The sequence below is a fragment of the Podarcis erhardii genome (genome assembly GCF_964252035.2).
Source record: "Podarcis erhardii genome assembly, chromosome: 9".
NCBI classification, from domain to species: Eukaryota; Metazoa; Chordata; class Lepidosauria; order Squamata; family Lacertidae; genus Podarcis; species Podarcis erhardii.
The window spans coordinates 16572711-16644799 of NC_138512.1; positions in this window are offsets into that span (position 1 = coordinate 16572711).

Genomic DNA, 72089 nt, shown 5'->3' on the forward strand with positions numbered 1-72089 from the left:
TCAACAACAACGGCTTATGCTCCTGTAGGGCCTCGGGCTTCTCCATTTGTATTACTTGAGGTTCAACAGCAGCCTCCTCCATTATCTTCTGCGTTTGCACTTGCTCTGTCAAAACAGGTTCTTGAGTTGGCTCCTGGATGATTTCTGTATAAGTATTCGCTGTTTGTCCAAAATTTTTAACTGCAACAGTCATCAAATCCATCTTCTCATGCATCTGCTCCAACAAAGCACTTGTCTTGCAAAAGGCAAGCACCAAAACTTCTTCCAAACACATTTTTGTTCAAGGTCACAGTCTGATCCCACAATCCTTATCACCACAGCTGTAGAGTCCCCAGATCGACTCCAGCAACAATTTAACTAGCTCCCTCTAGAGGAGACAATTTCTATTTGTATCCATCTTTTGAAAGCAGGTCCAACAAAAGAAAGTTACTTTCATTTTTCAGATTTTTTGTTTCTTTTAAATGCAAAAGGCAACATTGGAGACAATTTGTTTCTCTTCTTTAATTATCTGTCAAAGGATGCTCCTTTCCCAGTCAATGAACTTCACCACAAGTCTCTGTCTCTGACACCCCATTCCCAGGTTTGAGATGGTGGAAGTTTATCTTTCTTTACTCTCTCTCCTGCAGGCTTAAACAGTCAAAATTCCCCCTCTTTACTCCTGCTTCCAAGAGGGGTTTAGATGGTTAAAACAGGAGGAATTTTAAACCTTTATGTACAACTTTCCAGACTTTAGCTTTCACAATTTTTGCTTCAGGCTATTTACAAAAGCGGAAGGCAGACTTCCTGTTTAGAACCTTCCCGCTTGAGTCCCAAATTAAAATGTTTCTTAGCCCAATTTTCCGTTCTACTCACGGGGGCAACAGGATAGCTCAGTTGGTTAGACCATGGTGCTGAAAACGCCAAGGTTGCAGGTTTGATCCCTGTATGGACCAGCTGCATATTCCTGCATTGCAGGGGGTTGGATTAGATGATCCTCAGGGTCCCTTCCAACTCTACAGTGCTAAGTTGCTAAGTTGTTTGGGTACTTGTTTAGAGTCCAATTGTCCACAGGAAAAAGTCAGTGCTCTCCGGCAATGGCTGTGCGGCTTCACTCCACAAAAATAGTGGTTGATTCAAAACATCGCGCCGCTCACCCCACGTCGCTTTGGATCCCTGAAAAAGGGGTTTCCTTGTGTGTAGGGGGGGCGCTCCTGGTGTCAGCCGAATCCCACGTTCCCAGGCTTCCTCCGCCTGGGATTTTTAAAGGGTCTCCGCCTTCGCCGCGGCGGCAAGACCCGATTTTCGCTGAGCGGGTTCCTCTGGATCAGAGGAATTCCGCCATTGCCGATGGCGCTAACCCAGAAGTCCCAGTGTCTGCATTTTTCAGTCTGTTTTCTATTTAAATATGTTTATCCCACCACAACTTTCCATTAAAGCACTCAAGGCAGTTTAATTAACAGTATTAGAAAAGATACACACTATAAAATGAAAAGAAAGGAGCATGGAACAGACATTCCAAGCTATTGTGTGAAACTAGATGTGTCTTGTAAATAAGATAGATAAGGGCATAGGAGCATCTGCATATATTACTGCATTGCTTTCAAAATAGTCAGTAATTAAATATATACTCTCTCCCCCACCCACATTTCCTTATAGAGTTCTCCTCAAGGGCAAGGTAGTGTCGTGTCTCCTGAGGCCCTGCTCCTTATATCTCGGCAGAAACGCTATTGCAAACATGAATCCATGTTTTAAAGCTGTCTTTGTTCTGCTATAGCTCTTTTAAAAATGCATTGCACTGGGGACAGCTTGCACAGATCACTCCTGAGCCTTCGAGCTGCTTGTTTATGGATTGCAGGGTTTAGTCAACAAAAGTGGCCTCTCTTGGGTAGCAGTCTTGTTTTTGTTCTTCTTTAATTTCCTTTAATAAATATCTTAAGCCACTTGCTTTGGGTTTTCGAGCAACCCTTCATTTCACCCTGCTACAATGCTTCTCAAAGATTCTGGACTTTGGCCTCCTTTCTGAACTGATCTTATTTCCCCCAATGACACCAATAATGAAATATGAATGAAATATGAAATACTTTATTGTCACTTGTACAACTTGTATACAGTGAGATTACACGAGCACCCTCCACTCAGCTCTCTTAGTCTTAATTCCCCTCGTTTACTGACGCAAACCAATCAAACCCAAAAATCAGTTGCCCTGTTGTTACCTTTTCATTCAGCAGCCTAACAGCCCATGGATAGAAGCTGTTCTTTACCCTGTTGGCGGGACTAATCATGCTTCTATATCTTCTGCCCGAGGGCAGGAGATCAAGAAAGTGCTAGCCAGGGTGTGAATCATCCCTGAGAATTTTCCTCAGTCTCCTGAGGCAACGTTTTTCCACAATGTCATCCAGTGGATTCGCAGGACAGCCCATAATATCTTGTGCTGTATTCACCACCCTCTGTAGGCACTTCCTATCAGTTGATGTCAAACCAGCGTACCACACCATGATGCAGTAAGAAAGGACACTTTCTGTTGTGGACCTGTAGAAGGAGATCATCAAATGTTGATAAACATAGTTCTTTCACAATATTCTGAGGAGATGGAGTCTCTGTTGGGCTTTCTTAACCACCTGGGTTGTATTGATTTTCCAAGTAAGGTCTTCACTGTGATAAACTCCTAGGAATTTAAAGGAAGAGACTCCCTCCACACAGCCCTCCCCGATGTACAGCGGGCTAGTTCTCCTATCTTCCTCCGAAAGTCCAACACCATCTCCTTTGTCTTGCTGATATTAAGGTGCAAGTTGTTCCCTAGGCACCATGTAATCTGTTTCACTGGGGCATCTTTGGAGATTCTCATTATACAGTTGCATCCAGCCTCCTGCTGCCACATGCAGGATACATAAGTCAGAGAGACATGACTCTGAGGTTGCACCCATACTTAGCATGCAAAAGATCATATGCTTAGCATGCAAAAAATCGGTCCCTATTAGCCCCTCCTGGAGATATGAAAATCCCAGAGATCTGCTGAAAATCAGTTTAGAGAACACTGAACAATACGGATCAATGAATTGACTTAGTATAAGGGAGCTTATTATATCTCTAAGGCTTGCTAGGTTTCCTCTTGGCCAGTATTTGTAAAGTTGCACCAAGCTTGGTTACAAATCCCAACTAACGGGCAAACTTGGTTAATTTTAACTGCGGCTTACACAGGTCCTGACATACTCCGTAACTGTGATTAAGAAGACAGGAGAAAGAAATTAACTTCAGGTGCGGGCTGCAAGGTAATGTCCTATGAGGAAGTGAATAAAGACACATTTCTCATCATCAGTAAACTTCAGGCTCACTTTAAAAACTGAGCAGCCATAGGTTCAGGACAAATGGAAGGAAGCATGTCTTCATATAATGCATAATTAGCTCAATAGGGACCAGGGTGGCGCTGTGGTCTAAACCACTGCACCTCTTGGGCTTGCCGATCAGAAAGTCGGCGGTTTGAATCCTTGCAATGGGGTGAGCTCCCGTTGCTCTGTCCCAGCTCCTGCCAACCTAGCAGTTTGAAAGTACACCAGTGCAAATAGATAAATAGGTACCGCTGCGGAGGGAAGGTAAATGGCGTTTCCATGCGCTCCGGTTTCCGTCACGGTGTCCCGTTGTGCCAAAACTGCTTTAGTCATGCTGGCCACATGACCCAGAAAGCTGTCTGTGGGCAAATGCTGGCTCCCTCAGCCTGAAAGCTATATGAGTGCCACAACCCCATAAAGGTAAAGGGACCCCTGACCATTAGGTCCAGTCGTGACCGACTCTGGGGTTCCAGCGCTCATCTCGCTTTAATGGCCGAGGGAGCCAGCATACAGTTTTCGGGTCATGTGGCCAGCATGACTGAGCCGCTTCTGGTGAACCAGAGCAGCGCACGGAAACACCGTTTACCTTTCGGCCAGAATGGTACCTATTTATCTACTTGTACCTTGACATGCTTTCGAACTGCTAGGTTGGCAGGAGCAGGGAACAAGCAACAGGAGCTCACCCCATTGCGGGGATTCGAGCTGCCGACCTTCTGATCGGCAAGTCCTAGGCTCTGTGGTTTAACCCACAGCGCCAGGGGTCCTTTACCTTTAATTTGCTTAATGGAAATCACTGCCAAAAGATGCTTTATATGTAGATTAGACAAATTCCTAGAGGACAGTTCTGTGAGCAGCTGTTAGCCCTGATAGTTCAGTGGAGCCTCCACTTTCAGTGGAAGTATACCTCAAAGTACCAGGTGTATGACACATCATTAGAGGAAAAGAATAATAATCAGAGGTTGGGTGAGCATCTGTCAAGTCTCCTTCTTGCTACCACTCAATTCATCAAGGTTAAATATCCAACCAACCCACCTGTGAATAATGATACAGATAAATCTGATGAGTCTGAAAGGAGGCAATCACTGAATAAAAATTGCACAGAAGTGGCTGCATTCGTCAATATTGAGAAGTAAACAACTTCCATTGTGTGCACTTGTTCTGACAAGTATAGGCCAAGAGCGAGTGGCAGCTGGGTTAAAATTTCATAGCCTCTCATGAAAAGTCACATTTCATAACTATTCACTTTCCAAATCATTTCTGACTGGAGAGTCATTTCACACATTTCCCCTTTAAGTAGAAGCACAATACAATCAGCTGAAAGCAATTCTTCCCACTCCCTTCTCACAGAGTTTAATTTGAGCCAAGGACCACCAGGTGTTACCTTGAGAAACTGATTTAGTGGCATTTGGGGCTGAACCAAAAGTGAGAGCCCTTTTTGAAAACCGTTTCGGTATTAGCAAATAAAGAACATCTTTTTTTCTTTCCTTTTTGGGGATAGTAACTATGAAATTAGGAGATAAAAGGAAAGGCCTATTCAGAGTGAAGGTAATGTCGCTATTAGTAGCCGCTGAGAAATATACCGTATTTTTCACTCTATAAGACGCACCAGACCACAAGATGCACCTAGTTTTTGGAGGAGGAAAAAAGAAAAAAAATATTCTGAATCTCAGAAGCCAGAACAGCAAGAGGGATCGCTGCGCAGTGAAAGCAGCAATCCCTCTTGCTGTTCTGGCTTCTGGGATAGCTGCACAGCCTGCATTCGCTTCATAAGACGCACACACATTTCCCCTTACTTTTTAGGAGAGAAAAAGTGAGTCTTATAGTTGCTGATATGCTACTGAGTGAGGTGTTTTGGCTTTATGAGGCAGGCCAGTTTCAATTGGCTTGGAAACAAACATGGCTATTTCCCAACTTGTGGGGTGGGAGCTAAGATGTGCTCACCGTCAACTTACAAGAAAAACAGGACTGATACTAAAAACTGAACTGGGTGTACAAAAAAACAAACAAAAAAAGGAAATAAATCCCAACAAAATGAAGATGTGATGAAAGAAAGAGTAAGTATTAGTATTATTTTAGTTTAAAAATTGACATGCATAAATTTAATACAGGAAATGGTTTTATATGAAATTTAATAACAATTAACAACAGTTAATACACACCTACTTATTTCAGAAGCAAAAATATTAAAACCCAAGGAAAAAGAGTGTGTATTAGCAAAATACAAACAATCTGAACAGTTATGGCTCATAAAGTATTGCAGATCCCAAGCTTTGAAACCTCAGTCAGAAAACTTACTTGTGTGTGTGTGGTTTGTTTAAATGTTACTTTGAATTGGACCTATCATGAACCTAATACGGACTTTGTTATCTAGCGGGCCAACAGTTTCAGCTGAAGAGCCCTACAATATTATTGAGGTTTAACATAATCTGGGTCACATTTTCTATTATCACACTTGAGGTGCAGGAGCGGCATTCATCCGAATGCTAAAAGTTGCTCATAGAAATCTGCATCTTAGAATCTGGATTTTGGTAATGGACTTTTTTCCTGATTTTTCAAATCCTGATGCTGGTGTTAACCCTGGGAAGACAATAGTATGTTCACACAATGGATGTATCCGAAAGCTTTCTCTTGATTGCTTTTGCATCTTCCTCTTTGTAGTCCTTCTTCCCATTTATTCCCTTTCAGTTAAAACTCTGCAGATCACAGAATGCTTCCTAAAACTTTGACTGATAGGAACATGCTGCTCTAGAATGCTTAAGCAGTTCTCTATGAAAATTGGCTCCTGTGGTTTAATGTCAGCACTTTGTGTGACTGTTCCACTGCAGCAGTGACAGGCATTTCAGCTGCAAAGAGTCCTTAAGGTAGTAATAAGGTACTGAATTCACACTGGAAAATAAATGTAAGACTGGGGGGGGGGAGAGGAAGAATTACACAGGAAAGCAAAAATAAAATAAAAATAAAAATATTCCTGGATAATTTCCTTACAGATATGTAGTAGATATTCCTCAATTTGAATTATTTATAGATTATTTTATTTGCTGTGCTGTATCTACTCTTATTTCAGTAATTCTGTTCTCATGGTAATTACTGTACTTTTCTACTTTTGGAATAGCAATTGAGGATTCTAAGGAGGAAAAAGTGACTTAGACCTGATCTACCCCCTTAAAATAGAGCTAAAATAACTTTACGACATCGCTCTGAAACAAGCCTTGAGCATTCAATGTGCTTCATTGCTTTCCTTTTTTAGACTCACTTTCTCTAAACCTCTCTATGTCTGATTTGAAGCAGGCATCAAAAAATAGAAGAGCAACAGTAAAATTTTAAAAAAATGAAGATACTCTGAAGGCTGTGTCATTAACTGTTCTTCATTTTGGTTGGCTTGTTTTAACACTGTTGAAAATCATTCAATTAATTTAGAGAGAGAGAGAGAGAGAAACAAAACCCCCAACAATTACAGCCTATGGTGTTCAAAATGTAAAATGATCATCAACTGATATGGAATAATAAAATGGGTTGAAGAGTGGTGTGTAGAACATTTTGGATAAATGTTGCTATTTCTATTTAAAGTCAAAATAGAGTTGATATTTCTCCTGAAAAGGAGCTTTGAAATTCGCCACATATGTTGTTTTAGGCAAGAATCAGTGGCATCCCTTGTCCTATATCCTTTTGATTTTGTCAGTTTGCCTGAAGATTTAGTTTTTTAGTTCTAGATGCTCAATAAAGAACAGATGACACCATACAGCACAGTTTAACTGACAACCAGGACTAGCAAGTCCTGGGCTTGGATATATGAAATCTAAATTTTAAAAAACACACAAAAAAACAAACATACAAACACCAAGACACAACTCTTTTCAAAGCTCTTTTTCACTTCCCTCATTTCTCCTAAGCATGAAACTCCACATTTCCCTCAAAACTTTGTTCTAGGCAAGTTTTGGTGGCAACTTTACGTTTGCCGTCGCAAAACCAATCACCTAGAGGTTGTGGCTGATGGGTTTAGCCTTTTCCTCCAGTCACCACTCAAGGGATTAGACAACAATAGTTGAAATTCTTATTTTGTAGTAGTTTTTCTTCAGTTCCTTGCTTTGCCCAACAAAATGAAGCTGGCTATTGCGGCTGTTGTGAGCCATTACCAAATTTCAACCAGATTTTAAAGGATATATTGAAATGCTTATCCACAGTTCCGCTTATATGTCAAAATCTCCCATGTAGGATAAGAAAATAGATGGAACCAGCTCTACTATTAGGGAATGGGGACAGCTGATGTTGGGGAGCAGACATTGGTGGCAAGATGTTGGAAGACAGCATGCCTGTGCCCTACAAACTGGTCTACCACCATCAGGAGCAGCCATCACTGGTGCCAAAATAAAACTCAACTGCCAGTCTCATCAGCTTCTGTATCTGAAATGGGATGCCATCTTGTCTTTTGCCTCAGGCAAGATGGTATGTTTTGGGCTACCCCTGAAAATAGAGTTACCCTGGGCAATATTTTAATGATGCATTTATTTGGGATTCCGTTGCCTCAGTGCATTGGTTTCATATCATATCAGAGAATTGCTTACTGCCAAAACACAGCCAATTTGAATTATGAAACCAAACTATCAATGAATAAGGCTGTCTCTCTCTGTGTGTTTTTTTTTATAAGGAAAATAGAGTATATAATGGCCCCATAGCATATAAAAATTGGCCATCTCTGACCTAAGGTATTACCTCTGTAACAAAAGCGGGATGGGGAGCGGTGACACCTCAAACGCTGTAGAAAGAAAACTGTGACATGAGAAAACTGTGAGTGACAGGCCCTATGGTAAAATTGCTAGTCTTTAACAGAGTTCCTAAATAGAGTTCACTTTAAAACTGCTGATATTTCTCCTTCTCTCGCCACAATCATCCTGAAAGGTTGCCACTTCAGAGGTGTTAAGCATTAGCTACAATAATCCCCCATTTTCAACAGAGAAGCTGCAGGGAGTCTGCCAAGTGCCAGAAAGTGAAGACTCTCAAATGTATTTTTCTAAATTTGATCACAGGAAAATGGATACAACAAACCAGCTTGCATGGGAGGTTTGACTCAAACAGGTGGACATCATTTTATTTTGTTTTCCAGACTGGGCCATCATTTAAAGCCCAACTCCCATGTTGCAGACCATGTGCAGTTTCTTCTTCATAGCACCTCTATACTTTTTGGACAACTGGCTATTCTCATTGTTCTCTTTTGGACTCCATTTGCTTCTGTGACAACCTGGGGTGTTGCACCTCTGTTTTTCCCCAAATTGGGACTCAGGTGCCTATTGATACTCCTACTTTAAAGGTGCAAGGCATTGTGTGTGTAGGTCCCCAGGCCACCCCTCAAATAACTTCACACATAACACGTAATTTTAGTTTTTGTTTTTTTGGGCACTATTTTGGCCACAACTTTATTAAAATACAAAATCAGTGAGTGGTTGTTTAGACATTGGTTATGACTATCTGTCCCCCCGCCTGGGACAGAACTGACATCCCAAGGTCCGATCGGTAGCCAGTAGAAGAGAAAGTCAAACTGGGGGTTATTTGAGCTAAGCATCGGACCCACGCCGCTCACCCCAGCAGCTCCCCGAAAGCTTGCCGGCCCGGTCCTATGACAAGGATTCCCATAACAGGGATTGGATGAAATCATGGCAAGCCCCAGGATTCCTTTAACGGAATTCCCTTCAGCGCAACGGGAGGGGCAGGCACGGCCTAACCTGACCCCTCCACCACCAGCATATTATAACCAATGCCTAACCGCAACCTTACAAGTTGTGACGAATTGCTGAGTAGTAGGCAAAAACCAAATGGCACAGCCAATCACCAAATGGCAAAATTCCTACTAGGCCCCTGCTCCAAAGCAGACGACCCCATGACAGGCAAAGCAAGGTCAACCGGAAAAGAGGGCGGGCGGGCGGGTGATCCGATGCACTTTGCAAAGAGAAAGAGAAACCAGAGTGCATCAATATTTAAAGACTATGGTCCCACCCACCCAATTTGCAACATACAATTTGCCCCAGCAACCCGGTTACCCAATCATAGTGCCAGGCAACAACTATTAACCTGCCTGGCAACAAGAGGCCTGGCCTGGCGGCCCACACTGCAATACGTGCTCTCATTTATTGGAGAACACGCTATATCCACATGACACTCTGCAACTTTGGGTCAAATATCTTTTTTTTAAAAAAAAAAAAAAAACAACAACATTGTGATGATTTATTTACAGTGGAACCTCTACTTACAACCATAATCCCTCCCAGAGGTCCGGTCATAACTAGAAACTTACATAAATAGGGGTGCACTTTTCCATAGAAAGTAATGGAAAAGTGAATTGCTCAGTTCTAGATGATGAAAAACACCCCCTAAAACAGCAAGTTAACACAGATTTTACTGTATAACGAGATTATAGATCCATACCATAAAATGAAGGCAATCATCAATGTACTGTACTATAAAATAACTAAGACAGTATTATAGATGAAAAGAAAAATAACATTTATTGCTTTTCTTACGTGCACTGATGATACAGTGGTCATTGTTTGGATGGGGGGGGGGCTTTTATCCATTTATGCAGTCACACAATCAACCAGTAGCTGAACTGGGTGCCACACAGTCACAAAAACAAGTGCTCCACAGCCAGCCGGGTGAGCTCTGGCAAACCGGAGGCATCTCCCCAGCATCAGAGGCCCCAGCCAGCCGGCCGGGCGAGCTCCAGACTTCTGGCAAAGCTTCTGTTTGTATCTAGAAGAAACACGTACTGAAGGTTGTAACTGGAATCGTATGTAAGTAGAGCCATACATAACCACTGTACATGGTTGTTGTATGTAGCAGGCAATCAGAGACATGTGTAGGCTTCTTAACACAACGCTTTGTGGAAGCGTTGTGTTAAGAAGCCTACATGAAGCCTACATGAGAGTGTTGAATTCCCTAACTGGAATTCAACACTCTCATGAATGCTGTCACAATTTGATACCGCACCAATGTTCTGAAACACCTGCACTCTTTAATTTCAGGAAACCAGAAGAGGAAACCAACAGAGAAATAAAGCGTAAGGACTGAAATTAATATTGATTTGGAGAATTTACAGGAGAGGCATACATCTTGATTTCATGGGCTTTAGCATTACTTTACAGAATAAGTTAAACTTTTATCTGGTAACTCGTTGCTTCTGAAAGTGGACTTCTAATTCCCCTTGTTCAATGTGAAACATAGTAAATAAAAGCAGCAAGCACAGTCTTGAGCCTGCAAACACTGAGAAAATTTTTGACTCTCTACTACTTCCTGTGGCAAAATAGGTCCGTGTGTCTGTCTGTTAACCAGAAAGCTGGTAGGTCAGAGCCTACCCAGAGACCCAGACTAGATGACCCTCGGGGTCTCTTGAAACTACAGTGCTTTGGTCCCATGATTCTATCCAGTCCAAGGAATGACATGTAATTTAATCGACATAAACCGGCAGTCAATGCAAAATGTTATCCAAAATGGAAAGGAACTCTTCTCTGAGGGTGAATGAGTCAGCCATAAATAAATAGATGATTTTGCCAAGGCCATACAAAAGTTGTCTGGCATCTTTCAGTGCTTGCCAATAATGCTTTTGATTTCAAGTGCTGTCGTCTTTGTTATCATTTTCTCTTTCTTTTGAACAGCAGAAGGAAAGCTGATGAATGGCCTATAGACCACAGCCACTTGAAAACAGAAACTAATCCATGAAATATTCCTTCTCAACTGCTCCCTGACCTTGGGACCCTTTTTTATTAAAAGCCATTTGAGAACATACAAAGTAAGAGAGAAATACTAGACTTACAATGTTGTTTTTGCAGCCTTTCACTGAAATCCTTCGCCTTGGCATATTAGGGCTCATATTCAACTCTGCAAGTAAAATGCAACCTGTGTAGTGTCGTAGGTAGAGTTAGATCAGGACTGAAGAAATCTGGGTTCAAATTCCTGCTCACATAATAAACCAATCCATATTCTCTCTCTGTCTCTGTCTCTCTCTCTCTCTCTCTCTCTCTCTCTCTCTCTCCTCATTTTCTTTATAATTGTAACATTCCCGACTTCAGTTCCCTTCCCCCTCTTTCTCTGGTTCTTTACATGCATACTCCAAATTGTCTTAACTTACTCTTTTATTCATCTATTCTCATATTTATCTCATATATATTTTTGAAACTGCAGGTTTTTACAATAATCCTGCCAATGTCGTAATCTGTTTATAGTTTATTTGTAAGAACTCAATAAACCATTTCCATTCCTTTCTTTAAAAAAAAATTGTTATCTTGATTTCTTTGTCTTCCAGTAAGTTTCGTCATTTCTGCATACTCCATTAGTTTCTGTAGCCATTCTTTTCTCATCAGGACCTCCTCTTCCTTCTGTTTTGAGGCAAATAACATTCTTTCAGCTGTGGTCACATACATAAATAAATTTCTATACTGTTTAGGTAGTTCTGATCCCATAATTCCTAAGAGAAAAGCTGCTTCTTCTTTTTTACAAATGTTATCTTAAGCATGTTTTTCAATTCATTATACAGTGGTACCTCGGGTTACATACACTTCAGGTTACATACGCTTCAGGTTACAGACTCTGCTAACCCAGAAATAGTGCTTCAGGTTAAGAACTTTGCTTGAAGATAAGAACAGAAATTGTGCTCCGGCGGCACGGCAGCAGCAAGAGGCCCCATTAGCTAAAGTGGTGCTTCAGGTTAAGAACAGTTTCAGGTTAAGAATGGACCTCTGGAACGAATTAAGTACTTAACCTGAGATACCACTGTATATCATTTCCCAGAAACCTTATTGCAAGACCACCACATATGGAAAAAGGTACCTTCTTTATACATTTCCAACACTTATTGAATTTTTATGTATACATTCTTGCCAATTTACTAGGTGTTAGGTACGATCTATATAACATTTTCATATCATTTTCTCTTAAACCATAACATGCTGTAAATTCTATATCCATATTCCATAATCATTCCCATGCTTCCATTTCTATGTTATGACCAATGTCTATTGCCCAATGTATCATTGAAGATTTCACTTGTTCGTTCTTTGTCTCCCATTCCAATAACATCTCATACATTTTTGATATCACTTTAACATTACAATTTAACAGGTCTCTCTCTAGTTGTGATACTTGTTCCCCAAACCCCTGCTTCATATTCCTTTAAAATACTTCATTCAACTGATAATATTGTAACTACCATATGTTGTTAACATCCCTGATAAGCCCTTAAACTCTCTCAATTTACATTCTGCACCCTCCTCTCCTAGCAAGTTTGTATAAACTTTCCATCATATTTTTTTCATCATACACGTGCCAGCCAAAAATATTATCATGACCTTCCAAATCTAAAATATGTTGATTCTTCAAAAACTATTCATTCAACCAGCACAGACAAGATGCTTCGTAATATACCTCATATCCAGCAGGGAGAAACATCCTCTCTCTTTCGTATCTATCAGTATTTTATATTTTATTCTCAGTTTTTTCCCTTGCCAGATATATTTAGAAATATCTTTTTGCCATTTATTGAAACAATTTGTCTTGCCAATCACTTGTATTGATTGAAACAAAAATAACATTCTTGGTAATACATTCATTTTTTTTACGGTCGACACTCTACCAAACAATGAAAGTTTCATTCTACCCCATATTTGCAAATTTCATTTGATATCCTCCCAAGTTTTCAGATAGTTGTCTTTCTACAAATTTATAATCTTTGGTGTTAGCCATTCAGCTAAGTATTTAACCTTCTTTTCAATCTCTAAACCTGATTTATTTTGTAGTTTATTTTTTACTCTAATCATTCATATTTTTTTACCAGGAGCTTGGTTTTATCTTTATTAATTATAAGGCCTGCTATTTCTCAATCACATTATCTCTCTCTCTCACTCGCACACATTCTTTTCACCTTTTGGTGTTGTTTACCTTGCTATCCTTCAAAGAAAGGTAATATTATCACCATGATTATTATTTAAATGTGATCATGATATTGTAGTTAAAAACAGGCTTTCCTGATCAGAGGTAGCCCCAGAGTTATTTTTTCTTGGAGAAGATAATCTGAATGGTGCCCTCACCCCCAGTGAAAATAATAAACATAATAATTGACGATATTCTGCCATTCAATGCTAGCCCAGGATCTACTAACTGAGGCAGTCTGCTTCATCCAGCTTGATAATTTGTCTGATCCATTTGATTGAGGAGTGTCAACATTTCTTTTGAATTGCAATTTAGATGAAATCCAGTGTGAAACAGAGTTTCCCTAGTCTTATCAATGAATGTTTGGCTTTAATTAAAATCCTCTGGTTTTGTCTGAAGCACTGTGGAGCTCACTGGGTCTGAGAGAGAGTCTGATGGTTGGATGTGAATCTCACTACCAAGTACTCACTGCTATCAGCTCAGGCATAAACAGACCTAGCCCACAGCAGAAGCACTTGCTTGCCTGCTCAGTTGACACAGGAATGGCACATTAATTCTGAGGAAACATGCAAATAAATGCAGTGACATGCCTCATTACATTAACTACCCAATTCAATGCAGACTTAGGATCACCTAAGCTTGTTCATTTGTTTAGTCATGTCTGACTCTTTGTGACTCCATGGACCAGAGCACGCCAGGCACTCCTGTCTTGTACTGCCTCCCACAGTTTAGTCAAACTCAAGTTGGTAGCTTCAAGAACACTGTCCAACCATCTCATCCTCTGTCATCCCCTTCTCCTTGTGCCCTCAATCTTTCCCAACATCAGGGTCTTTTCCAGGGAGTCTTCTCTTCTCATGGGGTGGCCAAAGTATTGGAGCCTCAACTTCACGATCTGTCCTTCCAGTGAGCACTCAGGGCTGATTTCCTTAAGAATGGATTGGTTTGATCTTCTTGTAGTCCATGGGACTCTCAAGAGTCTCCTCCAGCACAATTCAAAAGCATCAATTCTTTGGCGATATGCCTTCTTTATGGTCCAGCTCTCACTTCCATACATCACTACTGGGCAAACCATAGCTTTAACTATACGGACCTTTGTCGGCAAGGTGATGTCTCTGCTTTTTAAGATGCTGTCTAGGTTTGTCACTGCCTTTCTCCCAAGAAGCAGGCATCTTTTAATTTCGTGACTGCTGTCACCATCAATGACCTTAGGTGCATGTAAATGTACACAGAACCAGACGGTTGATAGAAAGTAAGCATGTACTGGATGTGGCTGAATGCATGTTTGGGTAAGAACTGAGAGACCAATTGTGAGTTTATTCAGTACTATTTTTCTGGAAAAAGAGGTGCCAGAATTCACCATGAACACATTCCATGTTCTCTTATAATGGTATTGGTGCCTACCTGAGAGGTACCGGAATTGAGTACTGAGGAGTTCCATCTGAAAAAGAGTCCTGAGTTTATTCTGATCTAATTGTTTTCTTTATTAAAAGGGAGAGCAAACAACAAAAGAAAAGGAAAAGGAAAGGAGAGAGAAAGAAACCAGGCTGAAATTCTACTTCCAGGAAGGTATGAGCCATTTGTTGTTTTGGGGATGTTTAGAAGTCCATCTGCAGTGTTAATTTGGTCACAATGTTAGTCTGGTTTATTGCTGAGAGGAGGCATCTGGTCAATTGGTTACTGACTAAGAATGAGTTCTTTTCTATTCTAGCCTATACAGTGTTATCCCCCCCCCCGCCCCACCAAGTCTGTCACCATGGAATCAAAGTAGCACTCTGACCTCCTCTTTGGTTAGCTTGAATCAAAAATAGTTTTGTTAAGCTAGAAGATCGACTCCTGTGCTACCTGTACTTAAACCGTGACACTGCCTTCCAGCACAATGTGTTACAGTTTCATATCTGTAGGAAAATCTGAATGACGAATAACCCTATCAAAAGCTAGGTAGAGAATAAAGAATAACACAGTCATCTGCTGCATCAAAGGACAGGTCACTCCGTGCAAATGCACCTACAATTCATGTGTAGTTTGTGTGTTGGGGTGGGGTGGTCAGAGTGATGGCAGGCCCTCCCTCAGTCTAAATGCATCCACTAGACCAGTCTTCCCCAACCTTCTGGGATGTCTAGCAATCTCAGAATATCACCCTTATCCAAGTCATTGCTCAGTCTGTCTGCACCTCTCTAGCTTAGAATTGTGCCTTTTCTGCTTGGTGTCACGGACCTGGTGACAACCACCACCACCATTACCACCTTCCTCTAATAATTCTTCTTCTTCTGAGATTTGAACTTAGATCTATAGAATCTATAGAAGGGACCCTTCACATTTATGTTTGGTTTGGATGCTAGTAGTCACTTTGGCTACTCCTCATCCTCTTCTCTTTCTTTGTCTATCTTCTTCTCGCCAGGGGGTAGGGGATTATTAGCCCAGAACCCGTAACCTCTGGATTAAGGCACCTAGGTATCTAAAACAAATGCATGGGGTGGGGAAAATATCAATGGAATTATTGTGATTATTGGTGATTTATGAAATTGCTTTGAGATATTTCATAGGCTCGTAAATGTAATGAAATAAAGAACTAATAAAGATAAAGTCTTATATGAGTGGAGTATATGATAAAATTGTCATGTAATAGTAAAATTAAGGATTAAAAACATTCAAAATCCAATGCACAAACTGGGAGTTACAGTCGCAAGCAAGAGGGTACCAGGTTGGACTATGTGTCCAACCCTAAGTACAAAGAGTAGGTGTGCAGGCTTTGATTATGCTATCAGGAACAACCTTGGGCAGAGGCAGCGATCCATTTTAGCGCAGTGGACCAGATCATTATATCCTCCTCTACCCACCCCATCATCACAGGGCAACTTTGACACACGTCAAAAATTTGACATCATGATGCTCCAAGATGGATAGGTGGGCAGTCCCATTCAACTGTCAAAGTTGACCCATGAAGGTGGGGAGAGGGTTCTGCTTCACCAGGGCATTTGAAATGTGCCTGCTGGACCACCCAAAGAGTTGGCAATGCCTGCCTCTAGCTAAGCCAAATTTCAGAAGTAGTGTCATATTCTTAACAGAAAGGACAATAACAACAGAAAGGACAAAGTTCCATATCTGCATTGTCTTTCTTCTTGTTGGCATCTGTCTGTCTTGGGAGATAATGAAGGATTGCACCATTGAGGGTGAAGTCAAACTGTTGGAAGGTTACAGTGCCTGCTGTCGCTGTAGAGACTGATATGGGAGAGACATGTTTCATTGCACCTGGAGCAGATGAAGGCATCCACTTGTATATTTGCATATATAGTGGTACGAATATATATATATATCTTGCAATTTTGTCTCTCTGTATTTAGAGCTCTTTCTTAATCTGAGGCATAAATTAGGCACTGGGTGGAAGCTGAATGCTTTATTTGCTTTCACTCATAATACTGGCCTTGTATTCTTACATTTAGACTGAACTTAAGGGAGGCTGAGAGTGGCCTTCCTGAGAGCCTAATGCATGATTGGTTCACCCAAAACAGCAGTATAGCAAGAGAAGAGATGCAATGTCTTGCTTCACATTACATACTTAAAATCAACTCCAGAACTCCTTTATTCAGTCTACCACCCATGGAGACTTGAGAAGGACCTTTGTTACAGACTAAGGAGCATTCTCCTGAAGGAGGCTTGCCTGGTATGAAGTTTGATATCTTTTTCATGGATTTATGATATCTGATTAAGCACCTTTATTAGTGAACATGGGTCTGAAATATGCAGCAGCAGAGGCCATTTTCATTTTCCCATCAGCTCACTACTTGGTGATACAGGAGAGAGCCTTCTCTGTAGAGCCCCCTGTTTGTGGAATTTTTGTGGATTTGTAGCTGGCCTCTACTTTGTTGGGTTTCTGGCTGCAAGCCTTGGGAAGAACTGTCCGAGGTCCTGGAGTTGGGGTGGGTATTATGTCTGCTGCAGTGATTCTGGCTGCATTTACTTTTAATTATTAGTTATGCTCTTTTACAGTGTTGTCGTATTTTATTTTCTAATTGCCCTGTGATCAGCTTGGATGAAGGGCAGTTTAGACATCCAACAAATAAAGAAATGAATCTGTCACACTTGGGGAATATTTGCCAATTGCTGCCAGAGTCTTCCTCAGTGCCATGGCTAAAACTTCCCGTATCAAATAATAATTAAGTTGTTATTTATTTTTTACTAGGGAAAAACAAAACAGAGCCACTCACCAGCACACTGTACACTGTGGTGAATCGGAGAATGCATAAATGAGCAGTAAAGTGTAATAGAGTGATAAGGATGTGCTTCTAATTATAATACAAAACAATTTTCTTCAACAGAAAGTACATTCATGTCAACGTTGTATGCCATGGATTTGGCCCCTTAATCTTTTCACTCTGGAGAGTAATCAGAGGCTGTTCTCTTACTGGAGTTTTATTCCCTCAGCTGGAGCTATGAATATCATGATTAGAATGAAATTCTGGGGCTGTTGTTGTTTTTGGCTGTTTCTGAGCAGTTCCACATTGCTGGCAAAATTGTTCTCTGCCAACTCACCAGCGTCCACCTTAGCACTTTTTGCCTCTAGGGCAAGCTGTTGGTCTTAATCATAAATTGAGTACACGAAGAATAATAATTAAAGAGCAAACTGTAATTACAAGCAAGATCCGAAGGGAGCAAAGCCATCATTAAACCTAGGACTTAGGTTTCCTATTAGTGCATTTAGGATTAACAATAAACAGTCCTGTTGAACTCAATAAATACTCCATTACAAGGACTCCCCCTCCTGTTCTTTTTTTACAGCATGCTAAGTGGCATGATTTTTTTGGGCTACTCTGCTGATTTTCTTTTCTGCTGCCTCTGCTTTCTTTCTGCTGAACTGCAATCTGTCTGCTTGAGCAGACTTTTCTCACTAGATGACAAATCTATACTGTTGTGCATGGAGGGATCTTTGTGGCACGGGTGGTGGTAACAGAGCCTCTGCCAATGATTGGCTGAACTGTCCTAATGCGACAGAAAGGTTTCTGGCTGTTGTTGGCTGAGCTGTGGTGATCCAACTGAAGACTGGGGCACGGAGGTAGAATGAGCAGGGCAGGGGCCAAGGGAAGGAAGAGGTGGCAAAATCAGTCAGGGAAGGAAAGTGCAGAAGCCTAGGAAAGTAGGTTTTGCTAGGGGAGCTGGCCATAGGAATGAAGGGGAGAGGAGGAGGAGGAGCCTAAGAAGGAAAAGAATACTGGGAGAGGTGGAGCTGATAATAGCTATAACAAAGGTAATGGTAAAGGACCCCTGGATGGTTAAGTCCAGTTAAAGCTGACTATGGGGTACGGCACTAATCTCACTGAGGGAGCTGGTATTTGTCCATAGACAGATTTCTGGGTCATGTGGCCAGCATGACTAAACCGCTTCTGGTGCAACGGGAAACCATGACAGAAGTCAGAGTGCACAGAAATGTTGTTTAGCTTCCCGCTGCAGTGGTGCCTATTTATCTCCTTGCGCTGGTATGCTTTTGAACTGCTAGGTTTGTAGAAGCTAGGACAGAGCAATGGGAGCTCACTCCGTTACGTGGATTTGAACTGCCAACCTTCCGATCAGTAAGCCCAAGAGGCTCAGTGGTTTCGACCATAGCGACACCCGCTTCCTATAGAGGAAAATAATTGTGTATCAATATGCTTGCAGCATAGGGTATCTCCTTTTTCTTCTGGCTTTACAAAAAGGAGAACAATTAAAAGTGTCTCAAGCTTTATAAAAAGGATGGTGTGCTGGCAAGCAGAGATATTTTTCTGGGTTGGATCATTCTGGCGTTTATGCCTTTCTCATTCAGTGGTATTCCTTTTTAAACACAACTGGCTCACATATATTTTGCAATGCATTGAGGTGATCAGATTAGCGGCAAAAACCTGTTTTCCTCTTTGCACTATCAGATGAATGAGGTTTGGATATGGTGTGATATATTTTGTCTGCAATGTGTCCCTTCCTAATCTCATCTGTTAGGGGTTGATGTGCATGTAACATGGTGTGATATTATGCAGCACCAAGCAACATGGATTTGCTGTAATAAAATCCTGGAAATTGTCAGACATTAAAACTGTGTGGTTTCAATTGACCTTCATAAAAATATCCTGGAGGGCTGCAGAAACACATATACAGGAGGAGTCTTTTTAAGACTCTCTATACATGCAGTCCATTGACACAGCTTTATAAATCATCTTAGTCACGTGTAAAAAAATATACAATGTCATTTTTGAATTGATCAGCAATTTAACACAGGCCTACACAATCTTTGAGTAGCCAATCATCAGCTATGGATTGTAACCTGCTGTATGATCATATGGAGGCCAACTAGGATGGCCACTTATGAATCACAAAAGGAGGATTTGTGTAAAATATGCATATGATAACTTACCTGTATAGATGCAAATTTAGAAATCATTGCTATACAGTGGTACCTTGGGTTAAGAACTTAATTCGTTCCAGAGACTGTTCTTAACCTGAGGTACCACTTTAGCTATTGGGGCCTCCCGCTGCTGCCGCGCTACCGCCACACCATTTCTGTTCTCATCCTGAGGTAAACTTCTTAACCCGAGGTACTATTTCTGGCTTAGCGGAGTCTGTAACCTGAAGCGTCTGTAACCTGATGCATCTGTAACCCAAGGTACCACTGTAATTTAAATAAAAAGAGAATACAGTGGTTCTCTCTCTCTCTCTCTCTCTCTCTCTCTCTCTCTCTCTCTCTCTCTCTCTCTCTCTCTCTCTCTCTCTCTGTACCAGCACATGTTGATCCTTATCCAGTCATTTGGAGCCCTAACCCTCTGAAATCATTCTTAGGCTTTATCTGAATCCAGCTAAGTGCCATGTGTACTATTCTTCTGTGTTCTAGCAATAATATGTGATGCATTTACTGACCTTGTTTTAAATACTGATGTGATAAATAATAAAACACTGACCTGACTTACGTGGAGAGGCTCAAAATGAAAGGATTCATAACTAAACTTAACATGAAGAAACTGACCTTTAAAAATCCATTCATTGTATAATGCACACCTGACCCAAGAAACCTTTCTAGCATTAAATATATAAAAAGATCAATACATTTTATTATCTTCTTGAAAATTAGTGGACTTTTTTGCATAATATACCCATTCTTTCATAGTGTTTTAAGCATATTGATGATAAACGTATTGATTTACCAGTGTCAAGGAACTTTAAAGTGGACATTTTCTCCAAATACACTCAATTCTCTTATTGATTGGAATTCATTAAAGTTTAATCAGCCATCTCAATTAAAGTTCACTGGACAAGTTTATGAAGTTATATGTGTTTGGAGCAATATCAGGTGTGTGATAAAAATCAAGCTATTTATTATTATTATTATGTAAGGATTTATAACCCACTCTTCATGGAATATTTTCAGTCCACAGAGTAGGGGAAAGTAAAATAAAGTAATAAAGATATACAGGCTTTATATACTGTAGTAATAATTAACTTCTCTCTTGAGTGTTCTTCAAAACAGTACCACCACCCACACAATAGTGAGATGCCTTCAGGCATGTGGAAAATCACAAGGTTTATGGAAGAACAAAGAAAGAATTGTAGGGGGGAAATCCTCATGTGAGGGAACAACCCCCCCCCCAGGAACTTAACATGATCACTGCCGTGGTATGTATGCTGAGTAATTTGGGAGTGTCTGTGTGTTGTGGAGTGTTTGTGCGAAAACCAGAGTATGAACAGAATGCAATGGAAATGAATGTTATGGTGGCTGGAACCTTGAGCAGAGTTCTGTACATTTGGTTTCGCAGGCTCTGCCTCGTTTCCCCCCCAAGAACAATAATTGGAAACACCCAAAATTTCAAATGCAATAAATGCATCAGGCATGAGCTAATTTTAAAATAGAAGGAAAAATGGAACTGATCAGAAACAGATCTATGTAATAAATCTATGGTATCCTACATAGTATAGTAATATAGTATAGTAATCTTTATGAATAGATCAGTTGGTTAGAGCTTGGTGCTGATAACACCAAGGTTGCAGGTTCGATCCCCATATGGGAAAGCTGCAAATTCCTGCATTGCAGGGGGTTGGACTAGATGATCCTCAGGGTCCCTTCCAACTTTACAATTCTATGATTCTATTCAAAGTACACCTGCATTATTTTTCAAATAGCTCTGTAAGCTACATCATTACTAACAACTCTATATTATAGCTTGAGGGCTCAAGGGCTTGAATGAGAGCCTGCTAGATCAAGCCAAAGGACCATCTGTTCCAGCAACCTGTTCTCTCAGTGGCCAACCAAATGCCCATGGGAAGCCTGCAAAGAAAATGTGAGCACAACAACTCACATCTCTTCCAGCACTTGGGAACTTGCTGTAACTAGCTCTTGAATTCATGGCAAAAGTGACATTTCATCCAGGGTCTTCTTATTCACAATTTTGTTATTTGGAACTATGGTAGCTCATGTAGCAATGACCGCTCTCCGCATAAAACGGGGGGCACTCTTTGCGTGGACGCGCGCAGCCCCTGGATCTGGAGCGGCTCCATCAACACAGGCTTGGCTTCACCTTCCCTCAGGTGGGATACCTGGAGGTCTCCACCTACCTCAGTCAGTTGTCCAATCCCACCTGGGGGAAGCGTTGCCAAGGAGACCAGGCCAGGTAGGGGAGGGATTACCTGCCCACACAATAGAGGGAGGATCTTACCTAGGAATCCTCACTTGGCTCCAGAGCTTCTCCCGCCCTACCCACCCTCAGTTAATGTCTTATTTTGCAGGTTAATTTTTCTTCACAGGTTTTGCAGGTTAACTTTTCTTCACAGGTATGCAGGCGCTGCTACGTTAAGATCGCTGTTAAAGGGCCGGAAAGGAATTTCCCTGCATTGGCAGGTTTCACCTTTCCCATAGCAAAACATCACAACTTTGGTGGTATCAGGCCTTGGGCGGAATCCTTTAGTCCATCTTCCTCTTTGTGGCGGCGATACCAGGGTTCCCTGTTAAAGGGGTTTCTGAAGGGAGGCTTTGACCGTACGCCGAAAGGTCGTCATTGCTCTCCCCTGCGGCGGCGGCATAACGGGGGCGGCTATCTCTGCTTGAACATATGTTCTCCAGAGCCGGCCCATCCCCCACCCCCACTGGATAACCCTGATGCTCCCTAGGTCCCCGGCTGGGGACTGTGGAGGGAGAAAGCCCAATGCCTGAGCCAAGGTCTACCCACATTTGAAATTTAATAAAGTTGTGGCCAATTTAATCCCATAGCACGTTGTCTTGAGTCATTATTCCACATGACGGGGGGGGGTGCCCGGGATCTGGGGGACTCCGCCTGTCCACGCAATAAAGAGAACCCTTTTTTCAAAGACAAGCTGTAAGGACCAGATCCCTGGGTCAAACAACAAGGGAAGGTTACCCAGAAGCAGCTAGTGTTCAGGAGAAAATGCTGAACTTTAGTGTGATTCATCAAGAGAATTCTTACGTTCCGGCTTTTCAGTGTGGGCAATTTGTTCTTGGGATTCTCAAAATGTTTGGTGGGGGCACTGGTGCGTCCCAAACAAGAACAGTCAACATGTTGGGATGAAAACACAGAGTAGGATAGACCTACCTACAAAAGTGCTGTATCTGCCACTTACTGGAGTGTTGTGGTGAAAAGTAGCAGCAAAAAAATAAAATAAAACCAGCTATCAAATTTTGGGAGACACCAGCTGACACCTTTGGTTGCAGGGCCTCTGGCGATGAGACAATCAACAGATTAATCTGCATGTGTGAATCAGTCTTCATTTGAAGATTCATAGATAGCAAAAAATGGTGTGTTTTCTGTTCAGTTGTGGAGTTTGTTTGTTTGTTTGTTTTTCTTTTAGCCTGCAGCCACCATGGAACATCTCTCACTTTAACTTTCAGACATACTGGCTGTAAAATGCAGTATGTGAATTTCTCCAAGAAGCGTGAAATCAAGTTCCACTTTTGCAATCTAACATTTTCCTCCCTTGAGCAGCAAGAGCTGAGTGGGGGATGCATGGTCAGCAGCACACCAATAAAAACTTGCTGTTTTCTTTTTTATTTTATTTTTTTGCAAGCAAGACTGTTCAAACATTCAGGAGAGGAAAGACCCCTTTGAAGTGTCTGTTCAGCGTAAGCGATAAAATCTAGGCTTTGCTGGCTAAAAACAATAAAAAGAGGAGTGCATAATATTATCTGCATTCTGATTGTGATGTGTATTATTGAAAATTAACACACCAGGCAGGCTCAGCTTGTGAGCTATCCAAGCTGAATACCAACCATGCATGATGGTCACTACTATGAGCTTGTTGAAGCTCTATTGAGCAGACACAGCTTATTATCTTCCCCCTTGAGATAAAGGGAATAAACGGATTTGCATGCACCTTTCTTTGAATCCATTGAAAAAGATGCTCACAAATGAAATAAATACATATATGCATCTGTACGTTGATATATCTGTGTGGAGATCCGCTTGATGGACCAGAGAACCAGAACGAGGCCTACATACAATGTCTGTTGATGGTGGTACATGTTAATGAAGTCTCTGGCAAAGATTCTGTGAGCTGTCGTAATGTCACAAAGAGTCAGGGCATCCTGTTTCCCATTGGCTGAGCTGCTTAGAGTATAGAAAGGTGCAGGGCAGCAAAATTGCCATAGGAAAGAAGTAACAGAAGAAGAAGAGGAGGAGGAGGAGGAGGAGGAGGAGGAAGAGGAGGAGGAGGAGGAGGACTAGGAAATGAGAAGCCAATGAGTATATTACACAATGCAAACTCTGCACCCCACCTATGAGAATTACACACAAACACAAATTCCCATTTGGTAATTGACAGCACAACTTCTTTTCTCTTTAATTGTTGAAGAATGGTAAGGGAAAAAATGCATGACAATTTTTCAGCGCATCACTACCAGGGATTCAAAGAGGGATTCATCCAGAGCAATAGTGGAAAAATGAGGCTGTATATGACCAGACATTGCAGGGGTTCATGCACAGTAAATTCTGTGCAGTTAATTATAGAAAAAATATTTTATGCTTCATCTCACAATGAGAAGACAGAAATATGCTGATGGACGGAATAGTTAACACTAGTAACCTTATTTTGCACGCAAGTCTTTGCTAAAACCCTTCTTGAAATATTACCAAAGTGCACTAGAAACTTTTCTGTGTTATATATGATGACTTAGAAATAGAGACTAGAGTTGATTCCAGATGACCTGTTTATTAAGCATTCATCCTGATTTGTTTGCAGGGAGATTAGAAAATATTAGCTATTTATTGAAAATTCATACTGATTTGTTTGTGAGGAAATTAGATGCTGTCACATCAAGCAAATGCTATCACGCCCTTCCCACATTTTCCCATCACTTTTCTTATCTCAGAAAGTCTGGTTTTTGTAGGAAATGGCACTTGAACTTTAATGGGTACTATCTATAAGTGACTGAATCCCACCTGAAAATGGCTTGTCTTAAAGTGGCCTGTATTAGGGTTTTAAAAACCTGGATTTTTCTGATAAGGATTTGCTTATCAGTGTTAAAATTCATTTCTGAAGGAGCGTTCTTCTTCCAATTAAAAGAGCTGTTTTAAAAGAAAAGAAAAACCCCAAAGAATTGTTTATTGTGAATTACTTCAAGTTAGAAAAGTGAAACTGCAGCAGGACAAGGCTACAGCAGAGATGAAAGATTGATTGCTAGAAGGCCCATTTATCTTGATTTGGTAAATTTTGCTGCTGGAAGCTATAAAAAAAGAAAGGTCCTGAATTGAATCTAAGCTAACTGTATCTCTGTGGGTGTTTGTGGTAGAATTTCTTCATCTCAAGCCATCTTGAGCTTTAGGCGACTCATGCAGAACTAATCCACATTGATTTTAGACAGGAGTCTGGCCCATTAGGCTAAACCTGGTCAGCACATACACAGGCGCAGAAGACTAGGAAGGATACAATGAGGCTTTACTCAGAAGAGGCCAGACCATTTCCTAGCTCTCCTTAGGAGAGATTTACATTTGCAACACAATATTCTGGAGAGGCCGAGGCACTTAATTTAATATACTGCACTGAGCAAGCAGATTGTTAAGCGACTCGGTGTGGTGGTATTGCTGAGAGTATTGAACTTTTATGAGAAACAGGGGGAATCAAATCCCTGCTCAGGATGGGCAGATCAGCCCATCTCCAGTCCATTTCCGTTTTGCATTTGTGCGTTCACCAAGATGCTATGCCCCTTTTCCAAATCGCTCTGCAACAATCATAGCAATAGTCATAATGAATTATTTTGCATTTTGAATGTATTTTCCACAAAATATTCAATTTTTAGTGTGTGTATCCACTTTGTTCTAAAATATCCACTTTATATGCATATACAATTCCCAGAGTGGTTTAACGCTCACTTCCTCTTTTTAGGAAACTGGGAATTCTAGCTTTGTGAGGGAACAGCATCCTTTCAGCACTCTTAACAGTTCCCAGGATACTTTGAGGAAAGCCATGACTATTTATGGTGGTGTGATCCTGCTTTTGTGCAGATGGGGCCATTGTTGGGGCCAGACGCTTGTCCGATTGACCGTAAGGACTGCTAGTTCTCTGTTTTAATGTACTGTTTCCTTCTACTCAGTTTCTCCATGGTTTGCCTATCCAGCTGCTGGTACACAGGGAAACAGAGAACATGGGATATTGTATGATATGGTAATAAGGTAACAACTTCATGAAGCTTTTTTTGATGCTTCTGTGAATACAATGTTCATGAAAGTGATCTATCCCTGTCATCAGTGTGATGTGCAAGCAACCAATTCTCAAGAAAGGAGGATGGGGAGAGAGAAGGTTTTTTGCCATGCAAACTGATGCCCTGATGAGTAGTTACATACCCTCCAACATTTCTCTGTTGAAAATAGGGGCATCCTATTTAACAACAACATTTTTATTATTTATACCTCGCCCATCTGATTGAGTTGCCCTAGCCACTCTGTGCAGCTTCCAACATATATAAGAGCATAGTGTTTTTTTAATTAAAAAACCCCAATATTTAGCATTACTCTCATTTTCCTACTCATACTGAAATACTGCCCCTCAACGAGGCCAAACTTAGATTCACAAAATGTTTACGGGTGTGCGTACCCTAGAAAAAAAGCACTGTAAGAGCATGATAAAACATGAAACATTTTTAAAAAACACCTTCTCCACACAGGGCAACCTTCAGATGGTTCTGGGGGCAGATAACTCCATACCCTCCAACATTTCTTTAATGAAAATAGGGACGTCCTAAGGAAAAGTGGGATATTCTGGGATCAAATCAGAAACTGGGATGGTTTCTGTAAATCTTGGGCTGTCCCTGGGAGATAGGGACTCTTGGAGGGTTTGTACTTAGGGTCAATTGTGGCCCTAACTAGGAGAATGATAGTCACCATCACGGACTACATATTTTCAGGCACTGCATAGGAAATCCCAAATGGAGATATAACATTAAAGAACAGACTGTCTCTTTTCCCCCCAACTGCTAACCAAGTTTTTGAAGAAAACCTAACAGTGACAAGAATTTGCTAGGGTTACCATAATAGTAGACAAAGTGGCAGCTTGCTCCCTCTACCCTAGCTAGCTAGCTGATCATCACTGCTTCAGGCTATGGTGTTTGCTTGTATAGATGAATGGAAAGTTTTAGGCAAATGCCCAAATGGCTTTATGCCATCATATTGCCTGCATTTTGCCTGGTTATTATGGCCACAGAGGAGCGCATTATGTCTTCAAATAAATTGAAATGAAATATGAAATCTCAGTTCACAAGCACTGGTAAGTCCTTTGAATGACTTATTTACATTTTCATTCCTAGCAGACTCTGTAATCTTTCTATGGGGACGAAATAATTTTAAGTGAATAAATGGAGTATCTTTTTCATGTTACAGTTTACACTGAAATATTTTGATAATTAGAGTTCTAAGGGGTGATTTCCTAAATTTATGGGCTCCATTACCATTTTATGTACATTTTAATTTACTGCTTGAATTAGTAGTCCACATTATTGTCACCAGTAAAAGAAAAAAGTAAAAAAGAGGGGGTTTAAAAAAATACATAGAACTACGAACAGCAAAAAGAGTTTGGGTAAGCATTTTGTTGTTGTTGTTAGCCCTAAAGCAATCCCGATAGTTTTATTGCCTTAATCAACTTAGTCAACTCTTTTTATTACTCTTTTGAGGTGGCTGTTGTGAGCACATGCTGGGGTGTTAGTTCACTGCTGCCAAATTAAAAATGATAATTCTCATGCGTGAAATAACTACATGGACTAATGACCAAATTGGTGCATAATTTTTGCCACTGCTGCAGCAGGTGGTAGAACAATTAGACACCGTAGTGTAATATATTCTCAGAACCAACTACATTTGTAATGAATTCCATTTTTAAAAGCTCAGACTAATAATTAGTATACATTAGTGGTACAATATTTTGCACATTTCCTTTTAACACACACAGAACATGTCAGTTTGTAGGACATTTTTCCTTTCCCACCCAAAGATTTGTTAAAGCGGTTGTTCTATTTCCCAGTGACCTTGTGGAAAAAAATCTGCATGTAAAGTTGTTGACAATGTTAGGCACCAGGAAAGCAATCCAGTATGAAGATCCTCTAGCACAGGCATGTCCAACAGGTAGATTGTGATCTACTGGTAGATCGCAGGGTGTTCCTGGTAGACCCTGGTAGATCTCTGGCCCCTCAGTGATCCCTTCCCCTCAAAAAAAATAATGCTCAACAACTTCGGCTTTCCCAAAAAAACTCAACAATTATGCCTTCCCAAAAAACCCTCCACAACTCTGGCTTCCTAAAAGAAGCTCAACAACTTTGCCTTTCCAAAAAAAATTCAACAACCTCAACAACTCTGGTAGATCACTGCCAGTTTTTTTATACTGTGAGTAGATCATAGTCTATTAGGAGTTGGATGTCCCTGCTCTAGGATAAGTAGGGTTAGGGTCCAGCAGATCTCTGGCTGAGCCAGGCTATGCCAGTATAACTTCCCATCCTCAACTCAGTAGGAGATACCCTGGCATATCACCCCCATCTTGGTTGAGATGAACCTGGTGAATCATAACCCATGGTAGGCCTTGAAAAGGGGCCATGGTGAAGGCAGGACCTGAGAAAGGGAATCTTAGGCTGGATCCTAAGCCCATTCAGCTTGGTTACATTAGCTGGCAACTTCGTCTAAGTTAAGCAGGCAAAAAACAGGCTTTTTTCCCCTCTAGCAGGTTCAGACTGGCTCACCCAGCAATAACCCTGCTCCTGAATGGAGGTTGAATCTGGTGTACTTTGTGCTGGTTGAACTAATCCTTGTACCAACTTCTTGTGTATAGGATTACCTCTGGGGAAATCTCAGATCTGGAAGTCTGGCAGTCAAATCCACAAATTCACTCAGAAAGCAGCTAACCAGATGGTGGTCTTCTGTCCTACTGTCTCTTTGTACTTAGATGCCACCCAAGCTGCTACCAGGTGATATTTCTCCAGCTTCTTGTTCATTAGTTGTGGGATAACACATGACCCTATGAAATCTCAGACTGTGGCCTAACTTTTCAGTCTGAGCAACTTCTTGCTGCTGTGAAGGCCATGTTGCTCTCAGGCAGATCATATGTATTATCCCAGTCTCCTGATTCAGGGTGCTTTGCCTCCAGGCTAGCCCTGAAGCAAAAAAAAAAAAAAAGTGCAGTCAGAAGCACTTCACCAGGTTGGGTAGAGCCACTATGCTTGCTTCCCAGTAGATAAATCACTGTTGCCTACTGGGTGGGATGAAGCAAGGGTGAGGTCAGCATGGTGCAAATGCACTGTGAAGGACACTGAATTTGCTCCACTGGTGTGTTTGCACAGCACCAACCTCCCACCACCTTGCTCCTCCCAGCAAGCAACAGCAACTCAGGTCCCAGGAAGCCAGTGTAGTCCCAGTGATATGAAAGTGAACTAGTATCTTTTAAAATTTCAGCACCCCCGGTGCTCAGGTCTGTCTAGTTCATGCTGGTCCATGATCCAAGGACAATTAGATCTTACTCATAATCCGCTGCCATGCAGTTCACATGTAGTGACTCAGAAAGGGATTACCATCAAACAGGAGAAAGGTAGAATTTGGATTCCATCTTTGACATGTCTGGAAAACTTTTCACAATAATTGTAGAGTTACTAAGAGTTTTGAAAATGGGGATTCTTTGCAACTGTACAGTACTATAATATGAGATATTTTGTTCTCTTGACCCAACACCCCAAGTTTTACTTTTTTGAATGGATGTATAACACACAGACGCAATGTTCTGTTAGTCTCAAGGAAACTCTTTTGGTTCCCCTTTCCTTGTCCCAGAAATTTCCCCTCAGAAGAATCCCCAAAAAATCAAAATCCATTTGAACGTCAATTTGGATGAAGGGTCAGTGGCAACTAATTCTTCTACATTCCTACAAAACTGGCAGCTAAGCAGCATTTTGCTTCCTCTCTTAAACTTTCTTCTGTATTAAAGAGGACCTTGTTACTTCTACTCAGGGCTATATTCATAGATATAATACTTTAATTCCCCTAAAGTTGGATGAGAGCCTGGTGTAATGGGATGTGATACCTATACCTATCAAAATTGTTTGCATGGATTCCTTTAACATCTTTATTACATCTTGCATTACACCTGTTTAAGATCCGTAACATGAAGTCCAGTCCTCAGGAATAGCCTCAGCTGTTCTTGACAAGATATTTCCCTATAAAATTGCTATTGTAGACACACAGCTGAGGTGTTCAGCTGCTTACAACACCCCCCCCCCCACACACACACTGTAAATGCAAGGATGGCTGCCTGAGGCAATGTCAATGCAGGTTCTTCTAACTTCAAAGACTCTGTGAACGAGGCTTGCTCCATTTTTGCTATCTAGAATTGGCCTATGCTTGGGGAGCAATTAAAATTAAATAGCTGCTGAACTGCTAAAAGTGTAGATTGGCTGCTCTGGGCACAAGTCCCCTGTCTAATCCACACCTTCTTGTCAGTGAAGAAAGAAATCCAATAAAAACCAGAATCAATTTTAAAATATTAAGCAGGAGAAAGTGTATAAGCCTTGAACACAAGAGGCCAGGCACAGTGCGCTTGATAAAAGACAATGGCTCAGCGTCTGAAGATGTTTTTAGATTCTTTTATGTAGATGCCTTCATCCCTCAGTGATGCTGGCACTGGCCAAGACTTTTCATTGATCGAATCAGTTCCTGAGTTGTTCCAATTTGTGCTTCTTTCTTGAGGCTCATAGGGGCTATCGTACGAACTGGAGACTGCTACCAAAGAGGAGAATATCCAGATTGTTACTGTTAGGTTAATACCAGAGGAATTGCAATAAAGCAGTCATCATCTGACTACTGGGAATAGTCCGTGAATTGATGCCGTGAGCACATGGTTTGTCCTGGAAATTGTTGTTGTTGCTACTGCTGTTGTTGTTAGCATGCCCAGAATTTCTTGGTGCTGCCAGGTGGGAAAAAATGTTCTGGCCACACAGTCTTGCAATCTAGAGGCAAAGACATGACAAATTAGGGAAACAAGAGTACGTTTGAACTAAGCAGCCTTTCTATGAGTAAAAGGGAAATCAGTCAATCAAGAAAAGCCAAGCTGAATGGCTTTCACACATTAGTGAGCTGACTGCTTTGCAAGTCTTCTTCAACTCTAGAGTGAGGGCTAGGTCCTGGACTATTATTAATTCTGAAATGCATTAAATTACTCAGGATATAGTTATTGTGGACCTCTATGGTTAGCTTTTGTTGAGTTTGGACGAGAGATTTCCCAACCAGTCAAATCATGTAGAGGTTTGCATTATTAAATGGGAAACAAATTCCTTTGATATATGCTAGGGGATTTTTCTTGCTGTTTCACTGTCAGGTTATCATGGAATAGCAACATAATATATAAGCTCCCTATTACATTCACCTCTTACTTTGATGGAGTCGGATAGGATGGCTGAAATGAAGATAGGCCAATGACAGAAAGGGCTGGTGCCATGATGCTTCTATTGTAATGACCTGTATGTTTTAATAAAGTATATCTATTTCATCTACATCTATATCTAGCTAGCTAGCTAGCTATGTTTCTAATCTATGTTTTAAGTTGTTTCAATCATAGCTGTAAACCACCTTGAGTCCTGTCAGGAGAAAAGATGGAATATAAATAAATATAATAATAATGATGGTGACAATCATAATAATTAACACCTAAACCAACCCTCAGTTTGACTAGTGTATAGATGATAGATAGATAGATAGATAGATAGATAGATAGATAGATAGATGATAGATAGATGATAGATAGATGAGATAGATGAGATAGATAGATAGATGATAGATAGATGATAGATAGATATAGATAGATGATAGATAGATGATAGATAGATAGATAGATAGATATAGATAGATATAGATAGATATAGATAGCGCTAACAATAATGACATCAAGCATAGCATTTAAAACATAGCATTGTGTAGGAATGTGGATAACATTGTGGTCTAAACCACCGAGCCTCTTGGGCTTGCCAATCAGAAAGTCGGCAGTTCGAATCCCCACAACAGGGTGAGCTCCCATTGCTCTGTCCCAGCTCCTGCCAACCTAGCAGTTTGTCAGCACACCAGTGCAAGTAGATAAATAGGCACTGCTGTGGTGGGAAGGTAGACAGTGTTTCCATGTGCTCTAGTTTCCGTTGCAGTGTTCCGTTGTGCCAGAAGCAGTTTAGTCATGCTGGCCACATGGCCCAGAAAGCTGTCTGTGAAAAAATGCCGGCTTCCTTGGCCTGAAAGCGAGATGAGCGCCGCACCCCATAGTCGCCTTTTACTGGACTTACCCATCCAGGGGTCCTTTGCCTTTGCCTTTTTTGTGTGTGCCCATACAGTCCTGACCTCATTGTCACACTGCCACACTGGTAAACTGCAGTGACATTCGTTTGTGAGGGAAGCTTGGCCGTGCTACACAACACAGGCTGCTACAGGCCACATCTCTTTCTGCTACATCTCTTTCTCCTCCTCCTTCCTCTTCAGAAGCAACTGGGGAGCAATTGGTTCAGGATTTCAGTGTACAGGGAGGGAAGGTTTATCTCTTTCCTACCTAACAACAATCCCCACAAACCTTCTACCAGTGCAGTGATTTGCATGCAACACGGAAGCTTTTGAGAAGAAATTTCAGAGGAGAGAAAATGTGAGTGGATTTGGAGATTCAGGCTGTGGCGGAATGACTGTTTCTAATCAGATTTCCCTTACAGATCTGGTCTCTGCAGCCACAGCAGGTGCTGTGACTCTCCAGCAGTTTGACTTCACTCTTGGAGGGGCACCCCGATGCCTGTCAAGACAGACAGATGCCAACAACAACAACCCCACAATACACTCCAGCCTTGGCTGGCCCTGAAGAACCATCCATTTTGGACACACTTACAAAGTCACATCTGAATCTACATCACATTTTTTTGGCGTGGAAAGCAGACTACTGGAAGTGAGCCCTTTTGGTTTTTTAAAAAGGAAAGTAAAGAAAGCAAAGTTGCAGAGAATAGCTCTCTCAAGCAGCATAAATAAAGCAAAGTCTGATGGGCAATAAAAGCAACTAAACAAGAAGAAGGCACTCATCCCGTGCTGCAATTCAATCTGTTTATCTCTCTTCTGGAGCACCTAGACACCTGTGATATCAGAGTCGTGAACTGCTTCCAATCTTGCCACAGTGATGTGGGAGTTTCAAAGGAACTTGATGAGTCCATGGGGGGAAAGTTGGGGGGAATTAGGCTGTTAATGGAGATATCACCAACACACCAACTTCTTGATAATTGCCCAATTAGCTCCTATCAGGACCGACACCATCGCAGTGGGTACACATCACTCTCCTTTGGCATCCCCAGCATTCTACAGTCAGGCTGGACTCAGTCTATATTGAGTGAAACACTTCAGTGGAAACCAGTGTGTTACCTCTGTCATTTTATTAATGTGTCAATTTCTTGTTGCATCCTCGCACAGTCCAGGGGTGTGTATAATCGGCTACGCTTCGCTAAACACCCTCTGTACTGCCAGTACATCATCCTGTTGGGCTGTCAGTCTTTGTTCTTTTCTTCTTCATGGACGTGCCGACAAATATTGCATGTTCACATCTCCATGCGCGGAGACTACAGCGAGCATTCTTGTTATCCACAAGACAATGATATCCCTCAAGAGAGGCTGGAGGAGGTTACTCAGCTGATGTTCAGCTCTTATCTGTCTGTGAGCCAGACTTGTTGAGGATAGGAGCGTGTTTGATTCTGCTGGCTTGTCAGCTATGTCAGATTGCTCTCTTGCTGGGCCGTATTTTCTGTGATGATGTTTTCATCATTTTCTGCTGATTATACTGCTTATGGAAACATTTTCATACACTGTGGCTGCTGTTTGACAGCAATCTTAATAATGCATCTATGTTCTAGGACTGGTAATGAGTATTCCTCCCCCTTTTTTCCCCTCCCTGTTCTTTTCGGTAGTGAAAAGGATTCATTCTAATAAAAAGATACTGCCTCTTAATAAGGTTCCCCCATTTCCGTCCCCTTAATTGCCATGACTATGAACTGGATATGATTGTGACTGGTTCATGCATGAAAGATGATGATCATAAGAGCAGAGTCATCAATCGCATATGAGAATGGGCTACCACACGTACAATAGATAGAATTTTAATAGAATCTCGAAAGGCTGCCAGTCAGAGGAAGCTACTTTATTCCCAGTCAGGCTATTTGCCCATCTAACCTACAATTACCTACTTTGGCTGGCAGTAACTGTTTAGAGTCTCAGTATAAGGTATCATTGCCTACTACCCAATACCACAAATTGACCCTGACACCTCCTGTATGCAATGCATCTGCTTTGCTACTAAGGTAAAAGGTAAAGGACCCCTGGATGGTTAAGTCCAGTCAAAGGCGACTATGGGGTTGCAGCACTCATCTCCCTTTCAGGCTGAAGGAGCTGGCGTTTGTCCACAGACAGCTTTCCGGGTCATGTGGCCAGCATGACTAAACCACTTCTGGTGCAACAGAACACCGTGGCGTAAGCCAGAAAGCACAAAATGTCGTTTACCTTCTCACCGCAGTGGTACCTATTTATCTACTTGCACTAGTGTGCTTTCAAACTACTAGGTTGGCAGACACGGGTGGCGCTGTGCTCTAAACCACTGAGCCTCTTGGGCTTGCTGATCAGAAGGTTGGCAGTTTGAATCTGCGTGACGGGGTGAGCTCCTGTTGTTCTGTCCCAGTTCCCACCAACCTAGCAACTAGAAGTAGATAAATAAAACTGTTTGTGGGCCAACGCCGGCTCCCTCGGCCTGAAATCGAGATGAGTGCCACAACCCCATAGTCACCTTTCACTGGACTTAACTGTTCAGGGGTCCTTTACCTTTTTTGCTACTGAACCACGGAAGTCTCCCCTTAATGGCGACTCATCACCTCTAGTTCACACATGCACGTGCATCACCTGGCTTCTCTTGACCCTCAACTTAATGTTTGAACTAACTGCATCCAAAAAGTGGCACAACTATATGCTCTTTGCTCGATTTAGTAAACCCTGCAAATGAAAAGCAATAAGCAGAAATTAACAACTCTGCTTTAGAAGGAGTGGGAATCCATGGGAATTTGTCTGAATCTTCTTTAAGTCTGCAGCACGGCATCTTAGCATGCCCTGCAGAGTGCAGATGCCCTGCAGAAGCCAAAGACCACATGGGTGGAGCCTATGACCTCCATCACTGGAGAGTCACACTAAAGTGGTTCCATTGCCATGGCATGGAGCCTAGGGAATGAAAAGTGGAGCATTAATCAGGGCAGGTCACAGCATGAAGAGCGGACTGCAAAGATGTCTGAAAAATAAAAGGAAGTCACATTACGTAAGCAGCAACACATATCTCCAAAATTCATTTATTATTGATATTTCCATTATTTTGCAAATCTTTCCAGCTGCAAGTTACATTTTACTTTTTAAATAAAGGATTCCTTGTTTTAATAATCACAATGAGCTAATGCACAAATCAAAAGGTGTTTTGGTGTGTGTGTTTTTGCAGGTGTCTTTTAAGGGGAGAAGTTTGAAGTCATTCTGTTATATATTTATGGAAGGCCACCTGGGATCATGCAAGGGATGTAAATCTGGAAAAACAAAAATAGCATGCTGAGTTTTTAAATTAACCTTGCAAAATGTTTTAGCTTGGGCTCAATACCATAAAGCTTGCTATAGCTCAAAATAAAGCTTCTGCAGATAAGTGTGAACTGCAAGCATATGCAGCAATTATGACAGAAAGATAAAAGTTGGAGACTTAAGATACTTAAGGAGGCAGTTTAGGATTAGTTGAGTATCTAATTTTGTAGTTGGAAGTATATAAACATCATGGGATCTGCATTTCTTCTATAAACAAAATAGTGTAATCACTTCAAGCATTATTGGAAGGGAGATAATTTTTTCGAGAAATAAAAGTGTATGGGATTGATAGGGGGATCCTAGATTATGCTTTCTCCCGATTCTCTCCAGTGTAACCATGCTGATCCAGGAAGTTTAAGATCCACAAGTGGCTCTGTACCCATTTCCAAGGTAGGAAAGAAAAATGCAAACTATACTGCAACGTGATATATAGGGATGCAGGAGGAATTACTGTAGATTCAATTTGCCTTTAAAAGTGAACCTACCCAAATTGCACATTCCAAAACAATGCATGGACTCCAAATATAGCCACTCTTCAAAATGCATACATGTATAAAGTTTGCAAAGGAGATCCCCTGCCAAGCAATATGTACAAAAATGTATATACAGTGGTACCTTGGGTTACATACGCTTCAGGTTGCAGACTCCACTAACCCAGAAATAGTGCTTCAGGTTAATAACTTTGCTTCAGGATGAAAACAGAAATCGTGCTCTGGCGGCGCGGCAGCAGCAGGAGGCCCCATTAGCTAAAGTGGTGCTTCAGGTTAAGAACAGTTTCAGGTTAAGAATGGACCTCCGGAATGAATTAAGTACTTAACCTGAGGTACCACTGTACTGAAGTGTGCATAACAATGCATATATTACTGAAACTAACATGCATGTTCTTCTACAATGAGTACCTGAAGATAGGTCCAGTGGTACCTCAGTTTTCGAACGTAATCCATTCTGAAGACCATTCGAGTTCTGAAACATTTGAAAACCAAAAACTCCATAGCCAACAGCTAGGCCTCAGGATCTTGCACTCAGCAGAAGCTGCGTGGCATGTTCGACTTCCGAGGCGTGTTCGAAAACTGAAGCATTTACTTCTGGGTTTACAGCGTTCAAAAACCAAAACGTTCGTCAACGGAAACGTTCGAAAACCGAGGTACCACTGTACTGTGAATGTTCTAAGGTGCATTTTCACTATCACAGATTTGTTACTTCAACTTCTACATAACTTAGTAGTCACACATTCCTGCAGAGGTTTGGGTTATTCCCAAACCATTCCAATAATCCATGTTGCTGGACAACAGAGAAGTGGTCCCTTCCACGACAACATAATTTTACCTGCAATCAAATGCACTTTTCATATAATTCATAATTGTACAGGCCACTGTAATATGCAACAAACTTAGCCCAACAAGACAACATACAAATCAGTATGGCTAGTCTGACCCAGCCCCAACTTCATCCCTTCACACATACAAGCAAAACTCACTACAATCAACTCAGTGTAACCAATCATGCTCTGTGCTCTCCAACCTCTCGCACGGCCAACAAAAACAAGCAAACTGATAAATAAAGAACCTATCTTCACAACACTGATACAAAAGTATACATTAAGCAAAGTAATGAAAGACTGCTGCCCTTTCTTTCTCCCTCTTCTTCCCGATTCTCTCCCTCCCCGCCAGCCTCTCAATGTCTATGACAACAGTGTCTCACACCGAATGTAACTGACCTGTAGAAAAGACTCTATGAATTGAAAACAGATGTTGTATGTACACTTGTTAACTATGAAAATCCTTTAATTAAAAACAAATTTAAAAAAATAAGAGCACGAACCCCCTCAAAAGCCTCACCCCAAAAACTTGTTCAACTCCAAACTCTTCTTCATTTTTGTTGATCTTTTTGAAACCTTTTCCTGTTTGGTGATACTCTTTTTGAAAATAGTATTTCCAAGTACAAACTTACTTAGCTCAAGTTACAGGTAGGTAGCCATGTTGGTCTGCCATAATCGAAACAAAATAAAAAAAATTCCTTCCAGTAGCACATTACAGACCAGCTAAGTTTCTTATTGGTATGGGCTTTCGTGTGCATGTACACTTCTTCAGATACACTGAAACATAAGTCACTAAACCATTATATATAGTGAGAGGGTGGGGAGGGGTATTACTCAGAAGGGTGGTGGGAATGGGTGATTGGCTGATAGGTGTGGAAAACCTGTTGACGACTGTTAACGACTGCAATAGGTCTTACAGGAAAAAGCAAGAGGTAAGATGGCTAAAATAGCTTTATCATGTATAATGAAATAAGAATCCAATGTCTCTATTCAGACCAGGTCTCTCCATGGTTTTGAGTTTGGTAATGAGTTGCAATTCAGCAACTTCTCTTTTACTTAGCTCAGTTTTTCTTTATTTCAAGTCTGAAGTCACCCAACTGGACGTCTCTTGATGCTTAGAGGGACCCTATCTCTTATGCATGGAACTACCCGCTAGAACTTGTACATGGTACTCCTTCTGGCAACTCCTTCAGCCAAGCAGGTGCCAAACATATTGCTTTGCTTTCCTTGGCTGCAGGAGTTTCCAGAGGGCGGACAAGATGCCATCCAACCACCTTAAGGACTCCACTCTGGATTTGTGTAGGAGTTACTCCTTAGCCTTTCCATCTGAAGATGTCCCTCAAGGCAGTGAGTAACTGTAACCATGCATAATGGCATTTATCCACAATCTTTCCTACCTACCCTTGCCTATCCTGGCTTCCATCTGCTTTAGATTATAAGTTGCTTGGGGGCAGAGAGCTGTTTCCTAGATAACCTGGCAATGTCTCATGTACACAAATGAGAAACATCCCTCGTCTCTGCAGAGAAGAGGAGGGTTACACCTGGCAGCCATGCATCCCCAACACTGCACAGTTGACAGATGTAGAAGAGGCCTTTTATGCATATTGGGGCAATTTCTACATGTGCACATTAGTACACATGTAGAAACCCTTTGCGAGGGACACAGGTGGCGCTGTGGGTTAAACCACAGAGCCTAGGACTTGCCAATCAGAAGGTCGGCGGTTTGAATCCCCGCGACGGGGTGAGCTCCTGTTGTTCAGTCCCTGCTCCTGCCAACCTAGCAGTTCGAAAGCACATCAAAGTGCAAGTAGATAAATAGGTACAGCTCCGGAGGGAAGGTAAATGGCATTTCCGTGCACTGCTCTGGTCTGCCAGAAGCGGCTTAGTCATGCTGGCCACATGACCCGGAAGCTGTACGCCGGCTCCCTCGGCCAATAAAGCAAGATGAGCGCCGCAACCCCAGAGTCGGCCATGACTGGACCTAATGGTCAGGGGTCCCTTTACCTTTACCTTTAGAAACCCTTTGCAGCTTGTCTGATGCACAGCTGGCTTTTCGAGGGGAGATGTAGCTCACGTAGACCTGCGGCTCCTTCATTTGTTGTCTGGATGCACGTGCGAAGCACCGTCTCCTTCTCCCTTGAGTAAATGTGAAAAGGATTGTGCTGTAAGGCATAAAGCAAAGGATGCACAGAAGTGGTGAGTTTTGGTGGGGAAAAAACTCTGTGTAGGATTTCTCGACACATCAAAAAATGAGCAGAGTCTTTTTAAGGGAACACTAGTCCTTTGGGCAGCTCATGAAGCATGAATTGATGAGCGAAGGTCATAGGCGGAGATCAGGATGTGCGATCAGAACGACGAGGGGAAGAGAGAAGAAAGGAATCGCCACAGGTGCCTGTGGCATCTTTTACAAGCATAGATAAATATAAATGCCTCTATCTCACATTTCCTTCCTGATTCCCATTAAATAGGCCCATCAGATAATGATTACAGGGGCAAAAAATTCCTGGCAAACAGGCTGCACTTGTAGCATTCTCTCTCTTCATTTATGGATAGTATATCTAGAATGGTTTCATGTTCTGTCACTTCCCGCTCTCATTACCATCATTGTTGCTGAAATGTAACACCAGAATTTTAATGCTATAATCTGAAGGGGATAAAAAAAAAAAAAGAAAGCCTGTTGAAAGCAGCATTACATTGACCTTTTCTTTTTTCCTAAAAAAATAAAAAAAAAATGATGTTATTTGACATGGTGGCATTCTTCCTCGCCTCTCTCATTTTCAGCAATCATGTGTCACTTGGAGACAAAGAAAGACAGGGCAGCATTAAAATGAAAAAAGGGATGCAAATCCGGCATTTCCTAAGGTCTATTCTTAAAAGTGAAAAGAAGGAAATTGTGAAATTGAGTTTTGTTTTTTTAAAAAACATTTCAGCGTTTGGTGGGTTTCTTTAAAAGAAGTATTTTGTGGATAGGTGTAAAGCTCATCGATACCATGGAGTTATGCTGTTAATGTCTTCTCCACAAAACAAATGCTATTGTTTTGCCTCTTCTCACATTTGATAGACTTCATTATTATTTACATTCCCTCCTCAGTTGTCTTCACTTCAACCAGCCACCGCACCATGTCCTTTCTTTGCCTGCGGGGCATCTAAACAAACAGCATCCATTGTTCTTCAATGTTCACCCTTTCCTTCTTTGAAATAGTTACTAACTGTACCTACCCCATCCTCCCTGCTCAGGGACGGATACTAATTTTTTCAACTACTGTGACATTTGCCAGAGTTCACCAGGTATTTTATTTTACAATAAAGTCAAATTAGTAGTTTAAACAAATACTGCTAAAAGTAGGTAAGAATTTATGGGGGTGGTGAGAGGGTAGATTTCTCGTGGTTATATTCACATAAGAAATAAAAGATGGGCTATTTCCTCTGTTTTCTTCTTTGGCAATGCGGCTGATTGTTGACAAGAGCAGAAAGAATCTTCATTTTTAAAAGAGGTATTCTGCAAATTTGTTGTGCAATGCCAATGCAGGGCACAGAAAAGGCTAGGAAGAAACTATTCCCTAAATATAACAGAGTACACAGACAGTTTCAAAACACAGAAACAATGACCACAAGCCAAGCAGAGTTACAGGTTAAGCTCAGAGGTCAAGAATAGTGATGATACGTTTGAGGTGCAAATTTTATCAAAAGATCGGTATCAAAGACTGCTCGCCAGTTCTAACATGTTTCTGTTTGAGCGTGTAAGCAAACCTTGACAGCTTTTGCTCTTTTGCTCACTGTCTGCATCCCAAGATAAAGGTTTCCTCTCAGACCATTTAGGGTGCCTTCAAGTGATCTCAGAAACCAACTGTAAAGCTCCAAAATTGGAACAGAGCTTCTAGCGATCTCTTCCCATTAACATCATGACTGCCAAATTGTGGACCAGATGCAGTTTCCAAGCACACTTTGAAGGCAGCTCTTGTAAAGTGTGTAACAGTAATCTAATCTGGATGCCAAGAAACTTGGACCTGGTCCTTCTTGTCCAGGAAAGAACACTGCTGGCCAAGCAGCCTAAGATGTAAAAGAGTCCCATCCCATCATTGGTATGAGGCTCTGATACAGAATTCCCTGCAGAATTGGATAGTCAAGAGACATACAACTTGGTTTCAGCATTACCACTTCCTTAGCACTTCCTGATGATGATGATGGTGGTGGTGATGATAATTATTTATTATTTATACCCCACCCATCTGGCTGTGTTTCCGCAGCCACTTTAGGCAGCTCCCAGCAGAATATTAAAAGCATGAGAAAACATCAAACATTTAAAAATTCCCTAAACAGGGCTGCCTTCAGATGTCTTCTAAAAGTCAGATAATTGTTTATTTCCTTGACATCTGATGGTAGGGCGTTCCACGGGGCAGGTGCCACTACCGAGAAGGCCCTCTGCCTGGTTCCCTGTAACCTCATTTCTCACAGCGAGGGAACCACCAGAAGGCCCTCGGAGCTGGACATCAATGTCCAGGCTGAACAATGAGGGTGGAGACACTCCTTCAGGTAAGATGTTGGGTAAAGGAAATTATGTGGTTTTAGTAGAAATGACATAAAGGATTAAGTAAAAATGAGTTGGTGAAAGAGAGAATGTAAAATTATAATATATTAAGACAAATTATTAAGATAAAAATAAGGTTGGAAGTATTTGCTGAAATAACAAATTGAATTAGAATACAAAAATGGGAGGTGTGAGGAGGTCAAGGAAATAAGTGAATGTAAGCAAGTGATGTACAGGTTTGATTTGTTTTTCTATCTTTTTTCTTCTGTTTTCTGGCTTTTGGTGATTTTTTTTATATATGTTTCTTCTTTTTATCATTGTTTTTTATTATTTTCTTTTTTTCTGTAATCTTTAAAACCTTAATAAAAATTTATTTTTTTTTTTTAAAAAAGAGAGACACTCCTTCAGGTATACTGGGCCAAAGCCATTTAGGGCTTTAAAGGTCAGCACCAATACTTTGAATTGTGCTCAGAAACGTACTGGGTGCCAATGTAGGTCTTTCAGGACTGGTTTTATATGGTCTTGGCGGCCACTCCCAGTCACCAGTCTAGCCGCAGCATTCTGGATTAGTTGTAGCTTCCAGATCACCTTCAAAGGTAACCCCATGTAGACACCATTGCAATAGTCCAAGCGGGAGATAACTAGAGTACCACTCTGGTGCGACCACTCTGGTGCACCACTCTGGTGCACGTAGGTCTCAGCCTGTGTACCAGATGGAGCTGGTAGACAGCTGCTCTGGACACATAATTCACCTGTGCCTCCATGGACAGCTGCGAGTCCAAAATGACCCCCAGGCTGTGCACCTGGTCCTTAAGGCGTACAATTACACCATTCAGGACCAGGGAGTCCTCCACACCTGCCCGGCCTCTGTCCTCCCAATACTGTCTTGGCAGTATTCAAATAAATCAAATCAAATTCAAATCAATGGAACTTCCTTAGCACTTCCAAATCAATGTTAAATATAATTGGAGACATGCCAGATCTTTCTGGCACCCTGTAGGCCAAAAGCATCAAGAAGCAATCTCAGTGTGGCTTCCACCCTTGAGGAATGGCCTAAAGTCATTGAAAAACTATGCAGTACTACCCTCAGCAAATGGCAGATTATACTGAATGGGCCTTAACAGTGTCCAAAAAAATTCCCATCACAGGTACTTTTTTGGTCTCTTCTTGGCTCCACACTTTTGTACCTGTGAAAAGACAGCCAAAACCAGAAATTCTTAGCAGATCAATCATAAATACCCTATTATTAAAGACATCTGAAAAGTCTTTGTTTCTTTTTTAAAAATGGTTTGGTATATTTATGAAGAGGTTGTAATCTGCAAGGATGATTAAATAAGCAGTGCCTTAGGAAATAGGAAGAACTCAGGCCATATGGTTTGGCTCCAGCAGGCCCATAAGGAAACATTCAATTTCACCAGAGATTACAAGTAAAACAAAGAGAAGGTCAACTTAATAGAACCATCAAAGTCAAGATAAATGTAATGCAAAACCTGCAGAGATTTTCATCGGCGCTTTGTTTGTTTTCTTATAGATTATGTTCATTGTTCTCAAAATGTGCAGGGCAACTATAGAAAATGGTTTTTAAATGATTACATAAAATGTGGTCTCTCCCTTATATACATATATGGTATTTGCATTACAGTTTTACTCTGTTTCTAAAGATAAAAAAGGTTCTCTTTTACTAGAAAATATTTGAAACGTGTTATTTCCAATTCTGCCACTCTCAAATTGGCTATGTTCAACTTAGCATCCAACACTTGAACTTGCAATTTGTGTGTGAAATTTGCCTGCAGAATTTGACTAGTCTTGTTGGACTTGTCTTGAATGTTTTGGCAGGCATTGAATACATATTCTCCTGAACTGTCAAATACTGTCAACCAAAAATACTATTGTATCTCATCCAACATATACCATCAGTAAAGAAATGCTGTTCAATAACAATGATCCACTGCTAGGTAATGTTATACACAAACTGTCAGATACGATCAAATGCCATGTATCACTGAGTTGGATCAAAAAATTCTTGAGTGAAAATAATAGCCGTTAAGAGTATTTGTTCTCAGCTGGTGAGTTGAGAATCACTGTGTCACAATCGCCTAGTTCCTCATTTCAGGGAGTAGAATGTTAACATATTCTCAAAGTGTTAATAGTTTATTAATGCTAACAGGTGTTGTCTCATGGAGGTCAGTAGGAAATTCCCCCATATCTTTGGACATAGTCTTTATTAGATTCTTTCCTTTTCAAAAAAGACAATGGTCTTGTTTTCAAGCCTCAGTCTATCATGTTCAATTTTGCACCTTAAAATTAAGAACAATCCTATATACAATGCTCTGTACACACCATCAGTTACTAATAGAAATTTTGAAAATCCACATGCAGACTGCAGGAATCTGGCCATTGTGGGGTGTAATTTAAAACCTATGTTGTGATTCAAGGACCCGATCCCCACTTGTGAAATAAAGACACGTGGACATGATATATTAGGTTAATGGGCAAGAAAAGGCCACAACTTTATTGATTACAGCATGTGAGAAGGTATTGGCTTAGGCATTGAACCACGGACAAAGACTCCACCCACTTGGAGTGAGGGGTGAGTCTGAAGAGGGGTTAACCACCAGTTGGGGGAGCCTGCTGATGCTAATACAACTATAAACTCTTCCCTGATGTCACCGAGTGTCGTGCCATGGCCCCCCGCCACACAGGCATCGGACAGGATCCACAACTGCCGGATTCCTTTAACGGAATACCCAAAATTGAAGGGGTAGGCAATGGCCACACCTTGCCCTTCCAGACACCAACAACACATTCCAATGCCTAACCACCAAATACCACAAAAGTTGTGATGATTGCTACTTGGTAGGTGAAAAAAACCAAGAGGCCGGTGCCAATTAAATTGCCAATTGAAAAAAACTCCTACCAGGCCCCCTGGGCAACCAGGGCGACCAACCAGAGGTCCATAGCAAAGTCAAGGGAAAAGCTAAGCTCTAAAGGGAGTGGTGGGTGGGTGACTCATGGCAAAATGTGAGCGCAATGGCATGAAAGGGCTGGCGTGGCCGCACTTGAGCGGCAAATCATGCCCCCTCTGCGCTTCCCGATTGGGTGCTCAACCGGGAGGCATGGCGCACCAGCCATGAGGATGGGGCAGGGGGCAGAATGCCCCCTGCGTGGCACGGGAATTGTCTCCCGCTCACAACACCTCCTCTCCAGGAGGAGGAAAGATCCTACTTTGACCTGGAGCAAGACTGCACCCTTCTCCTCCTCTACTTTCATTCAGTTTCTGCCACATGTATTTTCACAATAATCAAGTCCCCCCCCCCCACTCTGCAACAAAATGAGCATGAGTATATATTATATATATTAACAGGTGTTCCTATCAGAACATTCCCCGAAATGAATATTTAAAAATTCCTCATGTTGCTTCAAAATACAGTATATAAATGAAACAGAAACCTGTAATCTTAAAATGTAAAACCTGAAGAGCATGGGGGGTGGGGAACTGGTCAGACGCTTTTCTTTAGGAGACAACTCTAACTATTGAGACACCATAACCAGGATGTGAACTGCTTTCCTTTTTACCCATTATATTTTATGAAAGCCTTTTCATAATACAACACCATAATGAACAAACTAATCTAAATGAAAACATAAACTGAAAAAACACCAAAATGCAAAGTCCGCTCTCAAAGATAGATCTTAACCCTTGTCTCACATAGAAAAGTGTGAACCCTCCCAGTTCCCAGCTGGGAGCTTCCCTTTCTTCTCCCGGTTTCCCACCACATTCCCAGTTAGTGAAACCGCCTATGGATAAGTGATAGGTATGATCAGTTTACCAAGCTGTTAACATGGGGAAGTCTCACTCCTTGATAAGACCCTCGACATTTGCCACAAATTAGAATGAGTGGCAGCAAAGTAAAAAACAAACAAACAACAAAAAATGTCTTTCTTTAATACAACCACTTCCTGTTGGCACTAGCAAGTGATGGATCAAATTAAACATTTCAGTGTGGTGGCAGGGAGAAAGGCAGGGTAGCCTAGATAATATATGTCTCCATCTTTGGTTAAGTGTTTATTTTCCCCCACACCTTCTGTAATATAGCATAAAACTTGCAAGAATAAAATCCAGGCTATCTCTTCCTCTGCAGGTCCACCTGTGCTATGCCAACAGGAGGTGATAAATAACAACTAAAGCAGTTTATTTGTGAGGTGCAAATTATGTCAAAAAAAACAGGGCCTCCAGTGGCCAGCCTTTATTACCTTACTTCCTCTGCAACCAATACTGTGGGTTGTTGACCAGCTGGCCAGACCATAGAGAAAAACAAATTGTAATAGAGATCCCAAAGCCGTATGTCTAAACCTTATCTGAAATTTATTTCATAATCAGTTTTCCTCTTAATCTATCAGTACCGAATTGAGATAATCAAAACTGAGCGCAGAATTCCAGGCATGGGCAGAGCTAGCTGTTCAGGCACCCGGAGCGGCGCACATGCTGTGCACCCAGGGCAGGGTGATCTGCCCACGGGGGTGGGGCAATCCATCCAGGGGGGCCGATCGGCACAGCGGTCATCCACCATGGGGGGATTTTGTCACCCCCCTCTGGGATGACACCCGGGGCAGCCGCCCTCCCACCCCTCCTACACCCCTGATTCCAGGCACTGATGCACCCATTGTGAACACAGAGTGCTATCTGTGAACTGACTTAGTTGGTCTTTAAGGTGCTACTGGAAGGAATTTTTTTTGTTTTGACTATGGCAGACCAACACGGCTACCTATCTGTAAACAGAGTGCTATCGTTAGCATATTCAGCAAATTTCATATGGTACCCAGAATTGAACAGAGCTTTCCAAAGGGTTTCTAGCTAGTGAAGATATAGCAACACAGAGGTGCACAAGAGATCAAATAGATCATTTGGATGTGTCTATCTCATTACAAAAATAAAACAATTCTATCATTTACCAGCACAGTTCCAAGTTTTAATTTTCCGTTGACTGCTGCTTGGCTGTTCTGATTGCAACTCTCTTGAGGATGCAATGAGGCAGAGAGAATTTGTTACTGCAGTCTGCGTGACAAGCATTTGCAACATGTGTATCACCAAAACAGCTGTTCAATTTTTTTTTTATTTTGTTATTTTTTGCTAAATCCCCTTGGTTCCGGGTACTTGGGAAAAGAAAGCAACAAAGTTCTCATGTTTACTTCGTTCTTTCGCAATGACGTCATGAAAAGCGGGAAGCAGAACTTCATCTGCAAAAGAAATTCAGTGGAATATCGTCTGCATACGTGAAGTGTAGAATGTATAAGAAAGAAACACGGGGGGGGGGATAATTACTAAATATGCTTACACAGTTTTGCAGAGTTGTATACATGGAGAAGGGCTGTGCACTGCATTGCGCACCCACTGTAAGGGGTGAGTACTCAGGTGGGGAGTAATTCTGGGGGCAGACAGATTTTTTTGTAATATTTGAAAAAAATATACAGGTTGAGCATCTATGGAAGTAGACAGCTTCAACAATCCAGCAGAAAAGCCACTGCCCAACATCAGATCCTCAGAGAGAGTCAGCCCCCTAAAAGTAATTTCCAAAGCTCTAAGTTTGCAGATTGTATATGTGATGGCCTGGGAATCTGATTCAGAGGCTGAACCTGAGGAATCCCAGCCTGCACAGGAGTCCCCGCCTCCAGGGCTGGATGAGCCAGGGCAGGGGCTTGAATCTGAAGGGCCCTCACCTGTGCCGGATCCTCAGGAGCAGACACCAGATGAATCCACTCTGGCTCCGGAGGTGATGGAGGACCCATTGCCTGCAGGTGCTCCTCTCCCATCCCTGTCTGGCGAAGGTGAGGTTGCCTCTGGGTCCAGTAACCCTCCAGCCTCTCCTGAGCTGCAGAGGCTCAGGGCAGAGAGGCGGAGGGGACTAGGTTCTCTCAGGAGAAGTGCTTGCCTTAAGGGCAGGAGAGGCGAGTCACCTGTGGGCCGGGACCGCCCTAGGCCTCAGAGGAGATAAAGGCCAGTCAGCCCAGTCCCAGGTTGTGGGAGCAACATCGCTGGATACCTGTTCTTGCCAGACCCTGAGCTGCTCTTCCGGAGTTCCTGACCACGCCCGGCTCCTTGCCTTGGACCCTGGTTCGCCCTTGAAGGACAGCCTCCAGACCCTTGACCCAGGACCGGACTCAGACCACACTGCATGGTAACCCCCCCCCCCCCCCGACCAGCACAGTACATTTTTGTGAATAGAGACTGTTGTTGTAAATTTTATAAAATGATATCATGGTGCATAAATATTTTTATAAATAAGTAAATTCAAAGCCACGCAGCTCCCCGACATGCTGGGGCGCCCTGAGAGGCCGGCGCCCTGGCGCGACACACCACTAAGCTCTATGGGAAAGACGGTTCTGACTGCGATAGCAGTGGGAAGGGCAGGGAAGGGCAAGATGGAGCTTTGCTAGTTTCTTGAATTCTCAGTACCAGGGTCTCTGCTGGTTACCAAGAGGGATAGGCTGTGCGGAGTTCAGTGCAGTGTGGTTGCAGCAACAGCAGTGCTGGATTGCTTTTGCCACTGCACCTGCCCCACACTGACCTCCTTGCCACCTCCCCCTGGTAACCAGCAGAAACCCTGGCATTGGGGACCTAGGTAAGAAGTGCAGCTCTGCCTCACCCTGCCCCACTGATGGTTTCTGGAAGACTATATTGGACTAGATAGCCTGATGGACTGGCAGTATATGCAATTATTTTACTTTCATGTGATTACGTTTGAGGAGTTCTCAGAGCCAGTGAAAATCAGCTTCCTAGAACGCACGGAGCAAAATGCCAAATGGAACGTCATGAACTTATTACTGGACAAAAATTATATTGAATTTAAACCACTTGGAATTAGCTTTTTCGTAGCACCATGTGAGACAGAAAGTAACAGTCTGACTATTCCTAATATTGCATGAATCAGCCATCAGACTTTGCTAAGGTTGATTACTCTACTATGCAAGATCTTAAAAACCCAGAAAATTAAATTATCTACTGGAAAATAATGCTCTAATGAAGATACCATTATAAAGTCTTCTTTAAAGTTTAGCAAAACTTTCACCTACTGTAGTTCAGTTCTTAAACTTAATCCATCACTGTCCTTAACATCTAAGTAGGCTGTCAGTGTGATTTAATAAAATAATCACCCATTTTGCTGAATCTAGTTTCTTTGTGCTTTCAGATAGCAGTTTCCCAAGGAGACAAGCTGTTAAGCCAATTGCTTTTTTGAACCAAAAATATGTGTGCTCTATATATGCTTACCAAAATTGCTAATTAATGATGATACTTGGATCCTAATTAATCTGTATTACTCCGTATAATGCTCATTTTTTCTTAATTGTTTCATTTCTAATTTCTCTCCCTTACTCTTTTCATCCTTTCAATTTTGTTTTAATCTTCACTTTTTAAAATATCCTTAGGTGTTATGCTATATATTAAATGTAGGACTGAGCCAAAACTTACCAGTTAACTTTGCAGTTGTATTTGCAGGTGGAGAAGTTGCACCCTTTCCCCTATTTCATTGATCATTTGGTGCCACATGAAATTGCCCCACTGGAATCCCAGCTACCACCTGCCAACTACCACTTGGTTTCTTTTGTGACTGTTTACAGTCATGATGTTCACATTATAAATGGTAAACACAAACCTTTCAAGGGCAACAAAGAGAAATAACTTCTCACAGTGCAAACCATTCAATGGGTGCTTGGGGGACTCCATGAAAAACCCATACACACACCCCTGGACAAATGTCCTAAATAATGAGATGCCAGTACAGTGGTACCTTGGGTTAAGAACTTCGTTCTGGAGGTCTGTTGTTAACTGGAAGCTGTTCTTAACCTGAGGTAGCACTTTAGCTAATGGGGCCTCTCGCTGCCGCCACACCACCACCACACGATTTCTGTTCTCATCCTGAAGCAAAGTTCTTAACCCGAGGTACTATTCCTAGGTTAGCAGAGTCTGTAAACTGAAGCATCTGTAACCTGAAGTATCCGTAACCTGAGGTACCACTGTATTCAGGTAGGAAGAAATTCCACGATAAAACCTTAGAATTTAAGACATTTGTTCTGGCATGTTTCCGAAAGCTGTGGTCTGGGTGACAAGGAATTGATGGATTGTGCCTCAGTGACTAAATTTGAGGGTTCTCATAAGCACATGTTCCAGTCTATACATCCTCCTTTCTTCAGATCAGACTTCTCCTAGAAAAAATGCCAATCTCATTGTCACTGTCATTTGGAACTAATGAGAAAAATACCATGTAATAATGATTCTGGCTTTGTTTTGATTCAGGCTGTTTATTAATGATGCATGCGAGCAAACACCTGCCTGTTTCCTAACCTTTTCTCCTCCCCAAATTGCTACTTATTTTTGCTTGACGTTGCTCACATGTCCCCATTTTACCCTCTTTTAAAGCTCATTACCTTGGCTTCCACAACACAGAAAAGGCAGCCCTATTGAAATGATGCCTCTTGGAAGCTGGGTTGGTTAACTCAATCCTTTTTTCCCAATGCTCCCATGATGCTCTGGGGACTTGACATGCCATCTGGTGGTAAGTAAAGTGGGTGATGGTGACAAGCACTTCTAGTTATAGTGAGGCCAAACATAGGCTGTGTTCAGGCACATTCAAAGCATGTCTTTTCCCTCAAATAATTCCAGGCACTGTTGTTGGTCAAGGGTTTCTGGGAATTGTAGCTCTGTGAGGGGTAAGCCACTGTTGCCTTCATTTTGTGGGAGAAAGAATGGGTTTTAAAGATGTCGTGTGCACAAAACCATAGTACAGACAACAAAGCCAGCCACAAAAAAGTCACAGTTCTATATTTAGAGGGAAAACAAGGTGAGCCAGTTTTTCCTCAGGAAATATTCAGAGTTCCTGTATTGCTGAAGGTTTCTTCTAAAAAGGTAAAGGTAAAGGACCCATGACTGTTAGGTTCAGTCGCAGACGACTCTGGGGTTGTGGGGCTCATCTTGCTTTACAGGCCAAGGGAGCGCACGTTTGTCTGCAGACAGTTTTTCCGGGTCATGTGGCCAGCATGACTAAGCCGTTTCTGGTGCAATGGAACACCGAAACTAGAGCAGCACACGGAAACGCCATTTACCTTCCTGCTGGAGTGGTACCTATTGATCTACTTGTACTTTTTGGTGTGCTTTCGAACTGCTAGGTTGGCAGGAGCAGGGACTGAGCAACGGGAGCTCACCCCATCGTGGGGATTCGAACCGCCGACCTTCTGATCGGCAAGCCCAAGAGGTTCAGTGGTTTAGACCACAGCACCACCCACGTTGCCCCCAAACCTCAAGTCTCTCTCTGTGGAAACTGCAGGAAGCCAACTACGTAAGATGCAGCCACAAGTTTATCTCCAGAGGAAGTCACTCACATTTTAATCTCATTGAAATAAATGGGACCTAAATTAAACATGACTTGTTGATCCCATTGATCCTTGGATCCATTTGTATACTTGATCTGTATCCATCTTGGCTGTTAAAATCAACTCAGGTTTAAATACCTGCATTTGGGAAGTTGGTAATACCTCCCTCTGAGAGGCTTTTACCTGTGGTATTGAAGGTTGTGGCATGACCCCTATTGTGGTGGGTAAATGTTGCATCCTTATTGATTTGAACAACCATCATCTGGTATCCCCTTTGTGGTCAAGGTGTGTGAGCAATGAAACTTTACAAGATTCTGGATAAAAATCTGTGCAACCTTGAAATTATCTGAAAAATTCCCTAAATGAGACTTGCTATCTCCAGATCCAATCCTCCATCTTTTGCCTAAATTACATTTGAATTACAAATGTATGGGCATATATATGCACAAATAGTATAGGCATATATGGGTGAAATCCATCTGTTTTGGTATAATATTCTCAAGCCTGCAGTTTATTTGGGGCATTTATCTACAAAAATCAATATGTATTGGGAGCAGAAAATCACAGCTGTTCGTAGCATCCCTAACATATGCACTGCCTGTGTTTACACATATACATACAGATAGAAACTAAAAATATGAATATGTCTTGGGGATACAAAGTAAACTAAATGCTTTGTTTATTTCTTCAGGGGAAGTGGGGAACAGTTTCTTTTTACTTTTTTAAAAAATGAATATCTATAATAGTAAGCTGATAACATGCCCCTCTGAAACCCCTCCATTCTATGCCAGAGTAGACACACACACACACCATTTGCATGTTTCTAATGCACTGCAGGATGGAGCATTGTAAGACTGAATGAACTGAATGAAGATCGTGTTCAAATGTTAGAGAAGACGATGAACAATCTGGGATGTGTACAGAGGATGGTGACCAAGATGATAAAGGGTCTGGAAACCAAGCTTTATGAGGAACGGTTGAAGAAACTGGGTATGTTTAGCATGGAAAGGAGGAGACAGGGAGGAGATCAGATAGCCATCTTTCAATATTTAAAGGACTGTCACGTGAAGGATGGAGCAAGCTTGTTTGGTCCTGCTCTGGAGGCTAGGGCTCAAACCAATGGATTCAAGTTACAATAAAGGAGATTTCAACTAAACATCAGGAAAAACCTTCTGACAACTGTTCAACAGTGGAATGGATTCCCACAATAGGTGGTAGACTCTCATTCATTGGAGGTTTTTAGGCAGAGGAGGAGGAGAAGAAGAAGAAGAAGAAAAAGAAGAAGAAGAAGAAGAAGAAGAAGAAGGGGGAGGAGGAGGAGAAGGAGGAGTTTGGATTTGATATCCCGCTTTATCACTACCCTAAGGAGTCTCAAAGCGGCTAACAATCTCCTTTCCCTTCCTTCCCCACAACAAACACTCTGTGAGGTGAGTGAGGCTGAGAGACTTCAGAAAAGTGTGACTAGGCCAAGTAGCTGCATGTGGAGGAGTGGAGACGTGAACCTGGTTCACTAGATTACGGGTTTACCACTCATAACCACTACACCACACTGGCTCTGGCCATCTGCCATGTATGATCTAGTTGAGATTCCTACACTGCATGAGGTTAGACTAAATTGGGGTCCATTCCAGCTCTACAATAGTATGATTCACCCACAGCCCTTATAATGTAGTTCATGATGCAGGCAGATGTGGGAACAATCGTCACTGTTGAATCACATAACCTTTCATGAAAAATTGGAGATTTCAGACCTTTGCATAAAGGACCATCTTTGTGCAGTATCTCCATCCTGTAAATTGTGAGCATGGTAGGAAGGTACACAGGAAACTTAGTAACTATGTTACTAAGTCAGATAATTAGTCCTTCTTACTCAGTATCTACAGTGACTGTCAGCGACTCTACTGTGCTAGGGCTCTTCCCTCCTAAAATACATTCTTCTACTGCAACAAGATCTCAGGTTAAGGTGATTTTTTTTAAAAAAAGAACTTGAACATCCCTACCACTGGTTTGTTTTCCAGTGCACAAAATGTAGCAGCTCTTCAGTACTTGAATAGACTTCAACTCTACTTGAACCATACAGTATTTTCAGAAATAGTTAGAAACCGTTCCTTTTGTTTTTCTATCTGTCTGTCTGTCAAATCTAGCTCCATCTGTGATCAGGTCTCACAAAGATCCCCACTACAAATGTCTAAAATCTCCATTGCAAGTATCTAAAATATTTCTGACATGACAGGATATGACAGACACATTATGATTTAATTCCACGATCAATATGCTTTTCAAATATGTATCAATCTCATTATTTGCAGGGATTAAAAAGTCATTCATAAAAGTGGTTTATGTTCAAGTGGTTTATACAGAATTTCCCCCTCCCTAATTAAGTCATTTTCATTCCCTCATGACACAATCTTCATAGCTGATTGAACACAGAGGCTGAATAAGCATAATCTTTTCTAATAATTTCAGTATGTTCTGTTAAGTGTCAGAGTCAGCGTTAGTGATGATTAAGTTAAGCTAACTCTGACTCATCTTGTAAAAGGAATATTGTAGCCGGTGTTGCACAGGAATTAATTACTGGGAGATGTATAGCATTACACATTGACATTTTAAACGATGCATTTGTTCTCCATTAAGGGCCAGAGGTAGCATGCTAATTCCCTCAATCCAGGGTCAAGATGGGTCAGCAAAAGGTTGAGGATATATAGCAATGCAAATTTTGGCACTCTGAATAATCATTCTTGTGTCAGTAGGTTCTGCCAAGAGAGCAATGACAGTAGATTAAGTGATTCTTGAACAAAATGATGTCATATTAACATCTCTGGGGTAAAGAGGCTAAACTATTCTTCATAGGCCATAATGATTTTCCTCTCTTCCTCATTCTGCATACTGGTTCTTCTTACCAGTCCCAGAACTGTGTTTGGAGCTTTGAATGAGTCTACCGTGGTCTACTGGAGCTCTATCCACCAATAAACCAATTGGGCTTTTTGAGTAGTGCCCAGACTTTGTTCCCAAGAACCCTGGAGTTTCTCAGAAAATTGTATGAATGTTGCCATGAGCCCAGCAGTCCTGTATGGCTTTGAGGCACCTGGGGGGGGGGCTGCCATAAAATATGAACTGGGCCAGAGCTGTACCAACACTGGGAATCTAGGACTGGGCAGCATTCATTTCCCCATATGAACAGTCAGTCCCATTTCTGACCCTGCTTTGTCCTCTCCAGATCCACACAACCAGAGCTGAAGCTCCAGACCTAAGCAAAGCAACACCATGCATGCTTGTGTCATTATTTTAAGGTGTTGTTATGTTTTTAAATCAAATCCTTTGTCTTATGCAGATAGTCATCCAATATACAAATGAGAACTTTTATAGGGTTCAGGTTCATACACACAGCCTACTTGTTTCTGGCAAATATGAAGAAGGATAATACAGTCATACCTCAGTTTACAGATGCTTCAGGTTGTGAGTTTTCGGATTACGCACCGCGCTGAACCCGGAAGTACCTGAACGGGTTACTTCCGGGTTTCAGCACTTGCACATGTGCAGAAGCACTAAATCGTGCAGACGCGGCACTGCAGGTTGCGAACGCTGCGGGTTGCGAATGTGCCTCCCGCACGGATCACGTTTGCAAACCGAGCGTCCACTGTACTGTACATAGGAAGCCTATGTGTACTGATGACTTTGAATACATGAACGTCCGTGGTGGAGCCAGTGGTCATGATATATATCTGTCCATTTCAGTTTCCCTAAAATTCTCATTTATCCCATCTTAAGTTCAGTTTGTCACATTAAGTTCAGTTTGTTTATTTTTCAAAAAGTTTTTATGAAAATTCACAAGCATTTTTGTGTGCATTTCTGCCAATTTACATATTTTGGCAAGCTATTTCTCCTCCTAAAATGCATTTTGGAATGTGATATTCACTAATACATGCATTTCCTGCAGATTCCCCCCCCTCCAAATTTACCAAACCTTTGTGAACATTATGACTTCAAAAACTGCATTACAAAATTCAGAAATGTAAAAATTCTGAAAGAATGCTGTGTTTTGGTTTACATATTCTTTTTAGGGCCTTCTCGGTAGTGGTGCCCACCCTGTGGAATGCCCTCCCATCAGATGTCAAAGAAATAAACAACTATCTGATGTATAGAAGACATCTGAAGGCAGCCCTGTTTAGGGAAGTTTTTAATGACGGATGTTTTAATGCATTTTTAATCTTTTGTTGGAAGCCACCCAGAGTGGCTAGGGAAACCCAGCCAGATGGGCGGGGTAGAAATAATAAATTTCTATTATATTATTATTGTTGAGATGTGTGCATTATAATAGTTTTGCATTAAGGTACAAGCCAAACTGAAATTCTATTCGAGCCCTAGCATGACTCCAATACCTGCCTCTACATAATTCAGGTCTACATTGGATTACCTTCTACAAAGCTGGCTTGTGTATGTGTGTGTGTGTTTTAAATGACAGCCATATTTCCTCACAGACTGAGTGTCGTTATACACATCCAAAATCAAAAGGATCATAATATTAATACTTAACATTTATTTCATTTATGGTCTTCTCTTTCTTCTCAGACAGGGCTGGCACCAATTCTCATTAATTATTGGCTCCAGCTTACATATTTGCCAAGTGAGAATTACTGTGTCACTGTTTTGTTTCATTGCATGTATTTTGCCTACACCAGCCACTGTGTTTCAATGTGTCTTCTGTATTTAATTTTAATGTAACGTTCTCTGGGATTGCTTCATCAATGAAGAGCAGGACGCTTTCAAGTTCTCAGATTGGCTTCATATCCATTATCTCTTTGTGACCTTACAATTACCATGTATGGCAAGGGCAGCCAACATGTTGCTCTCTGGATATTGTGGGACTACATATCCCATTTCCCCAACCTTTGGCCATTCTGGCAGTGGCGTATGAGAGTTGTAGTCTACCACCACATAGAGGGAACCATTTAGGCAGCCGTTGATGTAAGAATTTTCATTATTATTACCTCCCATATTGCAGATGGTGGCCTGAGGCCAGAGGAGAGTGGATTTGCTAAGGTCACCTAGTGAGTTCATGACAGAGGCAAAATTCAAACGGGGCACTTCCTTATGTGTAGCTCAGCCCCTTAGCTACTCCACCAAATGATCTGCAGCTTTAATAAAGTATATCTGTTTTTTTAAAAAAATAAATAAATATTAAAGGGGAGATCAGAAATATATATTCATAGACTACTCCTACCTAATGCCACAAAGATCTTAGATACCCCAATAAGTTAGAGCAAGACATATCCTCTTTCCTAAAGTTCCTGGCATTTCTCTTCCCCAGAGATTGTATGAATGCATCTATTATTGCAATACTTTTTATTTTTTTATTATTTACAGGCTCCGGGGAGAAAAATGAAAATCACTCCAAGGAAGAAAGGGTCTCCCAAGCCTTTGCTGCTACATAATCACATGGCTTCACAGAGCTGCTTTACAAAATTTTAAATTCTTTGAACTACCCAGAATAAAATTACTAGTTATTGTTGTCCTTCGGTGGGGCTTCTAGGTTAGAAACAGCCTAACAGAGAAAAGAGGAGTATCCCAGCATAAAATATATGCCTCTCTGACTGCAGTACACTGTGTGGTTTTCCTTTCTTCCTAGGGCTTAACTACATATTACATGCAAATGTGAGTTTCAAAAGGAGTTTGGTGGTTTTATGTTTTGAGGGGGTTTTTTGCAGAAAAAAAGCAGCTTTGGAAAGAGGGAAGCAATGGAAAGTAAACTGGCTCATTAACCCATTCTCTGCCTACTGCTTCTTCCCTATTCCTGGCTGTTTGCCCCAATACGGGGTTCTCAGTGTGTGCTTGGTGTGGCAGAGAATGTCATTTCCAGTCTGTTCCAAGGCTGTCTTTTGATACATCTGGACTGCTTTTTGATATAGTGGAACTATATTTCCCAGAATACCAAGCATAGCAGGGAACATATCCCCCACCATTCAGGTACTGACCTCCTTGTGGATGTATAGGTTACATCTGGGCCCACCACCAGTTTTCATCCACAGCAGAAAGTGTCCTGCCCAAGGAAGGCCAAGGACCTTTACCTGATCTCTTTTGAAACCCCATGGGATCTAGTAAGTCTGTGAACCCAGAACCCCAAATGTGGTAAAGGTAAAGGTAAAGGGACCCCTGACCATGAGGTCCAGTCATGGCCGACTCTGGGGTTGCGGCACTCATCTCGCTTTATTGGCCGAGGGAGCCGGTGTATAGCTTCCAGGTCATGTGGCCAGCATGACTAAGCTGCTTCTGGCAAACCAGAGCAGCGCACGGAAACGCCGTTTACCTTCCCGCCGGAATGGTACCTATTTATCTACTTGCACCTTGATGTGCTTTCAAACTGCTAGGTTGGCAGGAGCTGGGACTGAGAAACGGGAGCTCACCCTGTCACGGGGATTCAAACCGCTGACCTTCTGATCAGCAAGTCCTAGGCTCTGTGGTTTAACCCACAGCACTACCCGCTGACCCATCCCAAATGTGGTAGCAAGAGCTAATAACTGGGTTCCTTTAAGCAACTTGTCATTTGAGTCAAGCCTACTGAGTTGATTACCATAACTATTTGCCTGTCCACCATTGCCTGCTTCTAGACTATTTTCCAGGCCAGCTAGTAAACAGTCAACATTTAATGTGAAGGACCTTGCCTAAAGCACCTGATTTGTCTTAGGGTTCACTGGAAGTATCAGGATTTTTGGATATTTACTTCAGAAATCTGAAAAGTTCCTAGTAAATGTCAGCATTCACGGAGCTGGTAGTATTAGCCAAAACATTAAAAAAAATCTCTTTTTAATGTTGGTTAACTTTATATTGATTCAAAAATGAAAAAAAGAACATCAACAATGAAAAAGAAGACATTATTTCAGTGCTTCCAGCTAGTTTTCATTTAAAGCATTTTTCCCTAGACACAGTCTGAAGATGTTGACTTGATGTAACAACAATAAACAGGCTTTTCTCATTCCCATTATTCAAAGCTCTGCATTTGTATATAATAATCTTTCTTGGAGTTCCACTTACTTGTGTTTCCGGACAGCAGTTCAATCAAACAAAACAAAACGCTATCAAAAATCTATTTCAGGTTGCATTTCTATTTCACCACACATACATCTGAAGAACACAACTTTTACTCGTCTCCGCATGATAGCATTATCATGCTTTCAACACACTTCTGATGATATATTGAAATCAAAAGATAGTCTGTTTCTCAAGATCCTAATGGATCGCTTATTTTTTTTTAAAAGAAACTCAGCAAGGTTTTATTGTAACAATATAAAACTAACACTGTTGTCACTGATTTCCCCCCTCCAAGAGTAGAGGGAAAAGTTGGTGGCTGTACAGTCAAACCTCTTCTTACGTCTGCCTCCACTTGTGTCCATTTTGCCCAATGTCTGTGAGAAACCTGGCAGTAACCGGCCGATTTGCCACAGTTTGCGCATGCGCAGAAGTGGCACTCGCTGCTAGCACATGCGCAGAAGTGGACAATTGCCGCCCATGCCTGTGCACAACGGCACCTCTCCCAGTGACCCGTTTTGACCTCTGGAACGGATTATGGTCACAGGTAGAGGTTCCACTGTACACAGCTTGCAAGGATGCTCTCCATCCCAATGCCCTTGGTGAGATTTCATTTCTTACATGTCAAATTCAGAACTCTCTTCCACCGCCAAATCATGAAATTTGGCTTTCATGAACTGTTTTGCTGCTTTTATTTTTGCACATTATCTACTCTCAATTTTGAAAATGTGAGTTTTGTTTGGGGGTGGGGCTTGATGGATGTTAATCATATTGATTTCTATGCTGTTGGTAGGGGAAATTGGTTATTTTCTTACTGGCTTGCATATGCAGTAAAAAGGAGCCACAGTACGGCTCCTCCTGTGTTTATTCCCATGTTACCGGTACATTCAATTTGTTAGTTAGCTTTTCTACTAGAGTGGTTTCCCATACAGTGTGGTGGTACCAGTGGTCCATGTTCACTCCTGATAGATCCCTCCAGTGTCCAGTTATGACACTCGTAGCAGCATAAGTGGCTTATTAATTATTTGTCATGTGAGTGCACATTATTGTCTTGGAAGGTATTTAGTGGGGCCTGTTCTGGAGTTGCTTCTATTACGTATTTTGCTATTTTTCAGATTTCTTGCAAGACTAATATCCAAAAGGATTGAATTTAGCTCCATTTTTTGTAATTTTGATTAGGGCTTTTTTTGCTGTTGTTAGTCTCTACTTTTGATTTTGCATTAATTTGAAAAAAACCCCTAACCCTTTATATAAACTGGGGGACAGTTTTCAGCAGAGCACTTCATTTTGCATGGAAGGATAACCATGTGATGTTGTCAGGCTTCGAGGAATCAGATCCCTCCCCTGGCGGTGGCAACAAAGCAGATAAAAAAAGAAGAGATCTTATCAATTACTTTATTCAATAATCACAACGAGAGACAAAGGAATGTGGTCTCTCTCTCTAGAAATGGCGTTGCTCTAAGTAAAGCCGAACCCCCCTACTTCTCTCTTATCATATGTCATCCTGGCTGAGCTGGGCTTTCTGTCTCTGAGCTTTCTGTCCGGCTACTCTCACTGCACAACTAGTCCTGGGGCAGGGGGTCTCAGGAATGCTCTCCAAAGACACTAAGGCTGTCTCTTCATTGGTGTTTCTTCTACATGCTGTTCCTCTTCCAATATTTCCCAGCTTTTCTTCTCTGCAATCTCTGAACTATGTCCTTCTGCAAACCACTGTTCTAAATCTATACTGTCCTCCTCTTCTCGGGAAGGTTCTCCACCATTCCTCCTAATCCAGGCCCTGACAGATGTGGTCCTTAGTCAGCCCCTGTGTAATCATGTTGTATATTGTTTGTACACTACCACATGCTAGCACAGCCTCCTACTCAACCCTAGACTGTTGGTGTGTTGATGCTGCATGGAGGAAGGGACATAGGTTAAAACATCTTTAAATGAGATACTGAGCCACATCAACCCCTGTGGATGTGTGTGTGACTGCTCACATTTCATATAAATCACCCCTATTTTTGGCAGAAGAAGACAACGGCAAAACAGAAGCACTTTTTCTGTTCCCAGTTTGGAGCTAACAAGACTCATACATTCTACATGAAGAAATTGCTAGTTTTCTATTATTATTTTTCAAATCTAATTCGACATTCAGGAGGGAGGGGGAACATGTTGCTTAGGAATATCACTTCCTGACAACTGGCCAAAATATAGCTCTAGTCATCCAGATGGTGCTCTGAAAAGGCTATTGTACTTGTTTCCTGACATTTCCAAAGTTCATGAGATCCTGAGCAATGATGAAAGGTTATCGCTAGACTATACCGGCAATGACAATTTCACCAGTTTTCACGAGTTAGCCCGGCTTCTCTATTAAAAATAATGCCTGCCTCATTCTCCAATTGTGTCCTCTGTGCTTCAGATTTAATTCTTCCTGTTTTTTTGTGTGTTTTTTGCTTTTTTGCTTTTTCTCACCAAGCAACCCTGCAGACATTATTTTTGTATTATGGAGCATTCATGGTGATTTGTCCTCCCGATGTTATCAGGCACAATCATGCTTCCAATGCCATTTGTACCTGCAAAAGTTTTGAGATGCTCATATTGGCCTTTTTGTTTACCATAGGCACATTAGTAACCATGAATGGATGTGTATTGTAAAGTTGACAGTTTTAGAATTTTTTCCTACTAAATACAAGTAAATTAAGCTGCTAAATTAGATCACCCACCAGGGAGTCAGGAAAATTTTCTAATGCAAACTTACAAAAGTTTCAGGAAAACTCACATCACTAATTTTAATTACTTTTATTGCTGAATCATATGGCATTTATATGAACTTTTAGTCAAATGGCATTTATAGGCTTCTTCTTATTTTCCCCTTTATGATATAATTCTTATATTTTTCACAAGAATTAATAACATTTCTTTTGTGTGTGCATCATGAGGGTCAAGGAAATATGATGCAGCTCATTTCCTGCAGACAGAATTTCAATGACCCACTTCAAAAGGCTGGAGGCTGTGTACCACCAGATCATAATGAGAGGCTTGCTTGGCCTAGAGCAAAGAGGAACTTCCCATGATAAATTTTGCTAGTCTAATTTCCTTTTATGCCAAAGTTGTTTTGCCTGGAGAGAACTCCCCGTTCCTCGCCTCAAATTTACTTCAATATTTGCTTTTCAGACAACCTTGTGAAGCAACCTTTGCCAATGGCAGTTACAAATTGCAAAGCCAACTTTTGTCAAAAGAAGCCAGGAGCTGTGGCAATGAGTTGCTGGAATAATTCATTACAAAATCTTCAAGCATCAGCAATTAGTTTCCAGATTCTGAATGTATGTAGAACTGCAAGAAGCCTTACACTAGTCTAGCTGTGAGACCCAGGTGGAATTTGTGTGTGTGTGTGCGCGCACACACACACACACACACACACACATATATAAACCGCTGTGGAAATGTGTTTTTCTTTTTTAAAACGTTTTGAAAAATACTTTTGAATTTTGCATAGCTCACTTCCGCCATCTAGTGTCATATTTGTATATTGCACTTTACAACACGTTTAAAACGTTTTATTTGCAGCTGTATAGCTGAGTCCCCAGTGTGGTGTAGCGGCGAGATTGCTGGATTGCGGATTCCCCGGTTCCAATCTTTCCCCACACATGAAGCTTGCCTGAAGATTCACCATATCTCAACCTCACCTATTTCACAGAGCACAGATAATCTGCAGGAAAATCCAAGGTAAGCCACCTTGAGGGCAATGGTGACCTACATGTGAGAAATAATATATAAGCACAGGAGCTTAGAGTTGCAAGTGAAATTCAAAGTAATTTGGGTGTTCTACTACAGGTACTACTGGGACACGGGTGGCGCTGTGGTCTAAACCACTGTGCCTAGGGCTTGCCGATCAGAAGGTCAGCGGTTCGAATCCCCGTGATGAGGTGAGCTCCCATTGCTTGGTCCCAGCTCCTGCCAACCTAGCAGTTCAAAAACCCATGAAAGTGCAAGTAGATAAATAGGCGGGAAGGTAAACGGTGTTTCCGTGCGCTGCTCTGGTTTTGCCAGAAATGGCTTAGTCATGCTGACCACATGACCCGGAAAAACTGTCTGTGGAAAAACGCCGGCTCCCTTGGCCTGTAAAGTGAGATGAGCGCCGCAACCCCAGAGTCGTTCGCGACTGGACTTAACTGTCAAGGGTCCTTTACCTTTACCTTTCTACTACAGGGAAATCACCTCAGGGAATTCAAGGAAGCCAAAAGAATTTAAATACGACCAGAGAAATTTCTGTTTCACATATCCCTATGTCAGGAGTACCCAAAATGTTACTCTCCAGATGATGCTGGAATTTAACTTTAAGTAGGCCTACCCAGCATGATCAATGGCTAGGAATGATGGGAGTTTTAGTTCTGCAAAATCTGACAGACATTAGATTGGTTACCTCTCCACTCAATTGTCACCAGGCTTTGTCTCAAGCAACTTTAGGAGATTCTTACTCAGAAAGATGTGAGGTATTATAAGAGAAGCAAAAAATATGTGTGTGTGTAGAGGTGACAATTTCTCAGGTGGTCTTGGATATCCCTACGCAAGACATCACAGTATCCTTTCCCAAATTAGAAATGATCAGAAATAAATTACTTCTCTTTTGTTTAGATCAGAGGACACAACTGTCATCCCTTTCTCAATTGCCCATTATGAAAACCAGCTATCAGCAACCTTAACACATCTTAGTTTTAATATCTGCATGTTCAGACACAGAGACCTCCCCCCCCCCAAATAAACACACATTTGACTCAAATTTTAGTTTTGGTTTTTGGCAGAATTTAGGCCACAACTTTATTGATTACAGAAAGTGAGTGGTTGCATAGGCTCTGGTTCGACTAGCTCCCTGCACCCTTGCAGGTAGCGCTGACCCAGAGCTCTATCATAGGTCAGCCAAGGATGAACACCTGAGGTAAGTGGAAAGCCCGGGAACAGACTATGTCCACTCCACTCCCCAGATGCTCCCCTGGACTCAGGCATGGGCACAACCCCCTCTCAGTGGTTGACCAAACCAAGTTGAGTCCCTGGATTCCTTTAACAGAATACCCTTCACATAGGGATGGCGAGACCGTTCTCCCATCCCTATCACATGAATCAGTGCCTATCTGCAACCTTACAAGTTGTGACAATTTGCTACACAGCAGGCGAAACCCAAATGGCAACAGCCAATCAGCCAAGTGGGGAAAACTCTTGCCATGCCCCTGTCCCAACGACAGACGACACATGACAGCATAGCAAGGTCAATCGCAAAATGCCCTAAATACAGGGAGAGGTGGGCGGGTGTTCCGATGCACGAGCCGAAAGAGGAAGCTCCGGGTCACGTACATAGGTATATATAGGTCCCTCAGTCCGTTTAGACAGCTCCCCATTGGCCAGATTAAACCCAGCAATGAGGGACCTACCAATCAGGTGTTGTGGCTGTCCAATATACCCACCCCTAACCAGGAGGTCAGTCTCCAGGTCTCACCGCAACACGTGCCCTCTTTTAGTGAGGACACGCTAAAGCATTTCAAGAAATAATACACCACACAACTCCAATCATAGACTGGACATTTCCTTACATTATTAAGATATTTGCATTGGATCCTTCTGCTAGAATTCTAAAATCCCATGCCAATCAATATGAATTTTGGCCTCAGTTTACGAAGCTGCCCTTTTTGTTTATGTATGTATGTGGGGGGACGAGATTATGAATATCAAAGGATCCTGGTCTTAAAGGCATTTAAGCTTGATTCAATAGCTCTAGTCACAAAGTGAAACATGCTCCTTTCATCGTCCCCAGAGTGATGTAAGATGTTTTACTATTCCCTTCTGTGCCCACTGCCCCCACCCCCCATTTCCCGGTCCCTGCTGTTTTGCACTAAGCATTCTCATTATTGTAATATATATATATATATATCTATTTGAAATATGCCCATTCATAAGTCGGAACAGCTGTGCTCCAGGGAGTTGCTTCCAAAGGAGAGAGAATGCAAATGGGCTCAGTGCTGGAAATAGGCAAAGCCAGAAAGAGGAAGAAGGCCAAACTCAACGTGACAGCATCAAAATCAGGTATAGAGGCTGTGTGAGGGAGGGTGACCACAGGGATTGGAAAACAGAAGCCCAGGGGCCAAATGTGACCATATAATTCTCTCTAGTAGCCCTTGGGGTTCTTTTTCCAGGTCATGTCCGTTCCACAACCCACAGTAGCCCTTCTCCACACTCTTTTGAATGCCTGGAGTATGTCATTAAACTATGATGATGCCTCTTGATGTGTGTGTGTAAAAACCTCTGGTTTGGGGATAGCCGGAAGGTACTCCTATAGTAAGAAAAGATCTACATCTATTGCCTCTAACCCACTACTGGTACACGTACACACACAAAGAAAGAGAAGGTTGTCCACGAAGGAGATTGATTGATGCTTTTCAGCTTTATACATTTCACTAATTTTACAATCATTTAAACATTTCAAAACTTGACTTCCTTCCCCCTCATTCTGCAGTTCCTTAAATTTATTTTTTAATACCTTCTGCATATCCAAATTAACCTAATCTGCTCATTTAGTCCTCTACAGTGGTACCTCAGGTTGCATACGCTTCAAGTTACATACGCTTCAGGTTACAGACCCTTCAGGTTACAGACTCCGCTAACCTAGAAATATTACCTCAGCTTAAGAACTTTGCTTCAGGATGAGAACAGAAATTGCGCGGCGGTGGCGGCACGGAGGCAGCAGGAGGCCCCATTAGCTAAAGTGGTACCTCAGGTTAAGAACAGTTTCAGGTTAAGAACGGACCTCCAGAACGAATTAAGTTCTTAACCCGAGGTACCACTGTACTCTTATAAAACTGCAGGTTATTACAATAATCCTGCCAATGTTCTTATCTGTTTACAATTTGTTTGTAAATATTCAATAAACCATTTCCATTCTATTATTTTAAAAAGTTTGTTATCTTGCATATTCCAAAAGTTTTCGTATCTATTCTTCCTTAGCTGGGACTTCTGTTTCTTTCCATTTTGAGGCGAGTAACATTATTGCCGCTGATTTTTAGCCGAGGCAGTTAGAATAAGATCCACTATTTGATTATTGATTTAAAACCTAACATGTATTTTATTGTTTGTATATTGTATTGTTGTTTTATTGCTATGGCCAATGACTGATGCAAATAAAGATTGATTCATTCATTCTTGCCACTGTAGTAGCATATATGAATAAGTTTCTATACAGTTTCGGTAGTTCTGTCCGTATAATTCCCAAAAGGCTTCTTGGGTTTATTTTTTTTACAAACATTATTTTAAACATACTTTTCAATTCATTATATATCATTTCCCAGTATCCTTTTAACAAGACCACCACATATGATAAAAAGACCCTTTGTTCTCTTTACATTTCCAATACTTAATTGATTTAGATTTATACATTTTTGTCAATTTACCTTTTTCTGCCCAGGGATCAACTCCATCCACAAAGGAGTTGGTTCTTGGGCAGAAAAAGTCCCCTACTCCTTAAGTAGGAGAAGGTTTCAACTGATCCCATTTCCCAAAGGCAACCCTACTACCAATTCTAAAGGTTTTTAATTTATTTTTACTTTTTACTTTTTATTTACTTTTTACTTTTTATTTACTTTTTATTTTTACTTTTAAAGTGGAATTTACTGGCAGCTACTTCTCATAGCACCAAGAAGAATGGAATAATAATAAAAAATAGCTTGTACATACTGGGAAGCTGGAAGATGATGAAACCGTGCCAGCAAGACAGCAGATAGAAGCAACTCCTGAATGAATTTTATATCGGAAATGGAACTCCACTGTAAGCTGTCACCATATTTTCTGATTATTTGATTTAATGCTTTGCAGCAGCAGCCAAACAAAAGATTCTGTTGATACTAAACTGTAAAAAGATGAACAATCCCTCTGAACCACCTTGAAAGCTAGAATCTGTTCTTCACTCTTGACCTTTATTTAAACTGAAAGAAATCTTGTTATGGCAGTACTTAATCGCAGTCACTCGCTGCAGCGACTTGCATCATATCATTGCGTTAACCTTGGCAGAAACATATTAGGCATTAGACTATTAAGAACTCGCTAATCATTTGGCCACATCTGTACTTTTCAAATTACTCTGAGGGGTGCTCTATACACTGTGCATAACAACGACCATCTTCTTTCTAGTGCGATAGCAGAACTAAAAAGCCTCTCATATCCTAATTAGAAGGGAAAAAAGCTTACAATTAAGCCATGCTTTGCACAGAGCAGATGGGGATAAGACTATCTGCTCAATTGTCTTGTCTAGGTGTACAATCAAAATTCCACCTTAAAGCAAATTTGGAGATTTGCCATCAGTTGGAAAACCACAATGCTGGTGAGGGGAGCCAGAAGAGGTTCACCAAGACTTATCAAATTTCTGCGTATACCACTGGGTTGTTGTCACTGAAATGCACTTAAAACAGAAATCTGAAGCTGAAAGATACTCGGAGTCGAATGTGAATTTCATGCTCTTTATTCAGCTTGTAGTAGCAATGAATGAAACTTTCCCCAAAACGTCTAGCTATATATACATTATTTACACAATGGGCCCTGCGTGATTGGCTAATTCCGGGCTGCTCCTGTAGGCCAATCAGGTTGTGGATTCACTTCCACCTGGAGCTGGATTGGGTGGCTCCTGATGATCAATCAGACTGCTACATTCTGGATCCTATTGTTCTAGGATTCAGCTCAGTACATAACAGAAGCAAAGCTGAATGTTCTTTCTCAGCTGATGCATTTTGAAGAAAGCCAGAAAAATAAAACCCCCTATGCCAAGGATGCGCTCAAACGCACCCATTGCTTTCTTCCAAATCTTGTAGGGCAGAGTTGAAATTACCCCCCCCCCCCAATTTCTCCACTCATTTTGAAGCTGTGAGTTTGGGGGAGTGAGTTCAGCAATTGGTGGATAAGAGTGGGAAGCTGGTGACTTCCATCCACTCAAAAGCTTAGAACAGGAAAGGGTAATATTTTTCAACTAGAGGGCCACATTTCAGTCTACACCACCTTCTAGCCTACATTTATCAGAGGTAAAGGGTAAAAGTGGGTGGAGCCATGAATGCAAATTTTACCTTTGTAGATTAGGCTACTTTCTTCACTCCATCAAGAGTTTGGGACACCTTTCAGCCAGGAAAGAAAGGAGGATGCAACCTAGAGGTATCTTGAGAGTCAACTATAGAGGCCCAGGAGGGATGCATTCAGCTTTCATATCTTAGGCTCAAAATCCCTGTTTTATTGCTTGGAAGCTGGGAACTGCTTCCCACCCACAGTAAGAACAGGAAATATTGCCCTCACTCCTGGTTGGCTTCATTATGTCACAGCACCCAAGAAGCCAAAACAGAGTGAGGGCAATACAGTGGTACCTCTGGTTACATACATAATTCATTCCGGAGGTCTGTTCTTAACCTGAAACTGTTCTTAACCTGAAGCACCACTTTAGCTAATGGGGCCTCCTGCTGCTGCTGCACTGCCACTGCACAATTTCTGTTCTCCTCTTGAAGCAAAGTTCTTAACCCGAGGTAATATTTCTGGGTTAGCTGAGTCTGTAACCTGAAGCTTATGTAACCTGAAGCGTATGTAACCCGAGGTACCACTGTACTTCCGTGTCTTCACTCCATGGTTCTTGGGGTGGAATAGTAGTTTCCCGGTGATCAGACACTAGGCAGTGTTATTGCTGGTGGCGGCTATAACACGTGGTGGCAATAGCAATGATCCAAGGGAGTTGCTTTCAGTAGACCTTCGCCTGCTCCTTCTCATGTCAAGATGTAAGTTCTCTTCAATGGATTTTTGGCTCAGTCCTACATAAAAGTGATCTATCACCATTCATTCATTGGGGAATTCACAATAACAGAAAGGAAAGCACGGAAGTTGGGAGCACTTTTGTGGATCAGGGCAAAATCTGATCTCCACCTCTAACAGAGGAGACACATTGCTCTTATTTGCCCCACCATAATGATATATACTTTACTAGCTTAAAATAATTTTGATTCTATTAGGTCCAAACTACAAACTATGTTAAATGAACCTTGGAGGAAGAGGCGTTAGCCGGCAGAATGTGTGATAATGGGGATGATCCTGATTAAGAACTTTGAGGTGGTGTTGTTGTTCTTGTTGTTTTAGAAAACCACAACAGCATTTATACAGGTGTATAAATGTAAGCAAGCAAGCAAGCAGTTTAATATTCCATGCGTTGAGATCCTCATGAAAATCACCCCTCCCCCTATCTCACAGATAGCTGTCTTGGGTGGGTGGGGGTGTTGTCCTGCGATAATCCAGATTAGGGGCCTCAACAGTTGCTATTTAATGCACACACAAATGCAAGGACATGTTTAATGTAGTGGGGTCACTTGTCTATTGCAAATGCTTTGAAGAAATGTCATCGTCTCAGCTCGACCTTCCACATTCATCCTGAATTTGGCTCCTGGAAAAAAATTGGTGGCAGCTTTAACTAAATAATTTGAAATGACTCTTAATAATCTGTTGTTAACCAGCCTACATGCCAATTAGGAGGGGGGGGATGTATTTAAAAACAAACAAACAAACAGAATGAAATAAAGCAGGCTGTAGTCAATAAAACTCTTCTTACAATTATGTGTGTGTGTGTGTGTGTGTGTGTGTGTGTGTGTGTGTGTAACCAAAACCCTGATACATTATTAAATTTCTCTTCACTCTGATGTGCAATTTTGGAATACATATTCCTTGCAAGATGCAGAAGTGGTGACCTTAGCAGATCTCTAGCACAAGCTTATGAGATTAAGGAGAGATAATAAGAAAAAGTGCAGTTTGAATTATGCATGACTAAGTTGCTTGTGTGCCGAGTTCAGTAGGCTGCAGTTGGTTCTGCTCAAAACTCCCTTCCTCCCAATAATATAGATTTGGCATTCTGGCTCACAACTCTTGAGTACAATCATTATTCTCTATTAAAGGGGTACTAACAGAAAACTTGCTAATGATCTTCTGAACAAGGGCACAAAGGGCAACAGCAACCTGTATAAAGGCTAATTACATTTTTTTTAATGGACCAATACTTAATTATTTCAAACGCGACTCCAAGAAACTAAAATGTCCTTATAAACCCATCATCTTTCACTCATTAGGGCAAAGCCTTTCTCCTTGGATTTAAGATCGCTCACCAATTTATAAAGAAAGTCATCAAGTATCTCACCTATTTTAATAGGTCCTTTTTGATTTATATAGGCAGGTAAAAACATTGCATTAATTGGTGATGCAGACTGTATGTTAACATAAATAAAAAAGTGATTAAAATGCCGACAAGTCCTCACTGGTTAACCATTTGAAGGTAACGAGAGGATTCTTTACATAGCATAGTAGCTGAACTGTGGATAATTCCAGATTCACCGTGTCCTTATTTCCTGGGGACAGTCTCGAATTTAAAGAACCGGTCCCGGTTTCTGATTTGATCATGGAATGTCCCACTTTTCCTTAGGACATCCCTATTTTCACTGGAGTAATGTTGGAGGGCATGGAATTATGCAACCACGAGCCAAGGACTTAAGTAACTATTCAACCTTTAGAAGGCATCTGAAGGCAGCCCTACATTAGGAAGTATTTTAATGTTTAATGTTTGAGTATATTTCTATGTAAGTTGGAGGCCACCCAGAGTAGCTGGGGCAAGAAAGTCAGATGGGTGGGGTGTTGTTGTTGCGTGTGTAGGTCCCCAGGCCACCCCTCAAATAACTTCACACATAACACATAATTTTAGTTTTGGTTTTTGGGCACTATTTTGGCCACAACTTTATTAAGATACAAAATCAGTGAGTGGTTGTTTAGACATTGGTTATGACTATCTGTCCCCCCGCCTGGGACAGAACTGACACCCCGAGGTCCGATCGGTAGCCAGTAGAAGGGAAAGTCAAATTTGGGGGTCATTTGAGCTAAGCGTCGGACCCACGCCGCTCACCCCAGCAGCTCCCCGAAAGCTTGCCAGCCTGGTCCTATGACAAGGATTCCCATCACAGGGATTGGGCGGCCCTGGTCCCATGACAGGGATTGGACAAAATCGTGGCAAGCCCCAGGATTTCTTTAATGGAATTCCCTTCAGCGCAATTGGAGGGGCAGGCACAGCCTATCCTGACCCCTCCACCACCAGCATATTATAACCAATGCCTAACCGCAACCTTACAAGTTGTGACGAATTGCTGAGTAGTAGGCAAAAACCAAATGGCACAGCCAATCACCAAATGGCAAAATTCCTACTAGGCCCCTGCTCCAAAGCAGACGACCCCATGACAGGCAAAGCAAGGTCAACCGGAAAAGAGGGCGGGCAGGCGGGTGATCCGATGCACTCTGCAAAGAGAAAGAGAAACCAGAGTGCACCAATATTTAAAGACTATGGTCCCACCCACCCAATTTGCAACATACAATTTGCCCCAGCAACCCGGTTACCCAATCATAGTGCCAGGCAACAACTATTAACCTGCCTGGCAACAAGAGGCCTGGCCTGGCGGCCCACACTGCAACACGTGCTCTCATTTATTGGAGAACACGCTTTGTTGTTGTTAAATAGGACATACCTATTTTACACTGGAGACATGATGACAGGGTATAAAGAAGAAGAAGAAGAAGAAGAAGAAGAAGAAGAAGAAGAAGAAGTTGTTCCAATTTTCATTGGAGAAATGTTGGGGGGAGATGTAATTCAGCTTTCTGAAAGCTTAAATTTCATCGCTTTCATTGATTTTGCTTCCTCGTAATCATATCCCAGATTACAGCCCATTTACTTAGTTCTGCAGAACATAATGATGATCAGGAACCGGTTCAGTCAAGGAGATCCTGAATTATAAACTGGTTCAAGCTATTAGTGATAGGTCCAATGCAGACCTCTCTGCTGCATCAACTTGGAACTGGAACAATGAAAATCCACATTTCAACTGCTCCCCCCACACTTCAGCCTTGACCAACACAAGTAGAAGGGATTGAGAGGTGATGGGGTTTCTACTGCTCCATTCAGTCCTGATGCTCCCAGACAGATGCGAGGATTCTTTTACCCCAGGTTGCCCACCTGGCTGTCCACAGTGCAGCTGGTATTGCCAGACTACTAAGCCCTTGAACCTGGCCAGTGTTTCAGATCTTTCCTATAATGTTTACATAAGCTCCCGAACTTTTTAATAGGCTGCATGAAATGCAATTAAGCCAGCTGAACATAATAGAACACTTGAAATGCAGAACACGACTCTGGAATGTGCCCTAGATATGTAGCTTCTTGGAATGCAGAAATATCCTTTTAAATAATGGGGCAGTATCTGCAAACACCTGATTCCTGAATGGTCATTTGATAGAGGTATCACATGGGATGTCACCAACCCCCTACAAAGATCCAATAGAGACCTTTAATGCCTTGTATGTAACACCCCCCCCACACACATTTCAAATATCAGTCTCAGAGTAAAACCTTAACAACATTCTTAAATGCAACTAAGATATCATTAATGAGCCTATATGTCTTTTCTTACTAATTAGTCTTGACACTAATAGGCACTGTATCAGCACACCAATAAAAAAATAGGCCAGGAAACTGCCAGCATCTAAGTTCTAATGGAAAACCTCAACATATTGGGCACAAGTACCGCTTTATTCTGTCTATATTAAGCACCACTAAGTTTAATGGTACTTAAGCATATTAGATTCTATAGATTACACCCATTGGCTGTGATCCAGAAGACCACAAGTGCATAGGATTCTCACTGTCAGCAATGAAAAGGCAAAGATCAGGGCTTCCAAGGGGTGCTGGGAGACATTTTTCATAGCTGGGCACTGGCAGTCATTTATGTTAGGCTGTTTGCAATGCACCGAGATACAGACATCAAAACAAAATAAGGTTGGCCACTAAGGTGGCACTGCCAGATATCTATATATGGATCTGTAGGTTACAGCATTCTGCTTCCTCTTTTGTCTGTACTCATTTTGAGAGTTTAATCATGGCTTCCGTCCAAGATAAACTGGTACTTTGCAGTCAAGACAACAAAAAAGAGACCATAAGGGATCAAGGAATGTCTTCCACCCAGGCGTAAAGTATGTTCACCTTGAGCCGTTATCACCTCCGTAATTAGCAAAACAACCTTTAGATTTAAGAATCAGAAATGCACCCAGAAAGGACAAAAAGTTCTTCATTTAAGTGCTATGTTTTCAACAGTCACATTTCATGGTGAAATTTCAGTTACAACACAGCAACCTGACAGCATGCTTGTCAAGATCAAGCCCCAGCTTTTGTGACTCAAAGCTTAGAGGTCATTTCTGTTGCCTTGCTCAGACTTTGGAACTCACTCCCACGGAAGATCTGCTTTGCCCATCCCACCATACTGGCCTTATGCTGTAGTGTTAAAATGGTTCTGTTTTGAAAGCCTGTTTTGGATACTTTCCATCATCACATGAGGGCACGTTGTGTGATAATTGATTGCAGATAATTTCTATCTGTACATCTACTATTTGGGTGTTGTGATTTCATTGTATTTTGTACTTCTTATTTGTGAACTGCCTTGTGTTTTTATAACCTTTTATAAGAAAAAGGTGGGACATAACTATTTTAAATA